General features: G+C 37.5%; 12 protein-coding genes across 14 annotated transcripts in view; 6 read left to right on the top strand and 6 right to left on the bottom strand.

Annotated features, from left to right (window-relative positions):
* The window catches only part of LOC122023808 (myosin-1-like), a 12,872-nt gene extending 4,935 nt beyond the window's left edge, over positions 1-7,937 (top strand). The window contains exons 11-23 of the mRNA XM_042582170.1: positions 18-156; positions 811-929; positions 1,011-1,163; positions 1,256-1,345; positions 3,230-3,307; positions 4,601-4,759; positions 4,841-5,044; positions 5,592-5,797; positions 5,877-6,012; positions 6,376-6,505; positions 6,611-6,757; positions 6,838-6,917; positions 7,009-7,937. Coding sequence (XP_042438104.1) covers positions 18-156; positions 811-929; positions 1,011-1,163; positions 1,256-1,345; positions 3,230-3,307; positions 4,601-4,759; positions 4,841-5,044; positions 5,592-5,797; positions 5,877-6,012; positions 6,376-6,505; positions 6,611-6,757; positions 6,838-6,917; positions 7,009-7,683 — 2,316 coding nt within the window. The 3' untranslated portion in view covers positions 7,684-7,937. The remainder of the gene's footprint in view (positions 1-17; positions 157-810; positions 930-1,010; positions 1,164-1,255; positions 1,346-3,229; positions 3,308-4,600; positions 4,760-4,840; positions 5,045-5,591; positions 5,798-5,876; positions 6,013-6,375; positions 6,506-6,610; positions 6,758-6,837; positions 6,918-7,008) is intronic.
* A 2,579-nt stretch (positions 7,938-10,516) lies between these two features.
* LOC122022556 (miraculin-like) lies at positions 10,517-11,295 on the top strand. The gene has a single exon (XM_042580585.1). The coding sequence runs from the start codon at positions 10,576-10,578 to the stop codon at positions 11,164-11,166; it is 591 nt and encodes a 196-aa protein (XP_042436519.1). The 5' UTR covers positions 10,517-10,575; the 3' UTR covers positions 11,167-11,295.
* A 138-nt stretch (positions 11,296-11,433) lies between these two features.
* Positions 11,434-12,788, top strand: LOC122022557. Its single transcript, XM_042580586.1, has one exon. The coding sequence runs from the start codon at positions 12,330-12,332 to the stop codon at positions 12,603-12,605; it is 276 nt and encodes a 91-aa protein (XP_042436520.1). The 5' UTR covers positions 11,434-12,329; the 3' UTR covers positions 12,606-12,788.
* A 2,640-nt stretch (positions 12,789-15,428) lies between these two features.
* LOC122022325 (NDR1/HIN1-like protein 6) lies at positions 15,429-16,736 on the bottom strand. Its single transcript, XM_042580291.1, has 2 exons — positions 15,936-16,736; positions 15,429-15,860 (listed from the first exon to the last, which is right to left on the bottom strand). Exons 1-2 carry the CDS (start codon positions 16,409-16,411, stop codon positions 15,551-15,553), a joined length of 786 nt encoding a protein of 261 aa, XP_042436225.1. The 5' UTR covers positions 16,412-16,736; the 3' UTR covers positions 15,429-15,550.
* A 3,542-nt stretch (positions 16,737-20,278) lies between these two features.
* Positions 20,279-24,103, top strand: LOC122025371 (alpha-galactosidase-like). Its single transcript, XM_042584177.1, has 15 exons — positions 20,279-20,500; positions 20,576-20,634; positions 21,383-21,439; positions 21,551-21,585; positions 21,693-21,796; positions 21,971-22,046; positions 22,148-22,206; positions 22,275-22,340; positions 22,446-22,529; positions 22,628-22,692; positions 22,919-23,001; positions 23,097-23,187; positions 23,287-23,333; positions 23,399-23,539; positions 23,630-24,103. Exons 1-15 carry the CDS (start codon positions 20,328-20,330, stop codon positions 23,714-23,716), a joined length of 1,227 nt encoding a protein of 408 aa, XP_042440111.1. The 5' UTR covers positions 20,279-20,327; the 3' UTR covers positions 23,717-24,103.
* A 902-nt stretch (positions 24,104-25,005) lies between these two features.
* Positions 25,006-33,274, bottom strand: LOC122023431 (WAT1-related protein At3g02690, chloroplastic-like). The gene is made up of 7 exons (XM_042581542.1): positions 30,388-33,274; positions 30,216-30,263; positions 28,848-28,970; positions 26,639-26,788; positions 25,936-26,107; positions 25,802-25,862; positions 25,006-25,588 (listed from the first exon to the last, which is right to left on the bottom strand). The coding sequence occupies exons 1-7, from the start codon at positions 31,000-31,002 to the stop codon at positions 25,480-25,482; spliced, it is 1,278 nt and encodes a 425-aa protein (XP_042437476.1). The 5' UTR covers positions 31,003-33,274; the 3' UTR covers positions 25,006-25,479.
* Positions 33,275-33,416: 142 nt separating this feature from the next.
* Positions 33,417-34,191, bottom strand: LOC122023432 (ferredoxin-thioredoxin reductase, variable chain-like). Its single transcript, XM_042581543.1, has one exon. It carries the CDS (start codon positions 34,091-34,093, stop codon positions 33,617-33,619), a length of 477 nt encoding a protein of 158 aa, XP_042437477.1. The 5' UTR covers positions 34,094-34,191; the 3' UTR covers positions 33,417-33,616.
* Positions 34,192-34,435: 244 nt separating this feature from the next.
* Positions 34,436-41,912, bottom strand: LOC122023979 (HBS1-like protein). Of its 3 annotated transcripts, none has more exons than XM_042582449.1 (11): positions 41,651-41,912; positions 40,229-40,344; positions 39,922-40,068; positions 39,631-39,777; positions 38,245-38,555; positions 38,036-38,146; positions 37,401-37,891; positions 36,202-36,367; positions 35,051-35,290; positions 34,832-34,966; positions 34,436-34,760 (listed from the first exon to the last, which is right to left on the bottom strand). In XM_042582449.1, exons 2-11 carry the CDS (start codon positions 40,338-40,340, stop codon positions 34,629-34,631), a joined length of 1,992 nt encoding a protein of 663 aa, XP_042438383.1. In that variant the 5' UTR covers positions 40,341-40,344; positions 41,651-41,912; the 3' UTR covers positions 34,436-34,628. The 3 variants fall into 3 exon arrangements, with proteins under 3 accessions (XP_042438383.1, XP_042438385.1, XP_042438384.1); XM_042582451.1 differs by having other exon boundaries at positions 39,631-39,759; XM_042582450.1 differs by having other exon boundaries at positions 41,656-41,912.
* A 3,956-nt stretch (positions 41,913-45,868) lies between these two features.
* Positions 45,869-47,829, top strand: LOC122025609 (ethylene-responsive transcription factor ERF054-like). Its single transcript, XM_042584442.1, has one exon. It carries the CDS (start codon positions 46,052-46,054, stop codon positions 47,306-47,308), a length of 1,257 nt encoding a protein of 418 aa, XP_042440376.1. The 5' UTR covers positions 45,869-46,051; the 3' UTR covers positions 47,309-47,829.
* Positions 47,830-48,480: 651 nt separating this feature from the next.
* LOC122025607 (trafficking protein particle complex subunit 13-like) lies at positions 48,481-57,273 on the top strand. The gene is made up of 12 exons (XM_042584441.1): positions 48,481-48,905; positions 48,992-49,076; positions 50,430-50,560; positions 50,649-50,751; positions 50,962-50,976; positions 53,747-53,892; positions 54,011-54,206; positions 55,188-55,262; positions 56,037-56,153; positions 56,530-56,574; positions 56,866-56,964; positions 57,059-57,273. The coding sequence occupies exons 1-12, from the start codon at positions 48,595-48,597 to the stop codon at positions 57,086-57,088; spliced, it is 1,353 nt and encodes a 450-aa protein (XP_042440375.1). The 5' UTR covers positions 48,481-48,594; the 3' UTR covers positions 57,089-57,273.
* A 301-nt stretch (positions 57,274-57,574) lies between these two features.
* On the bottom strand, positions 57,575-60,758 carry LOC122024733 (microtubule-associated protein RP/EB family member 1C-like). The gene is made up of 6 exons (XM_042583410.1): positions 60,575-60,758; positions 60,316-60,471; positions 59,156-59,262; positions 58,609-58,825; positions 58,395-58,508; positions 57,575-58,017 (listed from the first exon to the last, which is right to left on the bottom strand). Exons 1-6 carry the CDS (start codon positions 60,662-60,664, stop codon positions 57,700-57,702), a joined length of 1,002 nt encoding a protein of 333 aa, XP_042439344.1. The 5' UTR covers positions 60,665-60,758; the 3' UTR covers positions 57,575-57,699.
* A 562-nt stretch (positions 60,759-61,320) lies between these two features.
* Positions 61,321-66,233, bottom strand: LOC122023549 (ultraviolet-B receptor UVR8-like). The gene is made up of 6 exons (XM_042581701.1): positions 65,312-66,233; positions 64,850-65,059; positions 64,652-64,762; positions 63,189-63,557; positions 62,983-63,090; positions 61,321-61,973 (listed from the first exon to the last, which is right to left on the bottom strand). Exons 1-6 carry the CDS (start codon positions 65,648-65,650, stop codon positions 61,632-61,634), a joined length of 1,479 nt encoding a protein of 492 aa, XP_042437635.1. The 5' UTR covers positions 65,651-66,233; the 3' UTR covers positions 61,321-61,631.
* Positions 66,234-68,445: the final 2,212 nt, after the last annotated feature.

The raw sequence follows: 68,445 nt of genomic DNA, 5'->3' as shown, positions 1-68,445 counted from the left end.
ATCATAGATTATTGCAGAAAGCTATGGAGGTTGTCCATATCAGCAAAGAAAATCAAGAGAGCGTATTTGCTATGCTTGCTGCAGTGTTATGGTTGGGTAACATCTCTTTTACAGTGATTGATAATGAAAATCATGTTGAAGTTGTTGCAGATGAAGGTATAGTATTCTGATTCAAATGATCGAGTTGTCCAAATGTGTTTTGCTTGTCATTAGTAAATCATGGCACTTTTTATATGTTGATATAGAACTTCAATCTTACTTTTCACGTATATTTTAGTATGTAATTTTTGGTGCACATGGCAGTTAGTGAGTGCACTTTTGTGCTTGTGCTTTGCATACTGTTTATAAGGAACTGGCTTGTGAACCACAGCAAATTTGTTATTAATTGTTTTCACCGTAGGTCCACTAATGACCCTTGTCAAGTTTTGATTTGAACATTTCTCCAGTTTGTATTCTTTGTCAATAGATTGATATTTAACTTTTTTTATTCCTGTGCTGATTGGTCGGAGTAACCATTCAAGGCAGATACATCTGAATAAATAGTTTCTAGCTATCTGTTTAACATAGAAGGCTAGTTGAACACATACTACTACGTGCTTTGTTCCACTCTAGCCTGCAGTCTTCACATATTAGTCTTTACTCTCAAACTAGTCCCATCTGAGATATGTTTTAGCAACTAGAGTGCTTGATACAATAGTCTTGTCTAGTAGACCTTGGTTTTTTTTTTTTTGGGATCATTTGGTAGGTTCTACTTAATAATCTATTTTTTTGTAATTTATATTCCGTTTCTGAATATCCAATACAATTCAGCTGCACAAACTGTTGCTAAGCTGATCGGGTGCACTATCTCTGCACTCAAGTTATCCCTGTCAACACACAAGATGAAGGTTGGCAATGATAACATTGTACAGAAACTTACACTTTCTCAGGTTTGTTATTTCTGCCCCTCAAGGCTTAACAAATGAAGTATGGTAGACAATCTTATTGGTACTTTCTTTTCTGTTCCATAGGCAATTGATACAAGAGATGCCTTGGCAAAATCCATATATGCAAGTTTGTTTGGGTGGCTTGTTGAGCAGATTAATAAATCCCTTGGAATAGGGAAACGTCGCACTGGTAGATCCATCAGCATTCTTGATATCTATGGATTTGAATCTTTCGATGTAATGGTCTTCTAAATCACTTACATCTTCTGCCCACCGATTTGGCTAAATCATTCTGCCTCATGACTGGTTTCTTTTCCTTTTTTTTTCAGAAGAATAGTTTTGAACAATTTTGCATCAACTATGCTAATGAAAGGTTGCAGCAACATTTTAATCGTCACTTGTTCAAGTTGGAACAAGAGGTATTTCTGATCTGATTGATAACTTGCATTTTGTTGTGAAATTTACCTAACTGATGTCCAGGTAGCCAATAACTCTCGTTTTGTGTTTTTCAAACAAGAGGTTTCTATCAGATTGATAACTCATTTTTTGTTGTGCATCTTACCTGATTGATATCAAAGTAACCAACAGACTAGTTTGTTCAGTGTTTTCCAATGTTTTTCTGGGTGTAGAGTTTCATGTTCTCTATTTCCCTAATGTGCATTCATCTGTCACCACCACAACGTTCTCTCACGCTAATATTGAGTTAATTACTAAGAGCTGGATACCTGGGTTATTAAGAAAAATTTATTGAGTGCATTAAATAAACAATGTATAAGACAAGAGGTGCATTGTGGCCGATTCTTGTTTGGACTTGTAGGTTGCCATGTAATTTAATGTATAGCCCTTGTTGCCATCACCATATTCTGATGGTTCCTCAGCTGTAGGTGGGTTGTTTGACTTGACTAATGGAAACCCAATATGTGGAGGAGCTTAGTTTGTTAAGAGATATACATTTTCTAATTACTAAACTTGCAGCATATTCAAACATAAGCTCTGCTCTTATACCATATCAGATTTGATTTCTTGACTATTTAGCCCAAAATATTAAACCTTAGGAAGGGCCCAATCAAGGTTTCTAAATTCGTGACATGCTAGATTGGTATCTACATGTGCGAGTTGTGATTCATATAATGCATTTTAACATGTGTTATTTCATTAGCGTAACATATATTGAACTAATTATGAATATGTACTAGGATGTAACGACCAGAGTAAAGACTTCAGGTGGAGTAACTGAAACATTTCCAATAAAGATAGGGTTACATCAAGAATCAGCTCCAAGTCCCTAATTTTTTATACTAATTATGGATGAACTCAGTGCACACATTTAAAATTCAGTACCGTGCTGCATGTTGTTTGTAGATGATATTATTTTGGTAGATGAAACATGTGAAGGAGTAAATGCTAAATTAGAATCTTGGCAGGAAACACTAGAAGGGAAATGTTTCAGTCTTTAGTAGAATAAAGACAGAATATATGAAATTTAAGTTTAGCAATATTAGACTTATGAGACAATTGTTAAGATAGGAATGACAAGTTGTTCGAAATCGAGAGCTTTAAATATTTAAGATTATTTTTACAAAACGATGGAGGGATTAAAAGAGATGTCTTACATAGGATACAAGCAGGATGGTTGAAATGGAGAAGAAAGTGTGTGTTTTGGATTGTAAAGTACCTCTAAAATTTAAAGAAAAGTTCTATAAAATCATAGTTGGACCTGCTATATTATATGGAGTTGAATGTTAGGTTATGACTTAAGCACATGAGCAGAAGATAAGAGTCGCAGAGATGAGGATGTTAAGGTGGATGTATGGATATATGAGGATGGACAGAATAAGAAATGAGAGCATTAGAGAGAAAGTCGGAGTTGCATCTATTGAGAAAAAAAATCCAAGAGACACATTTAAGATGGTACTGGCATGTATTTAAACGACTAATAAATACTCCGGTTAAACGATGTAAAATTATGACAAACACACATATCGAATGAGGAAGACCAAAAATGACTTGGTCAGCAACAATAAAACAAGATAAAATTTCTTTAGGTATAGATGATAATATAGTAGGAGATAGAGCTCAATGGCGTAAAAGGATCCATATAGCCGACTCCACCTAGTGGGATAAGGCTCTTGGTTGTTGTTATTGTTGATCAACACTGTTGAACTATACTTTCACAATTCTTATATGATTTAGCATTCTGGAAACTTGCTTTGTGATTTATGAACAGATATTGTTTTCTCACGATTTCAGGTGTTTAACCTGTTGGTTCTGCTTACACATATTAATGTTGTTACCTTTACCAGGAATACGTTCAAGATGGCATAGATTGGGCAAAAGTCGACTTTGAGGATAATCAGGATTGTTTAAATCTTTTCGAGAAAGTATGGAATATCCTTCACTAGATTTTAGATTTATTTCTTTGATTTTGAAATTGGGTGTTCTTCATTTCCTTCTCCAGTAAGTTTTTTGCCATTTCTCTCTTGTTCTATTTATTTATACACTGTTAGCTGTATAATCTGAAGATAAAATAATCATCAACATGTTGGTCCCAATTATTTGGGGTTGACTTCTAAGGTGCAATGAATGACACTTGTAATATTTATATATCTTAGATCACTTTTAGTGACATTAACCAGAGATTTCTTTGGTCTCCGTTGCCTCTTCATATCTTCAAACCTAACCCATTCAACTTGAGCCACATAAAACATTTTATATTAATTGTCTTTGAACATGGCCATACCATCTTAAGTCAGCCTATCGTTTTGTGTTGGAGCTACACCTAAATGCCCCTGGATATTTGTATTTTTTGTTTTTACATTCCTTAGCATTCTCATCTTTGCTGTATTAACTTTTCTGTCCATATTGGTTTTACTCTAGTACTCTAAGCCTTAAGTTGTGTCAGTCATAAAATTTTCTTGTTTTTCCTAAGGGGCACACAATTATAACACCAGATTCAAGAAGCTCCTCACATGAAGTGGTTTGTGTTAATTAATTTAAAACATCAGGATGAGGATCAGTTCAAAGCTCCTAAGACGTTCTGTTAAAATCAGACGGTGCAGTATGATGATTCTGAGTAGCCTTGAACACTAAGGATTTTGAAATTTGAATATGATGTTTCTGAATAGGCTTGAAATCTAAGGAACTTGAAAAAAAATTGCTTTTATTGGTCATGTCCTTGATGTTTTTGGCAGAGTTAGACGTTTGAAATTGCAGATCAAAACATCCGCACTTTGATTGGTAGAAAGATGAAACATTTGATAGTGATTGTGGAATCTTAAGCTATATTACAATGAGTTCAAATAATAAAGGAAATCCCTATTTTGACTATGGATTTTCACTTGATTATCTTGTCACTGAATTTTTGTTACGTCATGTGTGGTATATCAATGTTGTCATTACCCCTTGCTTATAATATTTTTTTGGAGTTATCTGTGGCTGCTGCACCTTAGTGTTTTTTTTTTTTGAACAAGTATTTATAATATAATTTTTTGTTCTACTTTTCTCCCCATATTATATGTTTTCTTTAACTGTGATGATGACGTTACACCATTTTTCACATTTTCTAATAAGCTGTGATATTCCATAGTTGTAAGATTGTAACTTGAACTCATCTTCTTTTCTTTTCTTATTTCATATACTCGGAAAGGATTCATTTTAAGATGTTTCTGGTGCAGAAACCACTAGGATTATTGTCTCTCTTGGATGAGGAATCCACTTTTCCAAATGGAACTGATCTTACATTTGCAAATAAACTGAAGCAGCACCTGAATTCTCGCCCTTGCTTCAGAGGAGAAAGGGGCAAATCTTTCACAGTACAACATTATGCAGGGGAGGTTTCTATCTTAAACTTATTTTTTTCTTAGTTGACAACCCTGTGTATTTATTCAAGCTTTTGATTCTGAATGCTTTATTAGGTTGTTTATGATACAACTGGGTTTTTGGAGAAGAACAGAGATTTACTTCACATGGATTCCATTCAGCTCCTTGCTTCTTGTACCTGCCCTCTTCCTCGAGATTTTGCATCAAAGATGTTGTCTCAATCTGAAAATATAGCATGTAATCCATTTAGATCAGGCGTTGCTGATTCCCAGAAATTGAGTGTTGCTTCAAAGTTTAAGGTAAGATCTTGTTTTTGAGTTGATAATTTTCCTACTCTACAAGAATGATTGGTTTAGAGGTCCCTTCTCTGGGATCAACTTGAGTAAAAGAAAGTAGCATGCTCAAATCCTCAAAGGTTGCCGCATCAAGTGTTTAATATATGATTATTATCTATCGCCTGTTTGATTCTGAATAAACACTCATTTTATATCTCATTGATCTGATGATCTAAACCATTTTTTTAATCTCAATCTCTTGGGTTAAGACTGTCAATTACTCTTAACCAAGATTTTAGTGAAGGCTATTTTGGGGTTAATAAAAGGTCTATACTTTTGCTTCAGTCAGCAGTTGGGTGGTTAATGATGTACCATCAGCTTTGTTGATTGAATTTAGTCACTGTTTATTTGGATTACTATTATCTATTTGATATTTCATCATCCTCTCAGTTGCATCTATCAATACTTCGTTAAATTTGCTTGATAACTTTTCCTAACAATATTCTCCCCTTATTTTTTATTCATGGTTTTATCAAATCATGTTCATCCTTTCTTTGCTTTTTGTTTTCAGGGGCAACTTTTTCAACTGATGCAAAGACTTGGGAATACAACGCCTCATTTCATACGCTGCATTAAACCAAACAACTCACAAAATCCAGAAAAATATGAACAAGGACTTGTTCTGCAGCAGCTTAGGTGCTGTGGCGTTCTAGAAGTTGTTCGTATCTCAAGATCTGGTTATCCTACCAGAATGTCTCACCAAAAGTTTGCCAAAAGGTAAATCTATATTGCTACGTATGCAATTTTTGCACCCGATGCCTTTCTACAAAAACTTGTTAACTGTTATATATTTCAGGTATGGTTTTCTTCTTCTTGAGAGCATTGCATCTCAAGATCCTTTAAGTGTCTCAGTGGCAATACTTAAACAGTTCAACATTCATCCGGAGATGTATCAAGTTGGTTATACTAAGTTGTTTTTCCGAACGGGACAGGTGAGAGGAAGATTTAATATCGAAGTTGGTTGACTGTAACATTTCATTTGTATTTTGACTGTAACATAAAAAATTATTCTTTTTAAAGCATTTTTAAACCCTACTTGTTCATTTCCAAAGTAGCAAATCCAGTAAGAATGTTGTTGCATAATCCCCATTAAGAAATGGTTTACAAGGGACATCTTAGGAAGATTCTGTATGCAATATCACAAATCTTGTACCAAAGATTTTTGGAGAGCAAAGCTGAACATCAATAGTGTCATTGGATAGGAAAAAAGGCAAAACATTTATATTCTGCAGTTCTTTTTTTTTTTTTTGTTAATCTTTTCAGATTTCTCATGTGGTGTTTCATTAAATCAATAGATTGGCGTTCTTGAAGAAACAAGAAACCGAACTTTACATGGAATTTTAAGAGTGCAAAGCTGTTTTAGAGGCCATCAAGCTCGTTGCTATGCTAGAGAGCTCAAAAAGGGAATTCTTACGTTGCAATCATGTATTTTCTTCTGCGATTGATTATTTGATCTTGTAGGAGATATCTAAGTGTTAATTTCATACCATCTGTAAAATATGACCAGAACCTTTTTGAATCGGTTTGCAGTTATTCGAGGTGAGAAGACAAGGCGAATATACTTTGGTTTGCTTGAAAGGCACAGAGCTGCAATAGTATTGCAGAGGAATATAAAATCACGAGCTGCTCGCAAAAACTTTGTTAGTGTCCGTAGCGCTTCAATAGTTATCCAATCTGGTAACATATTTAGAGCTTTAGTTCAGTCAGGTTTCTTCATCTTTGATAATTTACAGTTAAACAATCACCAAATTGAACAGTTATTCGAGGCTGGCTTGTTAGGAGATGTTCTGGTGATATTGCATTACTCAATGCAAGAAAACCTTCTGGGGATAAAAAGGTAAATGAATCCTTGTCCGTCCCAAATGCACAATATCTGCTTGTACATTTTTCGTCCGGTTAATCTTGTTGCCTCGAATAATTTTTCTCAGGGAGGAGAAACGGAACAGGTCATCGTGAAGGCGTCCGTTCTGGCAGAACTACAAAGAAGGGTTCTTAAATCTGAGGCCGCACTGAGAGATAAAGAAGAAGAAAATGACATACTCCACCAACGGCTACAACAATACGAGAACCGATGGTCGGAGTATGAGCAGAAGATGAAATCCATGGAAGAAATATGGCAGAAGCAAATGGTATCCTTGCAGTCCAGCCTCTCGGTTGCAAAGAAAAGTCTTGCCATTGATGATACTGCGCGGAATTCTGATGCCTCTGTGGACCAAAGTTGGGGCAGCGCAGACAACACCAGGTCCAGAGGCCGGGAGGAGAATGGAACACCACGGTCGGTCTCCCGAACGCTTGACAGAGACATGAGTGCCAGCTTGAGTGTCATCAATCGCCTCGCAGAGGAATTTGATCAGCGGACACAGGTGTTTGCGGACGACGCAAAGTTCTTGGTGGAGGTCAAGTCTGGTCAATCAGAGGCTAGCCTGAACCCCGATAAGGAGTTAAGGAGGCTAAAACAAAACTTCGAGCTGTGGAAAAAGGACTTCAGCACGCGTTTGCGCGAGACAAAGGTGATTATAAACAAGCTTGGGACCGACGATGCTGGTTCCGACAAGGGGAAGAGGAAATGGTGGGTGAGGTTGAATAGTTCTAGGATACTATGAGCGAATTGACTCGATAATAGTATCATACGATTTCATTCCGTCCCAGTGAATTTGGATTCATGTTCCGCGTAGAGAACTCTGCTGTTGTGTATTGATGCAGAGTTGCAAAGAGTGAATCAAGATGGTATTAGCAAGCTTGTATAGTGCCATAAAGCACCATGTTTATGCATGTATGGCCATTTTAGGTTTAAAATTCACTTATATGAACCTTCATTGTTGTTATTTCTATGATTATTGTTTTGAATCTTCTAAAACTACTACTTCATCTCTGATTATTTAATCAAACAAATTCCAAATATGATCGCTTCTGCAATGCTTGCTAAGTTTCCCTTTCCTCACCGGCTTCTCTGACACTTTTCCTCCACGTCCTTGTTCATTGATTTGGAAGTGTGAGGTTTGGCAGGTGGCATTGAATTCTCATTCTTTTATGGAGACTGACTCATTATTCTCCAATAAGATCAAGCCAATAGCTTCTTAATCTGCTTGCTATACGACAGTATGCATTTAAGTGCACTGGGGGACAAGCAGCAGAGTGCAGAAGGGACTAATTCAATCAAAGAGATCATAATTGATTCCTCTGTTCCTCAGCCTGCTGCTATTCTATTCACAGCAAAAGAAAAAGAAGACAGCAATTTAATTTTCTTTTCTTGTTTTTTTCTTTTTTTTCTTTGCTGAAAATTCACTGTAGTGTTCGATCAAGCTCTGCTCCCTTCCGTCTCGTAGAAACAGAGAGTTCCACAACAAGACATGAAGTTGAGTGCGTAGCTGAAAGGGTCGTGCTGAAAGCTGCTGCGCTGCTGTTTGTTGTCTCTTCTTCTTCTACTACTTCTTCTTCTAAATCCCGTGGTGAGTTTCCTCTCTATCCTCACCCTCTGTCGGCAGTAGAAACGCCTGAACCTCCTCCTCCCTCCCTCGGCGACTACCTCCAGAGCCGCCGTCACGCCGCCGGCGAACGCCATTTCTACCACCTCGCTGAAACAGAGCGACAGGACCATAAGAGAAGCTAACTGTGTTGGTCTGCTAATGTGTTATTAATAATGAGAGTTGAGACTCGAGAAAGAGGAGATGGAGAAAGTAGAACACAGTGGAGACTTCTTTCTTACCTCGTTTTAAATAAATTTTCTCACTACACGCCATTACCATTCCTGTGCTGCCTATGAACTGTTAACTCAGAGACGACTCAAATCAAATGACGATTTTGCAGTTGCAGTCTTGAAGATGATGTTGGACTGTCTTGTTTTTACCAATGGGACCTTACTTGATAAACTTGCCTTCTGCAAGATTCTTACCATATTTTATTTCTCCGGTATTTTTGCCCCTGAGGATCCCCTGGTTTCTCTCTTTCCCTGTGTGATGAAGTTTCATACTATTGACTTGCAGGCTACCAAATAAATCTTGGAAAAATATTTTGAATTAGCTACTTATTTGATAAAGAAAAACAGTCCTTTGAAAGGTCATATCTGAGATATTTGACAAAACGTACTGATCCGATGGTAAGATGAGTCATCCTTACAAGTGGTTAAAGGGATCAACATCCTAGATAGGCATTCGAACAGACGAACTATCTTTCCAATCAGCAAGAAAAGTAATCGGTCCAACACTTCGACAGTTCGGTCAGATATCAAACTTACGATGCTCACAAAGCTAAAAGCAAGGAGGGACGAAGGCCGAGCGGTCTCCCCACTCGGCTAAGCAGTGGATGCCGCCTCGACCCGACAAACAAGGGTTTGGTCAACGTCCTAGGCAGGCGTCCGAGCGGGTGAACTATCTTCCCGATTAGCAGGAAGAGTAGCCGATTCGACACTTCGATAGCTCGGTCAGACACCGAGCTTCCGACACTCACAAAGTTCGAAGCAGAGAGGGATGAAGGTCGGCTAAGCAATGGACGTCACCTCGATCCCACAGACAGGGCTCCCCCGCTCCGTAAGGCGGAGCCAAATAGCAGGTCATCAGCAGAGCGGACGCTTGGGCCAGCCATTGTATCACCCAAACCTTAAACTGGCCGAGTGACTCTCCCACTCGGCCTAGTAACACACAAAAGGAGCAATTAACGATATCTTCTTAGGGACCAGTGTCACCGATGGGCTACGTGGTCGGGCAGAGAATCGTACGGTGGAAGCTTCCACTATCATGTCAGGGATATGATCTGGTTGTTCGGGTATGACGTTAGACACGCTTTTCTGACACGTATTTTTCAGGTATGCTTTGAGAAGTGCACGCCTCGGGAAGCTTGCACACCTCGAGAAGCGTGCACGTGCCTCCTGGTAGCCCTATATAAGGGCATCCAAATATCGACAGAGGTATGTGGTTCACTACTGTAGTTACAGTTATGTTGTTCCTTTCTCTCTACTTCATTTGTTTATCGTCGATGACTGACTTGAACGTCGGAGGGCCATCATCGAGAAACTCCTCCCTGTCTCAGCACTAACGATTTACGATTACAGACTCAGCTTGTCGGAGATCCACGTCATCTCGAGTCGATATCCAATCAATATGAATATCATTTTTTCAGCGTTCGTCGACTCATTATGGATAGGATCACGTACGCCCTCTCTTTGAACATGAGCTTGTGAAGTAATTGACTTTAGGCAGCAATCCCTAAAACCTTATCTTTGGTAAATCTTTGCATCCCAAGCAATTCATACATCGATATCCATTCTTCATCCACTTCCATTCAACGAACCAAAAAGTCTTTTGCGCTTTCTAATTTGTCATTTGCTTCTTAAATTGCACCACATAAGTCATCGAAAAGTCAATTATAAACGCCTAATTTCTTGCAGACCCTGCTCGCCTTTCACCTCTATATAAACACTGCTCCATGCACGCACCAGGTGTTCATGCACGCCTCGGTCCAACATTAATCCGATCACGTGCGCACATCCATCGACGACCATGAATCCATCACCAGCTCTCCTTCTCTTCTTCCTCCTCGTCGTCTCCTCCTCCTCCGCCCCCGTCCTCGACACCGACGGAAACCCCCTCCGCAGCGGCGAAGGCGAAACCTACTACGTCAACCCCGCCATCACCGACGTCGCCGGCCCCCTGACGCTCGCGTCCCGCCGGGCCACGGACTGCCCCCTCCGTGTGGCGCAGGCCCGCATCCGCACCTCCGACACCGGCCTGCCGGTGAGATTCACGCCGGTCGACGGCGGGAACGGCACCATAGAGTTGGAGGAGGACGTGACGGTCGTCTTCGACGCGATCACTCTCTGCCTCCAGTCACTGTTATGGGAGATAGAGATCGGAGCCGACGACCGCAGGTACTACGTCTCGACCGGCGGGCAAGAGACGAACCCCACCGAATCGAACCTGTTCAGCATCAGGAGGAGCCAGATTTCCGGGTCGGTTTATGAACTGTTTTTCCGTGGAGTCGGCCGGGTGCCGAGTGGACCGCTGGGGATCTTCGTGGAGGAGGGCCGGCGCTGGCTCGGAATCAGGAACGATAGACCTTTTCCATTCGTGTTCCAAAAAGTCAACGCTTAGAATCAATTAGCCAAATCCGTATAACAATAAACGCGGTCACATGCATGTACGGCAAGGGCCCTAAATCATGTCGTATCCTACGTGTCAAATTACTTGAATGGAATAAATAAGCTAAATGATTTAAGTTTATTTTCCTGAACAATTGTTTGAACTTCATCACGTTCTAATCTGATGGGCTCGAAGGTCGAGGAAGAGCAGGATCTCTGCTTCCCATCCAACCCACTCGCCGGCATTAAACACTTGGAATATTTGGGATCTCCCCGAGGCAATTGGCGTCGAGCCGCTCGCCATAAAAGCGAGCAGAAAGCGACCCAACAAAACCCCCCCACCGCCTGTTCGACGGATTGCTTCTCGCCCCTCGGTAACGTGGTCCCACTTTCCAACCCGCTGCTCGACATTCCACTTGCACGACTGCTGCTTCTCAGTCCATTAGCAGCAGCAGCTAACTTGGCTAAGCCCATTGCTTTACCTTTGAGTCTTGAGGTCGAAGAAAACAAATTACGAAGCTTTTGCGGTAAAAAAAATTGGATAAAGGACAAGTATGAGGAATGTGATAGTACAGAAATACAAGGTATGATTCCTCGGTTCCTGCATTTTGTCAAACAACTTTCCCGTCCGAGATGACATTTCAACGGCGGACCTGATGATTTTATGTGCTTCTGTTGATCTATCTATATTATCAGCCGGTAACTTCTTCGTATTTACCGGACCGGATGAATGTGTTAATCAGTGAAAAACAACAGTTGCAGTCAAAAGTAGGAACTTAAGACGGTATTATGGAAGCCTGACAGACACTGTTCTAAGACTTCGTTAGGCTCATTTATTACACGAAAAGAATGCTAGCCAAGGGATCCGCACGCAATAAATAAGGGAGAAAAATGGGGGGATGGATCCTTGGAGAAGCCAAATTCCAGTGATTTACAGAATTGAAATTGTGGTTTTTTAATTAATTTAACGGGCAAAAAACATGTCCTTTTAAGTCTGTGCAGCATTGCGAAAGAGATGTAAAAAAAGGCAGCATCTCGCACGCCCCTACTCTGTCCTATTTAGCTATACTTTCCACTCTGTTCTCTCTTCTCCATCCCTCTTTCACAAGCCTCGACTCCCACTATCCATATATTACCAGACCAACACTGTTCCTCGCACCTGCTTCTCCAACCGCAATGTCGCTCTTTTTCAGCGAGGTGGTAGAAATGGCGTTCGCCGGCGGCGTGGCGGCGGCTCTGGAGGTGGCCGGCGTGGGAGGGAAGAGGAAGCTCAGGAGCTTCTACTGCCGAATGAGGGCGGAGATAAAGAGGCAGCTCGCCATCGGATATAGAAAAAGAAGCAGCGGCAGAAGAAGAAGAGACAACAAGCGGCAGCGCGGCAGCTTCCACTACGACCCTTTCAGCTACGCGCTCAACTTCGACGACAGCTCCTCTGCTCTGCTCTCTGTGTAGATCGTTTTAGCTTCCGGTTCAGATCTTTAATTAGTTCTTTTGACGTTGCTCTTGTGGAAGCAGACTGTTTCGTGCTTTTGTTGTGGATCTCTCTGTAATTTTTATGGGAAGGAAAGAAAGCAGAGCTTGGCTGAGCACAAGCTTTGGATGATAGATGGTTTCCAAGCTGAAAAAAAAAACATATTGGAGAATGATTCTCGACATGGTTTAATTTACTAAAAAAAGCTGTAGAAATTGATTGAAACTGGCGTGAAAAAAAACCACCTCTTGTGAATAAGATAGAAGCAGCTTGAGGAAGAAGAAAATCGATTGAACGAACCCTTTTGCTCCCTGCTTCTTGTCCCCTCGGGGCTCGGGCCCTAACATATTATTCCACAGAGAACAAAATGGAAATAGATTTGAGTATTTTAATCTATTTTCTCAGAATACTGACTTCATTTTTAACATGTTTAGAGGTTTTCTTTGATAAACTATTTCTAACTATTTTATTATATTTTATTTATTTGTTTATTAAAAACATTTGAAGCCCTAGTCCAACTTGTTGGCCGACCTAGATTGTGTGTGTGTATCGAGGCCACTTTTGACTATCGATGCCACCCATTTCGAAAATCAAATCGCATAGATTTAGATTTTGTTCGATCAAATCAATCTATTTTAATTAATTAGGAATCCATCAATATTATTGACACTCATGATACATTAATTCTCATCAATTCCAAATAAAATAATGAAACAACTTATTAAAAACAAATTGATTGACAACATAAAAATTGTTGGGGGTGAACGAAGAAAATGTTTAGGTGAATGTCAATCTTATCATAAATTCATAAATTATGCAGAAGGTACGTGATTCTATCTTAAAATTAAGCAGATAGCGTGCTGGTTTTACCGTTGACTAGGACAATATTTCAAACTAGAGAAGAGGCTATGAGATGGAGTAAAGAAGGGATTGAGATGCTTCCTTAATCTCTGTGCATATCAAAGAGAGAGAGCGAATCGAATGTTAAAATAAGAATCAGGGAACAAGTCTCTAGTGAAGATATTCTGACATTCAAGTTAACACGATGATCGAACGAAAAAAATGAGAGGAAGAACAATAGATGTCTAATTAAGTGTTTGAGCGTGTGAATGTAATAGAGTGTATTTCATCAATGAATAGAACCTTTTTTATATTACCTTTCATAATCTCTATAATAATGAGGCGATAATAAATATTCGGTGTCGGATAATGGAAGATGTGTAATTTTTCTCTCAGAAATCTTCCATTACAAGTGTATAAACAGTATTTTATAACCTCCGTAATAATGAGGGAAATTGAATAGTCAGTCACTCTCATAAGAGGGTTTCGTTGCATATATATGTCAGATATTAGAATATTCCCTGATGAATTGTATTTATTCTCTAACAACTTGTTATTATTCTCTAGCAATATTGTCCCTTGGATATAGCTTGGTCGGATCTTTAACCGATCAGTTATATATTGTGATGCATGTCTTTGAAAAGCGAGGATCCAAGCAGTGGCGTATCAAAGAATTTAAGCATGGAGGAACGATCACGATCTGAGCTGAGCACAGCTAATTTTTACACGAAACAAAAGACAGTATCTTCCATCTTCACCAGTGGAATTCCATAATATTACGGATTGCACTGTCGGCAAAGGGGAGGGGGGGGGGGGGGGGGCGACCGCCGATGCCGCCCCCCTGTGGATCCGCCCCTGGATTCAAGCCCGGGATATTTGATTGGCTCTTGGGCCGATCAACCCCATATTATGGGACTTGCCCCTGAAATACTCTGGGATCTGGATGTCTGACCGGATCTATGTTCGACTGAGTTTGTAATGAGGATTGCTTTATGCCTTTACCTTGAGTATACATATATGAGATGGTAGTACTGAGTTGCATAAACCCAACTAATCTCATGTAATAAAAGCTTTGTATCCTTGGGAGTTGAATCTCATAAATCTGATCGGCCATAAGATCGGTTAGATATGCACTTGTAGGCTCTAGTGTTGAAGATTTGATTCTTAATGAGGAGCTCAGTCTCGTAGGTCTGGTCAGTGTTAGGATCAATTGATTGTATGATGGGAGTTTGACTCTCGAAGAAAAAGAAACTCGATCCCATAAGTCCGACCAGTCATGGGGTCGGTTGGCTTTATACTGAAGGTTGTATTGACGATATGTAAGCTGAGATTTATATTGCAAAAATGGGGAGTTGGGTTTGTACATTCGACTGGCGCATTAAGACCGATTGAGTTTATTCTAAGTTTTGTACATTTACCTTGTATATGAAGGTGTTGAGCCCTGTAGACCCGGTCGGCGTTATGATGGACTAACCATACTCTTGGAAGTTAGACCAGCTATTAGGCCGACTAATTCTATGCTTAGTTATATTGCAAGGCTAACCAACTATATACTTAGCACCGTAGCTTTGCAAGCTCATTCGATCTATGTCGACCGACTATTTATAAGTGGAGCACTAGATTCTTCAAGTCCGTTTGGTTATTGGACTAGTCGTCCTTATATCGAAGACCTTAGTGTTGGGGAGTGAAGGACTAAACCTTAGTGAGAATGATCTGTTCTTCTAATCCTAACCATTATCTTACTTTAATTTTAATTGTCATCTTCTTCTGACCTTGATTATCACGTCATCTTGAATGCGCTTACTAACATATGGTATCAGTATAAACTAAATCATACGTGAAAAATACTAATCCACATAAATCTCCATGCCAACCAATTGATCTAACAAAAATATGATGACAAAAAATGAATATGCTCGTCCTCAGCGCTCCCATCAATCCGTCTCAGATCCAACACGAAGATAAATCATGAACAACTATTAATCTTTGAAATAGTGACTAGCACGGAAGGGAGACTGATCTAACCAAAATATGAACAGTGCGAGAGAATACAATCCGTAAGCATTTAATCAAATATGTAGATGGATTAGAGTTTAAAACTAAATTTGCAGCTACTGCTCCTGATCTTGATCTGCACGTTGGTGTTCAAACTGTCCACGACCAGCGCGCACCGCACCCTCGACGTCACCTTCCACAGCTTCAAGCTCCCAAGCTTCACCCGCACCGGCACGTCGCCGGCGAAGTCCAGAGGCACTGCCCCGCTCTGTTCCTGCCGGAGCAACTCACGCATCAGCTCGCTCCCCAGCCGAGCTTCGCCCGTCAGCCCCACAGCCAGCACCGTCGTGTTCCGGTGGCCTTGGTAGAACGCCGGCAGCGATCCCTCGCACAGCTCGTATCTGTTTAAATCATATCACTATGGGGAAATTTCTGTAATTATATAGTTCCGTCGTGCTTGTATCATCGATACGTACCCGGCGTAGAGCACGCTGAGCCTCGAGCCTCGCTCGTAGTAGATACCGATCCCCTTGTTGGGATTCGTCGCAGTCACCGTCACGTCGAATGTCGCCCGCGCCGTGAGGTTGGCGTCGAAGCCGAAGGCCGCCACGCGGAGCTGGTCGACGGAGTAGCTCGGCAATTTGGGGTCGAACACCAGGTACAGCACCCCTGCCGTGACGGCCACTGCGACGGCCAGAGCCACCGCGGCGCAGAACGCGCAGCACAGCAACCGGCAGCAGCACCCGCCGCGGCGCCGCCTCTTCGGCGGCGGCAGGGGGAGGTCACCCCTGCGGCGGTACTCCGGGTCGCCCTTGTCCGACCTCCAGGTCTCGCGAGGGACGAGAGGAGCGGTGGCCGTGGCCGTGGATGGCGGATGCGGCGGGGGAGCCTCGATGTCGGCCGGGTGGATGCGCTGGTGATCGGCGATGCCAACCCCGTGCTTGCTCGCCATGGTGAGTCTTGAGAATTAGACTTGTGATCGAGAGTCCAAAGGCTTCGCCTTTACGTCTACAAATAGCCGTTTGACTTGCAGCGCCGATGTTCGACGTTATGCCTGTGAACCCAAAGTCTTCAACTTCCACCTAATAAATTGTGTGGGAAAGCGAGCGGTGCGACGCGTAGACGAAGCGTGAGGCACAGCGCAATGCTTCGCACACAAGTCGTTTGCTTTAACGCTCGCAAGAGGAATCCATGCATATAAAACAGGGAGGAGTTTTGGGTGCGGCGTGTAGTTGCTCCACCTTTTCCTCCTACTAATCTTTGCAAGTCATCAGTTTTCACCCTCTCCCACCTAAAACCGCAGGAAAACTAATTAATAAGGCGTTTGGTTTAATGTCCAAAGAACTTTCCCGACTTTGTGACGCGTAAACGAGTTATTTCGTCGGCACAAGGTTCAGAGGTTTTATGAAAATAATATTTTCTCTATTTTTTTGACGTGGAAATTATTTTTTAATTAATTAAAAAAAATAGTTTGACGATAGATATAAATTAATCAAGTTAATTGGGGTGAGCAATTTAATTGGTAACTAGGACAAAAAAAAATAGTAATTCAGAAGATTCAGAGATATTGATTTTAATTTTCGATAATTATTTATCATGTTTGAATTGTATTTTAAATCATATTTTTCATTATTTTTATATTTATTATTATCATATTTATAATAATAAATTTTCATATTTATCATTATATTTTCTATATATTATTTTGACAATATGTATAAATAGATGAGTTAACGATAATTATTAATCAATAATAAAGAAGTAATTATCTTTTCTTTTCTTATTTTTTTAATTTTTTCTTATTACTATATGCTTCCATATTATGTATTTTAACAATTGGATCGAGTAATTTAGTCGAGCTAGACGAATCGAGAGATCTAATCAAGCTAATTATGGACTTAGTGGATTGGTTGGTTATATTATATTGATTTGTCTGGTTGAGTCGAGGGATTCTGTCTGGGTGAACCATCCAGTTGGTCGGTCTCATTTGAAGGTCAGCTAGTACGATTTCTAGTGTGTTTATCATAAGATGAAGAGAGCAGATTTCTGAGTTTTTATAGATTAAGAGATTAATCATTTATAATTATAATTTAATCGTGATAATAATTATATCATAATTGATTTTGATTTTTTTTTTGGATTCATTGTCTTCTCTAAACTATAGTTTGATTCAGAGAAGATGGTCGGAAATTGCCCGAAGACCATCCCCGCTTGACGCCTAGCAACCTAGCCATTTCCATCACCGATAGTTCCGAGCGGCCTTCAACCGTCCGTTTCGAATCAAATTATAATCTAAAGGAAACAATGAATTTAAAAAAAAATCATAATTAATTACGATTGAATCATGATGATAATCCATTCATAATTATAAATGATTCACTCTTCATCCATAAAAACAAGGACCAGAAGAGCCTCCTGTCCTCTTCTCTCTCTTCACCATTAGAAAAATAACTATCATCGTATTTTTTTATTGAAATTGTAGACTTTTATTATATATCGAAATTAAGACACATAAAATTTACATTAATATTTGATGATGTCGACAACACCTAAGACGATATTATTTTATGGAACGTTTATTGATGATGTAATTAAAATTTTAATATCACTCAAAATATAAAGATATTTATATGTACCTTTGATCCGGTCCGAAATTAAGAGACGGGAGGACTCAGTAAAAATAATCACTGAGTGATTTCGACTGGCTGGTTTCAGGTCAAGTCGATGTTCATCAAATCAATATCAGGTTGGATTTTAATCAGGTCAGTTTTTTTCAACTCGGACTTTAATAGACTGACTGTCTTCGAGTCGATAGACTTACCTTCAAGTCTGACTTCGATAGATATACCACTTGGTCTTCCAACTCAATTTGATTTTTAACTTGATGATGCACTTGCCTTATCATCTCATCATTAAAGAGCAAGAGGTTCTCTCGGGACGATCTAGTGGCTAGCACATGAGATGTTGTCACCATGAGGTCTGAAGTTCGAATCTCGGCAAATCCGAGATAAATGCTTCTCTTATGTGCTAGTAACTATTACAAAGGCTAGTAGTTGTCCGTGATTTACCTCCTCCGTGTTGATTCTTAGACGTATTATCGTGTTGACGAGAGCATTAGGAACGAACGTATTCATTTTTTGCCATCGTTAAAGAGCAAGAGTCTCGTATTGCCCTTGACATTCTATTTCGGCAGCGTCCGGGATGGCAATGCTTCTCTTCTGCTGCAATTGTGCTCTTTAGAGAAACACGAGTTAATTACAATGTAAACTATGTTATTTTTCGTTAAATTTAATTGTGCAGTGAGATTCTTATGGTAAATCAATTAGGAGTGATTTAGACATGTCTAGTTTTGTTATCCATTTATTAATTTCCAATCAAATCAATAAACTAAATCGCAGTCATAATAAATCCAGTTATAATTAATTAGGAAAGTAATTCTAATTCGATCGCAACCGATCTTCATCGCCGTCGCCCAGATCTTGTTCAATTGAATTCGATCACTATAAAATCTTTTATATTGTATCAACAAAATCAAAAGAATTATTCATTTTAATGCTCAGGAATCCCAAGTCTGATACGATATCAGACTCAAATTTAAAGAGAAAACCCCAGTATGTAATCGAATTGCATAAAAATGTGAATCTACCCACTAGACTAGTATAGTTTTGTTCTTCCTTGTGGATATACATCATCTAATCCTCTTGAAGTAGATAAGATTTGTGCTCTGATGATAAGACGATGCTTGCCTCAGCAGTAGTCCTCCTCATGATAATCACTACTTGTCCAGAGCCGTAAGAGACTAGCTAGTGAAAGACCAAATGCGACAACTTTAATTCGATCTTAGCCCCAACCATAGTCCAGCACAGCCAATTAAGACAAAGATTTCAAACGTAAGTGCTTGTCGGTCGTAACAAGCCAATTTGAATATACAAGTTGACTTGATGCTTAATTTGTCAACGTTAGATGCTCTATCCACTTGCTGAATCGATCAAGATCTAAGCTGGAAATTCTTATCTTTGAGAGATGGACGACACAAGGAAGTCGAGACGAGAAAGCAAATCAAATGTATAGATCTCTTTTAAAGTAATACAATCTTGTTTCCTAACTGCATGGTTCTATTACCTGTTCATATCAACAATAACCGGACCCCATTAAAAGCTAATGCGATAATTAATTAGGTAATATATCCCATTTTAGTATGTATTAATAAAAGCAACTCCATTAAATTAATAATAAACCTTTGCGACCGTAGACGGCAAAGTGAGGTGCCATTTCACCAACCACACGCAATTTATTATCACAAACCTACAACTAAAAAAAAAAAACTAAACTAATTGGTAAAATGAAAATTTATATTGAATGCAAGCATGCAACTACAATCAAATTGCCTTACCTTAACCATTCATTTCACATGGGCTTAATCCTGTGATTAAGCCACGCATTGATTAGCTACATATTTCGTGGTCGTGCTGAAAAGAGAAAACCATGACCCGTTGTGACTAGCTCACTTTAGTTGGAGCACGTTCTAACGCAATCAATCGAACAGCGACGCGGAGACCACCGAGTCGTTCACGCGATACCGCACTGGTCAATCCTACGTAGTTAAATTGCTATATTAATTATTATTATTATCATTATTATTTAAAAAAAAGAGAATTAAGTCGTCGTCTTGTATTGTAGAACAGATATAGCGAGTGGGTACTGGCGGATTGACACTACAGGGAAAAGTGGAGCCCACCACCTCCATGCTCCATGCATCCACTGGCCACTGCATATATCTTTAACTCTATATATAGACACACACACATGGTGGTGTGCGCAGTAGATCGAACTAGTGGTCTTTCAAGTTCAATTTTGTGAGGAGCACGATGTGCCGTCTTCGCATTCTCCTCTCCCTCTCCTTCTTCTGCCTGTTGCTTTCTGCGGCGGCGGCGGCGGCGACGACGATGGCCTCGGGCGGAGATGCCTCCGGGATGACCGCCTCCGACAGGCGGCGCCGCCGAGCTCTGGGCAATGGCCTCGGAAGAACTCCTCCCATGGGGTGCGTGTATTTTAATTATTATATATTTTTTTAATTATTATCGAGGATAATATTAATGCGAAATTGATGGATCAGGTGGAATAGTTGGAATCATTTCCAGTGCAACATCAACGAGAATCTCATAAGAGAAACCGGTACGAAATTTTGTTGATCGTATAAAATTTGGATCTTAGAACGATTTTTAAAATCATTTTCCTATATATCTTATGTTATAGGAAAATGATAAGATAAATATAACGTATGACTCAATTAAGTAATCATCAAGGTTGGTTGATGATTAGGGAGGAGAGAATAAAAATATATATATTTTTTTATTAATTCGATTTTCGAAATACTGGTTCAGAACAATAATATTTTAGAATCAAGCAGCAAAAAAAAAAAGACATTAATTTATTTAATTATTTGAAGTGTTGACACTTGACCTAATGCTGCTGCCCGTGATGTGAGATAAAGGCGCGCAATGGGGTGGTCCAGCTTGCTGGTTACTTAAAAGTCAACATTTGAGATTAAAAGGGCAAAAAAAGTCGTCCACTACGTGTTAGTCTGCCTAATATATCGCACGCGTCAAATTAATTAATATTAATCCCAAGTTACAAATTAAGTGTTAAATCATATTAATCGGAAATAAAACTTGCTTAGCTTTTAAGTTTTAAATGCAATAAAAGAAGAATTTTATTTTATTTTTAAAATATATATATATATATAATTTATAAAATATGCCTTCTTTTAATTATTGTTAAGAAATAGTCTCCTCTGTGTGACTGGCTAACTATAATCATAATGGCGGAAGCATGTTGTGAACTTGGCGTAGAGTTTGGCATTTAACAAAATAATTAATCATGATAGAATTAATTGTTATTAATTATGATACATACATTGCAGCTGATGCATTGGTGAGCACAGGCCTGGCGGGATTGGGATACAATTACGTCAACATAGGTGGACTAATCATCTCCTTAATCTTTTATTTATTTACTAATCTAACTAATCCATAAGAAAACTCCGTTTAATCATAAATCAACTAACTAAGTACTTTTGATTTGTAAACAGATGATTGCTGGGGAGAGCCAAACAGAGACTATCAGGTGAGAATATTTTTCTATATTCCAGTGGTTTTTTTAAAAATCTTTTAGACCATACTTTCTACCTAATTTATTATTTTAAATATTTTATATATTTTCTCTCTGACCAGGGAAATTTAGTTTCTAAGAGATCAACATTTCCATCCGGTATAAAGAATCTTGCAGACTACGTCCATGCAAGAGGGTTAAAACTGGGGATCTACAGTGATGCAGGGTATATGTTTTTTATTTATTTATGAATTATATATATATATATATATATATATATATATATATATATATATATATAGCAATGAAAAATGAATGAACAAATAAAATGGAAATTAATTCATTCATCAAAGTTATTTTTGTCAGAGAGGGGTATTTAATGAATTATTGTAAATTCCAGGGCGCAAACATGCAGCAGAACAATGCCGGGATCACTTGGATATGAAGATCATGATGCAAAAACGTTCGCCAATTGGGTATATATGAAAAAATACCCCTTCTTTTCATATGTTTCCATTGGAATTAAGACGTTTTCTTTTTTTAAAAATAATAATAATAATAATAATTTCAATTTCAGGGGGTTGATTACTTAAAGTATGACAACTGTAATAGCCCTGGCACAAGTCCAAGAGGAAGGTAGCTTATTAGTCTTTGTTATTATTAATATTGATTTAAACAAATTTAATGAGTTACACTGCACACAGATATGCAAAGATGAGCAATGCTCTGCAAAACTCTGGCAGGAATATTTTCTTCTCCCTTTGCGAATGGTAAATTAAATCATTTATTTATTTTCAGTGTTATAAATTTGTTTTAAATTTTTTTTAAAAATGAGTTTTTTCCTGTGAAAATATATATAAATAAATAAATTACAGGGGTGTGGACGACCCTGCAACTTGGGCAAGCAGCATAGGGAACAGTTGGAGGACGACGGGGGATATTTTTGATAGCTGGGGAAGGTTCATTAATTGTTTTAGTTAAAGAATTTTAACAATTTAATTCAAAATTAATTAAATTTTAATTTTATTTATTTATTTATTTATTTTTGTAATATTAGCATGTCATCCCGTGCCGATGAGAACGACAGGTGGGCATCCTACGCCAGGCCCGGCGGATGGAATGGTAATTTTCTTTTCCTTATTTTTCTGCCCATTTAAAATTGGAGAAAATATTTTTTATTTATTTATTTATAAAAGATAGATAATTAGATATAGTTTGAAGGTCCAAACTGAGTTTTCATAGTTTGGAGGGGTAAGCTGGACGGCCAAGAAAAATTGATGGAAGAAATAATGTTAAAAAGAACCTCCAATTATTCATTATTATTGTTGTTGTGCGAATAATTGTGCAGATCCCGACATGCTAGAAGTCGGCAACGGTGGAATGACAACCGAAGAGTATCGATCTCATTTTAGCATATGGGCCTTAGTCAAGGTAATTAGCTGCTATTTAATTACAAACTAAGGAATAACTAAAATGAGTGACTTGATTAAATTTAAGAATTTAAGCAATAGAAATCCAATTTTTAGGCGCCTTTGTTGATCGGGTGTGACGTGAGGTACATCAGCAGCGCTGCATTAGAGATTCTGAGCAACGAAGAGGTCATCGCAGTTAATCGAGGTACCCAACTTGTAATTTTCATAACGTTTTGGACTTCCCTGTCAAATTCCTCTCGATTAATGCAAAATTCCGAATTCCCTGTGGATTTTTGCTAAACAGATTCGCAGGGAGTCCAAGGGAAGAAGGTGGTGGGAGGATCATCACAGGTAATTTATTATTTTTAAAATGAAAATAAAACAAAAATAAAATAAAATAAAATATGCATGTGCAGGTCTGGGCAGGCCCATTAAGCGGCGGAAGGGTGGCGGTGGTCCTCTGGAACCGAGGCGGCTCGCCGGCGACGATCACCGTGAGCTGGTCGGACGTCGGGCTTATGCCCTTTACCGTCGCCACCGCTCGTGATCTGTGGGCGGTAAGCTTGTCTCCGACGACGAATTTTCTTGTTCAAGATTTCAGAATTAGAACATAAATCACTGTTTCTGTGTTCTTAATTAATCCTCAGCACTCGACCTTCGGGCCGTTTAGAGGGCAGATGAGCAGCGACGTAGCAGGCCATGCCTGCAAGATGTATGTTCTCACCCCGCAATAGAAGATGGCAATCCAATGCATTAAAAGGAGAAGATAGAGATCATTAAGCTAAAGCTCAATTTGCTCACAGATTTTTATCAAGATATATAACGTAATATTTATGTATGAAGTTGTTGCAGTCCATTGATTAGGTAGTAGGTGAATGTTCCTACTATTTAATTTCAAGATATATAACTTCATTTGATGGAGGAGAAATAAAACTGGGGGTGTTTGTTCGACAGAGATTTGTTTACTGAAAAGTATCTGTTTATGTTCTTTCTTGTAATGTAAGTTTCTGTGAAACTGATAGCCACAATGGGGAGTCAGTTTCAGAGTTGGAGCTGAGGAGACTCTTATTATTTCAAAAATAATTAATTAAAATTTCTTCCTGATGGAAACTTAATACCAACCTGTAGCTTTCTCCTCCAACTCCAACTCAAATCTTGCTGTGTCCAGAAAAACCACAATCACAGAAGATAAAATTATTCAGAAAAAATGATAAATAAATGAAAAGTAAATTAAAAAAATGGGGTGCAGAGTGAGCGAACAAGGAATATATTGGAACATGGATAATCTCATCATTTAGTTAATCACATGCACTGATACATTTGCAGGTCGATAGATAGATTGATTGGATCGGACAGGTAGCAAAGTGGGATCTTGCAAAAGTGAGCCACCAAACCAAGATTCCAATTTATTGATAGTTGAAACTCTAACAAACAATAATTCTTTCGTGCAGAAGAAGATGAAGATTGGTGACATATCAGAGGATTTCAGTTAAAGGGTACTTGAGAAAGACACATGACCAAGAGCTAAGAAGTGTTTTTCTTCTCAAAATCTTATCAATTGCTTGAGAAGGCAAGCTAACCAACCTGTCCGCTAATGGAGTACGTTGCATTTTCTTATTTAACTACCAGACTTCACTCACACAGAAATGTTTAGAGAGAAAGTTATCTAAACAAAGGAATTATTAAAGGCAAAATCTGCCAGTTTCACAGTCCTCCTCTCACCAAAGTGGTTGCTACAATCAACACAATTTGCAATTTACAATTGTCGAAGCAGTTTCACATAGGTTCATTGCCAAAATTTGAACAGTTCACGTTGTATGGTAATCGACTTGTGTTTTATAGACTCTCCTAGGGCAGCATAATTAAGCAAGGAATTAGAAGAAGCATAGATTTTAAAATAGTGCGAAGATTACCAGACCATGTTTGAGTTCACAACAGCATTCCAGACCTTTGAATCTCTGATCAAGGAAGGTGAAGCAAACTTGATCAAGTCAGGCCTTCATTATGACATACATTAGCCAAGTATAAAACTCGTAAATCATCATGGTAATTCTTGAAGTTTCGGACACATTCATATACAAAAATTACAGGATACTGAACGCAGTTTGGTTAATATTCCTTGCAGAGGGCTAAAAAGGCACAAATACAATTTGGTATAAATTAAAAGTATACATTTGTATGTATTGTGAGATTGAATGCAGACATGCCAATCTTGTGATTGATTCTACATGATCAACTACAAAACCAACTTTATTGACCATTGGAGATCAACCGACATTGCCTGTTTTATCCCTCAACTCAGTTTTGAACTTCGGGCAAACCTCAGTTGAGAGCTTGACTATTCACAAAATTATATAAATGGGAACTTCTAGCCTTTTTGTATGCTTTGATTCCAAAAAATACTTTCCCAATTTTAGATGCTGTGTGTCTCGAATAAGTACCACCTTCATTTCCTATACCAAATAGTCAAATACCGCAGTATCACATGCTCCTTCATTCATGCTTTGTCAACCGTGCCTCTGTAGTTTACCATATAAATACCTACTATGGTGATTAAAGCACCAAGAAACTGGATCGAGGAGAATGTTTCGCCAAGGTACAGGTACCTGGGGATAGTGTGTGCATTGTTAGTCAAGAACATAATGCGTGTAAATTTTGATGATCAAGCAACAACTATTTGCAATGAAGTGGCTCAGTGATACATTAGATATTGAATAATAATATCCTACTTAAACTAGATTAGATTTGGAAGTTAAGAAAGAAAATACCCTTTCTGAATACAAGATAGTAAATACCGAAAGGGGTCATGGAGTTCATACCCAAAAATTGAGGCAAACATTGGTGTTAGAAATGTGAGAGAGCTGAGTCTTGTCAAGCTACCTGCATGTATACAAGAGGCCTATAGGGTGAATTCCACAACAAAAAAGCATAGATGAAGATAGAGAAATCTAACCTCTAGTTGCAAAGTAGAAAAATACACCATAGCTGATTGCACTTCCAAATAAAGAGGTGTAGCAAAGAGCAAGAATATCGGCAGAAGTAAGATCAATTAATTTTCCATTCATAGCAGGGTCGTGGTTGAGAACAGAAATAGCCAACATAGGAAGCCCTCCAATAACCATGTGCTGAATCAAATTAAGTTAAACTTGGTTGAGCACTAATCAAAAGCCAAAACTTATCTGTAGAGAAAATGATAGAAATCCAATCAATGAGCATGGGTGAACTTGAAACAACTAAACTAAATTTTCAAGAAAGTTCGTTGATATAGTTAGACCAATATTGACTTATTCTCTTCTATAGGAGATCATCTTCCACCAACCAATACCCAAAATGTCCATTCATTCCCTCAGATCTCCTTTTCAATTCTTCAAATTCTCCTTTTCATTTATATTTTTAAGGCAGCGGTGTATAGCATAGGATGGAGAAAGCCAGTATATTCACATGCATGTATCATTGAAGTAAATATTTTTAGTTTTTAGTCATGTTCCAGCAACTGTTTAAGATGACTCAGATCCCAAATTGAGTCGAATTAATGTTGTCCCATCAAGAACAGGCAAAATAAAGAATTCAGTTAATGCTGCCGCCATCAAACAGGTGTTGGCTATCAATGGCCAGAACAAACACCCTTAGATTAAATTACTTCAGTGTCTGCATACCCATCCAGTTGCCATGACAGGATCAGAGTACTTGGACACCCAGCGGACCATAACAGTTCCTACTGCCATGCTTTGTGCTGCAAGAAGCATCCACCACTCCCCACTGCCCCATATTGAAGAACCACTCCCATCAAATGAAAGTGCTGGAACCTGTACGGTAGACATCCAGGTAAATGAAAGAAAGCAATTAGCTACTGTAAGTAATTTTCTGTATATTTGCTCATAGATGTAAATACCAAAGCTCTAGGAAACAATATAACTGTCTAAAACAGAAATATAAGTAGAAGCTTGACAAAAAAAAAATTGTACTGCCTAAACTGACTTATGTAGATTGCATTGCATTGTATAAAATGGTCAAGAAAACATCAGACGAGAAATTGAAGTTTGCCTCAATATAGTTACATGATTACATCCATAACAAACTAAACGAAGAGTAGGTCATATCAATTAAACATAGAGCAAATAGAAATGCAAAAAAAAAAAAAAACAAAGGCTTTTCAAATGAAACCACAAATTAGGTTCTGAAATCCATAAAAAAAGAAATTACTAACTGTAGTTTGGGAACTCTTGTTCAGAGATTCACAGAATTCAAAGTTAACATGGTAGGAAAGACTACATAGAATCAGGAGCTTCCTAATGAGGAAAGGCATAAAGAAGACCCTTAGGTAAATGAAAAATAAAAAATTCTGGCTCACTCCTACATTATACTATGAAAAATCTAAATCAAATTGAATGAAAAATTTCCCCTATGACTAACAATTTGTACCTCCATTGCTCTACCACAAGTGCATATCTAGTTTCACTGTATCACATAGACTATATAGTATTAAATGACAAGAAGTCATGACTAATTGGGATGGCTACATAATTTTACTCAGTTGCAATATATAAAGCAACTAATGTTAGTATTATTCAGATCTCCTAAATCTATTTTACTCTAATTGACTCAACTTGCCTAACTAAAATTTTTATTGATTGTCATTGAACATGTTCGTATCATTTTAACATGTTTTTCTCATTTTATTGATAGATATTGGAGCTACATTTTAATTTCTTTCAGATAGATAGTAGTTTCAGATAATAGTGCTTTTTTCTACTCTTCCTAGCAACCTCACAAATACAAATTAATATTCTCAAATCAACTAATCTACCTTTTCTATGTGTTTTTCTTAACTATCCAATGCTCTGATCCAAAATTGGTTTGTTATACCATAATATTCTACAATTTTTTTAGAATAAGAAGCTAACAATAATCTCACAAGAAACTTCTTTATTTTAACACTCACTGTTTATTCTATTAATTATAATTTCATAAATGTCACCTCCTTATTGAATATAGTTCGCGATACATAAAATTCTCGCTTGAAAATATTTCTCAGTAATCCATCTTAGATATCTAATAGATGAAACAGAACATGGTGGATAAGCACATCAAGTAGGAACAATAAAATAACAATCATCAAGGTAATGGGTTGTTTATACCATCAAAACATTGATATGTGCCTTCACTCAGTGATTATGGAGTAGAACCAACCAAACACAAGGTCCATTTTGATAACATGAAACCTGTTACAACCGAATCTAAGTTGTAGTCTAAGAGGGCAAGGAGTGACCGTCGAAGCATAGAGCCCAAAAAAGTGCAAGTAAAATACACACTGAATCGAGCAAATGTGATTGGGCCATGAGTGTAAGATGCTTTATTGGATTAAGTATTCTAAGCAATGAGGCATTTTTTGATGGAATTGATTAGGTTCTCAGCAAGAATTTCATAGTTAAGCGTGCTCAGTGTGGTCCATGTGGGGCAATCAGAGATCGGTAAACTTTCAGAAAATTTCCCACCTTGAAATCAAATTCCACCTTGGGGCAAAATCTAATAATGATAGATAGTGGCCAAAGTGGGCAATTGATGTTGGTGAGTACATAGTGTGTCATAAAGCCTATGATTATCTCCATGAGCAAGCAAAATTTCTTAGTGATATAAAATTAACAAAGGATAAATTTTAGTTAATATCTTCAGAATGAACAAGTCAACATCAAATATTGAGATCATATATCTGTCTGTTCTGTAATACATCAAAATCTGATCAAATCAATATGCAGCATACAACTTTGTAGTATAGCTTGCGTTAATTGTCACTAATGGTTTCAATTAAGCCTAGAAAATATGACCTCGAGACAAGAGTAATTGACACAGCCGATAGAATTTAACCTCAAGAAAAAGAAGTCCAATGATGCCAAGAACAAGTCCTGCAGCTCCAACGACACCAATTGATTCACCAAATAAGATTGTAGCAAGTATGGCAACTGTTAAAGGCTGTGAATCAATGATAACCTGCAAGTATTCCAAACACAAAATTAAAGTTACAGCTAAGACAGAAAAAAAACTTCTCTTGACAGACGTGAGGATTATCAATCCTAACTATTAAATATTTTTCTATTTATAGATATAACCCAAAAAAGTGCCGTAGATATCCACTCAGAAGAAACATACATGTTTTTACATAGTGGGGGCATTATGCCACATGCAAGTAATTCTCATAAGAAATATGAAGAGAAGCTCATCAAATATCAGAAAAAATTCAAACAAGAACCACTGGCCACCTTGAACAGAGAATTTGAAAATACTTCAGAGAAGTACAACAGGTGTTTTATACTGAGACTGCATAGTTTGTTGATTAAAGCATCCAACGATTGGTAGAGGAATACATCTCGAATATCTGACTGTAAGACAGGGCACTCATCAAGGAATTGGTTCTTGCCTCAGACTAAGCATTTCCTTCCTGTGAAAAAGAAAGGATTGTAGGACAGCAATTCTTGGTCACACATACTGCATGATACAAGCTAGGTACATCAAAGGATAGGACTCAAACCCATATATATGAAGCATATCTCATGTGTCTAATACCAATGCTGCAAACGTTGGGAAAACTTCTTATACTCACAGGAAAGAGACCAACAAGATAATTTTGGATTATGATATATCAGAATAAATGTTCAAACACATTGCATTCTACAAATTATTATTATTATTAGGAATTTGAGGTCATGTAACTCATGTTGGGTATAGGGTGGAATGGATTATTCCTTGTGCAATTCCATTTTGGAATTTAGATCAATCAATTTAAGGTCTCTTGGAAATTAAAATGGAACAACAATTCAATTTCATCCATTCCATAGTTTAAGAACTAGAGGGGTGTCTAGGGTGAACGTAATCACCTTTTGCTACAAAAGAGCTGGAATGGACATTCCACCTCAATCAAAGATCATGCTATCCACTAGGTAGGATAGGCGAGCCAACCAACAAAAGTGGATAACCAGGTGGGGAGAAGGTTTGACTATGTTAGTGGTGCCAAAAAAACGATGGATTAAATATTAGGATTGTCTATCTTCGTACTGCAAAAACTAAATTTGAGTTTATAAGAAATTAAATACTGGAGAATTTTGCATGATATCCTGGTTGAACGAGTTTATTAGGATAGCTGCCAAAGGCATCCATGTAGAACGAAACAACATATATATATAAATTAAACTGCAAGCTAAGTAGAAGAGAGAGGACTAAAAGATTTTCAAGACGTACACTACCCAACCCAGCTGACGTCTTTTGCAATCCTTCTGCAAGAAATCCCTGCAAACACATAAAACAACGAGGTTTGGTAATCACAACATGAAATCACCTAGCAAGTTCACAAAGCCAAATCTTTCCAAAGCTTACATCTTGATTGAAATAGCTTAAACCTAAGTTCCCCCACCTGAAAGAACGCACCATCCACGACGGCAAACAAAAAGATGGACAGCCAAGCCAGCGTCCCCGCCGGCAGTTTCCTACCCCTGGACGCCGCAAATCCAATCAATATCAACCCCGCGGGGATCAGGCGGAATGCGGAGACAAAGAAAGGCCCCGTCTTGGGGATCACCCCCTTCATCGCCACCATGGCCGTGCCCCAGAAGAAGAACGGAGACACAAGGAGAGCCCAGCTCAGCGCCTTTCCTACCAACCCGGCACTGAAGTCCTCCCGTTCCCCGCCTCGATCGACCTCGAAGCTCAACAGGGTCTTGTTCGCACTCGGAGGCAGGAGCCGGTCGGCCTCGTCGGAGGAAGTCACATCCACCGCGTAGCACTCGACATCGGAGCCGGTGCCGACGCAGTCCACCGCGGAGGGGTATTCCGCCGTGGAGCTGGGCGGCATGGGGGGCTCCGTGGTGCTGCAGCGGGCGAGGGTCCTGCGAAACGGAAGCTTGACGCTAACTCTGACCCTAAGACCGGGAATGGAAGGGGAGAAGGAGACATGGGGATTCGGTGAAGGTGGATGGTTGATATGGGGGAGGAGGACGGAAAACGCGGTCGTTGACATCGAGCTGTGCATTTTTTTATTGAGCTCGAAGTAGAGAAGCAAATCGAGAAAAGCAGGCGAAATGGATAACGTGGACGGCGAGCAGAAGAACAATGGAATTTGTTAGAGAAATCCAAGGCGACACAGAAAGAGGAGGAAAGTTTCAGTTTCATCCCAAGAGTTTGAAAACATTTTAACTTCACACCTCAGAAGTTGATAAATTACATTGACCTCTCGACAAAACATGTGAGTCAGTGCAAATCTAAAATTGTTTCTAGGGGATTAGATAATGATTATTAATTAAAAAGTCATAGGTTTAGTCACGTAAGATAATGTGTGAACTTGAGAACAGCAGAGATCGAGCTTGAGTGATTTTAAAAGCAAGTGGCCAGAATTCACTAGTTGAAAATCTGAAGGCATATGACCATGATATTGTCGTAGGCTAGGTAACGTGAGCAGCTACAAGAGTGGATTTGACTAAAATTTACTTGTTCACCATGCCTAAAATTCGTGTAATGTTTGGTGAAATTTTTTCGACCAAGTCAATTTGTCAAACTTCCACGGGTGAAACTTGATTAAACCTTAAAAATCCATTATGGTAGATACGTCTATCGATCCTTGCAAATAAGAAAACAAAAAGAAAATTCTCCTGCCAATTTGCTTGCAAATCAATCAACGAACTGGAAGAACTAATCTAACTTTGAAACCATTGTTTTCTTACAGCGCAGCTAACAGTGAAAAACATCGATACAGTTCGTGTTTTCGTCGTTATCAAGCAGTGTTATGGAACAGGTATTCAGGCAGGTCATATAGATGAAAAACTGGTTCAAGAAAATCATGAATCAGCATGAGCAACAGCTTGAAACAAGTGTGAATTGTCTATTATTAGGGAAGAAGCTTCGAACCTACATGTGCAGGAACTAAAATGCCACATGAACATGATGACAAACTTCGAGCAATGTGATGTTTCTGAGCAAAAGCAAAAAACTGTAAATGCAAGCCAAGCATTTTAACATGTCAGCATCCATCTTTGCTAGAAGTGCATTTCATCATGTGTAAACCTGATGACTAAAATTAGTATTGACGACTATCAAGAGGATAACAAAAGATGCCAAAATCCAAAACTAATTAGGTCTAATGACAACAATATCAAAGACGAAATATGATAAGTAGATAGTGGAGACCATCACTTAACAAAAAGTCGAAATGAGTATCTTGATGATAGAAGACTCAAAGAAAAAGAAAAAATATTAGAATGTTTGCCAAAGAATCCATGCTTGTTGTTGTTGTTGACGTTGTCATTGTTGATATGAACATGAATGCATAAGCATAGTAGCATACCATCTAGGCAATCATTTATTGATAGAAAATATAAAGGAAATAGTAGGATGGCAAGTAAATTTGATTGAACGCAGTTTCTAAAGGAAACCTCCAGAGAATATCATGATAAAGAAGAATATTTAAATAATAAGAAATCAAACTAAATTCTCAAACTACATGATATAGAAAATTAAAGATCAATACTTGTGAGGCAATAAGATTTAGTCAGCTGTGACTAAAACATGGTAACTTCCAAGACAGATAACAGTGATTATCCATTTGAAGTCCTTCCTCCTTGTTCAAATGTATATTTGTAGAAGCAGTCTTAAAATTTCTTCGATAAATACTTACATAAGGATCCACTTAAACATTAATGCACTATTGCATGTTGTTCGAAAATTAGAGAGTTCCTCATTAATTCCATTACAACCAGAAATCTTTCTCAACAAGGAGTCAAAATATGCTAAGTACTTCCTCGATAGTCTCGGGAGATCCTCAAGTAGAATGGTTGGACAATTCTAGAATAGTCAATATAAAAGCAGATTTAGCACATAAGAATGATTGATATCATCATACATGAAGATCCATTGTACATTTGCATTTTATGGTATCAAAGTTTTCACTATGCATTTAACCATGTTGTTGATTGTAACATGCTTTCTTTATAGTTGAGGGACAAAATCAAAGAAGTTTCTTTGGTTTTCCTTGCTTGTACATTTTCAAAAGATTAGGCACCGCAGTGTTCGATGTAGCAACTTCTCTAAGTACAAACTTGAAAATTTTCCCAAATGAACCAACAGGAATTTTACACTATAAAACACATTTTTCCTGACAAGAAGATACCATTCCAATGCAAATTACAGGGTATAACAAAGAAAACTGCAATCCAAACAGATTGCTTTGCGATACCACAATCAAGGTATTTATAGTAACACATTCAGGCCCTTATCATTGAATAAATACACATTCCAATAGGATAAATATTAAGTAAGAATCCATTATCTCAATCATAGGCGAGGGGAGGAATTAAAACAACGGATGCAAGTCATAGAAAACACATATTATGTGGATCCAATCAGACAACAAGTAAACTACTATTAGCAGTCCAAGAGGAAAGGAGGAGAAAATTTAGAAACTTACTTCACGGCATCATGTAGCTCACCTTTTCAATTTTTCACTTTCAGCATCCTAATTCACAATTTACAGGATAATATTTTCACTGTATCATGATAAAGCTAAAGCTAAAGTATTTGCCAGTTACACCAAAGCATCTTCCTTCTCGCGAATCTGAAATCTCCATCTTAAAACCGAAAGACACATCCCGGGCTCAATCCACGTACTCGAACTCATCCTCCTTGAGATGAGAGATGAACTTGACCGGGCGGGGTTGCCCTTCGACCTCGATTTGGAACTCAATCTTGAATGGGAGATTGGCGGAGATCCTTTTCCCTTTCCAAACCCCGACATACTGCTTGATCACCCCTTCCAGGCCGTTGAGATCCAGGCCCGGGGCCTTCTGCACGTGGTAAACCTTCAGCGGCACGATGACGCGAACCCTTTTCCCGATCTTAGCCGCCGCCAGCTGCTCCTCTTCCTCTATTTCGGCAGAAGAAGAGACGTCAGCGGAGAGGACGGTCTGGCACGTGACACGGAGTCTAGCCCTAAAAGGGAGGATGGTCGCGGTGGGGCAGGGGCGGAACAAAGAGGGGCGAGAAAGAGGGGCTATTGTAGCGGCGGAGGGAAGGGACTGGAGGAAGAGCGACGGTGAGAGGGCAGCGGCTGCGGCGGTCGCCGGCGTCGGCATTATCGGGAATCCGATCTCGAATCTGGACAAGAGCGGGCGGAGAAGGGATAAGCAAAGAGCTCCACAATTTTAGGCGATCCGATGGTTGGCCCAGGAGTTTTAACTAACAAGTGGTCGGCACGCGCGGATAGTTTTAGAGACATTTTGCTAAATTTGGTCCCACAAGGTTAAATAGCATGAATTATTTTTTTAAAAAAAATAATACTTATTTTTTACGTCATACAACTGCATTTTTTAAACAGCAATTAATCTCACCTCTTCTAAAGTTATTTTTAAAATATATAATTAAATCAAATATTATTTTATATCTCAGTAAAATGGTTATTAACACAAGCCCAAAAGTGAATTAAGAAATAAGATCGTTTGATTCTTATCTGTATGCATTTTAACAAATATCCAAACAAAATTCATAATCACACTCACTAGAAAGGTGAATCTAGACATGGTAGTAACTCTAAATAAGAACGCACAGCTGTGCCTCATTCCATAATGTACAAGTAGCCTAGGAACATGACCTTGCTTTGATGCCGCGAGCCTACGACTTGCGCTCGACTATCCGAGTCACAATGCCGACTGCAATTGTAGTTCCTGATGACCTTAGGAATGCCCTTCCGAGGGCTTTAGATTTCGAGAACTCCTCCGCGCATACAGCTCCATCCAGTCGCACCTGCAAAGACAACCAAGTAGAGCAGCCAGATATTGCTCTGAAATCTTAATAGATAGGTGGCATGGTTTTACCTCTATGATGGCACTTTGTTTTCCCTTGAGGATGCGTGGTGCTGTTTTGGAGACTTTTCCAGTTTTCTGGTCCAGCAACACTACCATCTTCGACACCCTTCCAGCCACTTTTGCGTGATGTATATGGAATTCAACCTGTATGAACCTATTTTGTTTTAATCTCTCTATAGATATGAGGGGTGGTAGGTTGGACAAATGTATTAGGTTTCAAAGTCAGACCTGAGATCCAACTAGAATCGGTGTTGGAATGTCCAAGACAAGTATCTTTAGCTCCAAACAAGTAGCCACTTGCACTGGATAATCAGGATGACAGAGCACTCCACCAGCTAAAACATGGCCAGTCTCGATAGCTTGCAAGGTGACAGCTATATGATCACCAGCTCTTGCCAAATTGCAGCTGATTGAGTCTCGCTCGATGGACCGCACTGCTGCTAGCGCTCCTATAGGCATAACCAGAACCTGCACAGAAGACCAATTGTCAATCACAAAAATCATTATATAAAAAATTAGCAGCACACTAGATGCACAAAACAATCATGCATAGTTGAAGATAGATATGCGTGATATAGATTTGTGTGACCACTTCAGAATGAACTTGCTGTTTACACCTTTAGAACTCTTTCATAAGAGGAAATATATCGATGACAAATATAGCAGGAATACAGGATTATGAGATTACAATATACAAAATAAAATCGCCTACACCTAATTTCAATTAGTTTTTTTTTTTTCATGAAACCTTTTATTATTCACCTTATGCAAGAAGAGTAACTGAAAACAAATGTTCAGTTTTATACTAGGACATCCTTTTTTTGTTTATTTCCAAGAAGATTTAAGTAGTAAACTAATAGTCTATGAAATGTTTCATAGTTAGTAAGATAGCAGCAAACCAGATGAACTTGCCATGAGTCAACAGCAAACCCACTAATTTATGATAAATATATATAATCAAAATCATAAATGGATATTTTGCAATAAGGTTGGAGTAAGTGCATAAGGTTCCCGCCAATATGGAGTCTAGAACGGGTCAATGCACATAGCCTTTACCCTTGAATAGCAAAAAGGCCGTTTCAGCACTAAGAAACTTTCATGCAGTTCACAAATGGAGCAACTCAGCGCAGCCGTACCATTTCCGGAAGTAATCATCATATAAAAGTCAAACCTACTATAAAGTGTTTAGTTCCAAGTTTAACGAATAGGTAAATTGTTGAGTCAATGTCAAATGCAGCAACCTAATTTTTTATAGTATACATGGCAACATCAATTAGGCATTCTAATAGTTAACCTACATGGAAACTAATAATATGTGTGTGCATTAAGTAGACCAAAGTAGATTTTGCAATTAATGGTAAGCAGTGTCCAAATTTTACCTTTGAACCATTACGGATAGCCCCAGTCTCCAATTTTCCACAAGCTGCAACCTGCCCCATAGAGGTCTTGACAACATCACATATAGGAAGAATAAGAGACTTTGACACATCCCTCAAAGGTGTCTGCAATGAATCTATTGCATCTAACAGACAAACCCCTTGACACCTGTGTCAACTTTTTTTAGTTACAAAAAATTTAAGAAAGGATTTTCAATGTGCATACATAAGAAGGCACAGATTATTAAGGCCTTCAGAATTGAAATAAGTCTACTATTATCAACATTTTGGTGATTTACTATTCAATGCCAATAACCATAAAAATGTATGAGAATAATTGCTGATATTGCACATATACATGGAAGACCCACCAAGATAATAATAGTACTGTAAATTGCATGGCTATCTTAAATTTTAATCCCTAATATATAACCACCACCCCACTAAAACACAGATGTGAAAACTAGTAGTGAAATTAATAAACACAAGTTGTGTTGCGAGAACTACAAGCTGAATAGATATTTGAGCATGCTCTACATCTAAGCAGCATTTTGAGCATACAAGCATTATTATCACCCTTCCTGAACACATGAAGAGGCAGAATTGAAGTGTGTTTAATGGAGTCTTGGAAATTATCTAAAAGGTAAAGGATGCTACAGATAGTACATCTATGCATCTTTTTGAGCATATGAGCATCATTATCACCCTTCCTATATACTAGATGAGGTAGCATTCAAGTGTCCTTTATGGATACTTGAAAATGGTCCTATTATTTGTTTTCATTAACTGCTTACGTAGTTGCTTCAAAAAACATGCCACTTCCTTATTGGAGTGCATCATAGATCTCCGAGATATTTTTTCTTTAATCAAATACAATTTGTTTGTACTTTAAGGTAGAAAGATATATTAGATCCGCTTTAGCAATTGCCAATGGAATTATTAGTTCTATATCCACAAAAAATATTGCATATGCAAATGATCTCAAGGTGCATTCTCTTCCTCCTTTTTTTTCCTTTATCAAGCAACATACAGTACAACCCCAACAAAGTATGGTAAGAATGATGGAAGACAATATTTTCCCACATATAGCCCAAGATTATTTGCCTCATTTTCCTGCATATACTAAAATATTCAAAGAACTTAATTTTAAAGATTCAATTTTTAATCGCAATTTACAAGCAAATAAATGATACTAATCTTACCAGGAAGATAACCTAACATCAGCAGAGGTTGTAACCAGATTCTGGTTTTCTACTACACTAAGAGGAACCCAAATGATAGAGGAATCCTTGAAACCACAGGAACGAAGAAATGCACCAAGTTGTGATTTTATAAAATCAAATCTTTCCTTAGAATACCCCACAACATCCATCTTATTAACAGCGACAATGATTTGCTCAACACCAAAACTTCTAACCAGTTGAGCATGCTCCCTTGTTTGTCCAATACCATAACCATCCATACCTGCCTCAAAGGAACCAGTCGATGCATCCACAACGAGAACGGCTGCATCAGCTTGTGCCGCACCTGAAATCATATTTGGTACAAAATCTTTGTGACCAGGAGAGTCAAGTAAAACAACATGATACTTCTTGGAGTCAAAGTATGCAACAGCAACAGTCATGGTCACTCCCCTTTCCCTCTCTTCAGGGCTCTCATCCATTGCCCATGCATAAGCAAATGAACCTTTTCCCTGCAATAAATAAATGGCCTGATTATCTTCTGAATTTGTAGGAAAAAAGGATAGTAGTAGCAGGAACAGAGGGATATATGAATTATGGGCACACATCAATGTTAGCATCTAGTATATATACATATATATGCATCGTAGATATACCTTTTCTTTAGCCTCTTTTTCATATTTATGCATTTCTTTCTTAGAGACTTTTCCCAAAAGATGTAGCAATCTTCCAGATAAGGTAGATTTTCCAGAGTCCACATGACCAACCTTGTAAATTTATTAATTAATTTCATGGCAAAAAAAAAAAGGTAAGATAAACAATCAGTGGAAAAAACCATGCTCAGGCTTAAGAATCAGTTTCTCACAATTGCGAGATTTAATTGCTTCAGAATTTCTGGTTCTTTCTCCATTAACATCCATTCCTCGGGTTGGTACTTGGTCTTTGAATTCACCTTTTTGTTACGAATGGGATGTTTACCCAACTTTAACTGGTTCAGATTACTGCTCAGTGGTGCTGTTAGATTCATATTCTCCCTGGAATGACTGCTCTCACTTTCACAGTCGCTACTTACTTTTGACCCATGAACAGAAGGCACAAGCGTTTCATTATCTGAAGATAATACTTGAGCCTCCTTCCCTTTACTGTTGGATTCTCCCCTTCTATACTCTGGTTGTCCTATGTGAACCAGAAAAAACTTCAAGATGTTAATTTAGTAAAGTTGATGCAAATTGTGGAAGGATAATAAAAATCCAACTACCAAAACAATTACAGATAGAATAACAGATTTCATGTTGCTAGGGTAAATACCAAAATAGCAAACTTGAAAAGATAATCAAGATATTATGTGATATGCAGATGATAAAGAAAATAAGCAATATAGAACAGCTAAAATACTCTTAAAGCATATTATTTGATGTATGATAATATGGAGCTAAGGTATCAAACTACGTGAGACTAATAGTGTAAGACAATTAGAGAGAAGCAAGACAGAAAGGAAGGTTAAAAAGGAGAGACAAAGAGATGCAAAATTACAAAAGAGAAGTAAAGAGAGGGACTACAAAGATGAAGAAGAGAAGAGAGTGCAAAAGGGTGAGAGAGAAGAATATAGCAGAGAGAGATCTCAGTGAATAGAAAAGTGAAAGATGAAGAAGATGGGAGACAGAGCAGAGAGAAAGATAGAGAGAGGAGAGTAAAGTAAGGAAGAGCATGCTTGAAGGAGTTGACAGTTTTTGCTCGAGAAAGATTGCATGATAAATTGCACTATAGGCCTTTACTTATGAACTCGACTCAAGATATCGTGATATTCAAAATAATATATTAACTATCTCAGTTACTTTCAAAGAGCTGAAGCAGATTTCAAAGAAAGATGCAGTGATATGATTCAGGAACAAATTCCAGCAAAAGAATTCTTTGGATTAATAATTTCTTATGTAGTACATTGGTTTGGTGTTTCGCAGCTCGGACAATGGCTCAGTGTTCCTCACCTTCTGAACAGCGTCTCAGCTAACACAAGACCATAACATGCAAAGAATGACTAGCACAAGACAAAACCATGAAAAGAATGTACTCTATTAACCTATTGATGATCCATAAAAACATTGATTGCTTGTCGCAAACAGATCAAATTCCAGCATTGTTTATATTAGTTTGGAAGAGCAGTTGCACATGATATAAAGCTCTGAGCAACCTATACCAGAAAATTTTGTAATGTCAAACATCATTGGCAGCATTAAAATGTACGATATGATACCTTGCTCGTACAAATTGGGTTTTCTGCTTTTAAACTCATCAACAAGATTATTAGTTCTGGGTGCCACATATATTTGTGCATGAGACTTGGATATTGCAGATGCTCCCGTATCTCTGGTTGCAGGATTTACTGGGCAAAGAATATACTCTGTGAATAATATAGTAAATAGTAATATCTTCCACAAGCCTTTGTAATCGCCTTATCTTGAAGCACAGAATCATACAAGTTCATGCATATATATGCAAGCTCATGGCATATACAAATCTATTTAATTCGAAAACTTTAACGCACCTTTTTGTTTGCCATAAGTGGAAGAATAGACATAAATAGCGCCACATATGTCACAACAAAATGAACTTTCATCATTGTCATATGAACAAATTGGACATTGCCAGATTCCATGCTTACTGCCATCCTTACCAAGCTGAGATGTAACATCTGTTCCAGGGAGTAATGTGTAAACCAAAAAACAAATATTAGAAGATTTAAGAGATAGTTAGCAGCAAAATGCATAGCCATGGCAAAATAACACAAAAACGATTGCTTAATGAACTGCATCAAATTGGCACAAACCAAGAAGGGAAAGAATATCACTTACTATCTTCATAGTCATCATACCCATCAACTTTTACTTCATGCTCGTAATCATAGTCATCATAAGTGTCATAGTCATCATCATAGTCAAGCCCATAACTAACTTTTCGAGGCATTTACCTGGAAGATAAATTCAAGGAATCTAATATTAATAAGAAAATTAACTGGTGAAAGAATGTTATTGATCCATTGAAGCAAAAAAAAAAAAAACAAATACACTACCAATGAAAGTTCAAGGAAAGAACTATTCATAAACTCTACCGATGATAACACTCCCAAAAAGGGGATGAAAAAGAAAGTGCTTCGGCTTCCATTCTGAACAGAATATGAGTGTTAAAAGGTACACTAAACTTCTATTTAAGTAGAGACAAATGGTTTAATTCACCCTTAACACTTACCGAAAACATCTTAAGATACTTCCATTATGGATACAAATATATAATACAAGGTAGAATAAAAAAAGTCAAGTATTATTAGTATTAGTAGAACATCATTAAATGTGCATGAGATGAGGAGCACCGAAAAATAACTTGGCTAACAAGTTGATACGAAAAATGACCGTCATCATTTAGACAGTACCAGAGGTGTGCTTGTCAGTCTTTTATCTTTGTTAGGGAAGGGGATTCAAGAAGGTAGCTACAAACCAGATTCTTACAAATCAACTCTTCAGGTAAAGAGGATAGTTTGAGTAAAATACAAAACCCTCAAATGCCAGAGAAAGGGAACAAGGAATTCTATAGGGAATATATCTTATAAGATAACTGACTCTTCAAATTTTCCAAAATCAGGAAATAGACCGCCATGTTTTCCGGAATAAAAAGACAGATATAAAACTCAAATCTTTCAATAAGCATCGTAAAAATGAAATTTGGCACTGGTTCAACAACATGGAGCATGGCAAACCACGTTTCAGAGGAGCTCATGACTTTCAAATACCAATTCTGTTCTATAGACAATTGATTCTCCGAACAGAGACTATTTTAAACTTAGTTTTTCTCAGTTTGGTGCTAAGGAATATGAATTCGTTGAATAACCTCATAATGGTACACATTAAGCAACAGATAGTAATCTATCCAAAGACACTGCGAATGTACGCCTGTATTCCTGAAATTTGCTAATTTATACCTATGCAACTGAAAGGATTACACCATGCATCACACTCAAATCGCACTTAAGCAGACTAAGTGCAAAACATAAGATCACTAACTTCCACTTGAAACAAATTGAAGAGTAATTATAGCATGACCTGCATTAGCAACTGACAAAAGTCTCGTGTTTCAAAGCTAAAGAGTTTAAAAAAAATCATCTTTTTTTTTTAACAGAGAGGAAAATGAATGAAGAAATATCGTCAAAGTCTCGCCAAAGAGGAGCGCAAAAGGATTTAAAGAAAAATAGGTGGAAACATGATAACAGAGTGAAGAGGAACCTTGCCAGGAAGAATCGTCAGAGCCGGTTCCACTTTAAGAACGCAAACAGTGGCAATGGATGGAAGAATGGGACAGGAACCGGCTCGATCTGGAGCAATCGCGAGAACTGCGGGGCCGCGACGACGAGAAGAGGATAAATACGGCGGGGGCGAAGCCCGTGGCGGGTGGAGGAGCTAGCGCAGGAGGACGTCGACGGGCGCAGGCAAAGGTGGGGGAGGAGAGAAAGGGAAGCACCCGCCGAATCCCTGCACCGAAGCGATGTTTTAGATTCGGGTTTTCAGTATCATGAGAACATCAGCGGATTTTAACAGGCCGGCCCATTGTTTTGGGCCATAGTTTTTTTTATAGTAATATATATTAACGTTATTTGCATCCCAAAGGCCCTGTTGATTGGAGATGAGATCTTCTGTCTCGAAAATGCTGTGTCTCCGTGTCTCAATGTTGATCGAACAGTTATGATATTTTCATGATGTATACTATATCCTTAAGATATGATTTAATTCGTCTGATCGCGCTGAGATATGAGGACACAATATTTTAGAGACAAAGAATCTATCTCCGTCGATTGATACATTTATACTATGATTGTTACCTATACCTACAAATATATCTTGAATCAGTTTTGGAATTCTCAAATATATTCCATCAATTAAATATTTACAGGTCTTATATAATAATTTTCACTCTTAAATATCTCTAATTCCATAATAAAATATCTTAACAATTAAATATTTTACAAATTCAAAATTGAATTACAAAGATACAAATCATATTAAATTAATAAAATACATAACTATAAACCATAGAAATTATAAATTATAATTAATAAAATAAATGGATAAAATAAACTATAGAAATTAATTATATGTTCAATTTCTAACATTCAATTTTGATTTTCCAACATTCCATTTTGAATTTTTTTTAGCTCCCAAAAAAAAATCTTAAAAAGTTAATTAATTTTTTTAAAACAGAAAACAAAAAAAAAATGGTAGCCCACCTTTTGGGGCACCACAGAAGAAAAATCAAGGGATATAATTTTATACCTAATGATTTCTAATTCATCATAAAAATATTTCATTCAATAATAGATATTAAAGAGAAGGATATTTAAAAAAATATTCTCTCTAAATATTCCTTATTAGAGGAGGCCGGATTCTTTGATCATATTTTACAGTCTAAGATGGATCATTTCATTCATAGGTACTTGAGATCTCATGGACTCCACCTATTATACAAGTAGGGTCCATAAAATTCTTCATATTAATAGCATCTGGTCTAAGAACAAATCAGAAATTGCAGCTCAGATAATCCCGGTTGTTATTAGAGATGCTTTGTGCTTTTATATATAAATTAACTCCTTTAAAAATATTAAATAGTTTTAAAAATCATTAAAAACTGAAAATAGGTACAACGATATGCTAATTTGAGTTTATTTTTTAACTTCCAGAGTACTAACAAAATACAATAATATCAATTTAACATAACTACTAAAGTATTTAATAGAAAATAGATACTTTAGCTTCTTATCATTATCATGGATTAGTTAAGATTATTATATAATTTTGATCCAAATTATTTCATAGATGCTTTTTTTAATATGGATTAGTTAGGTTTAGATAATAAAGAACAACTCGATCAATGCTTCAATTCGAACGAGAATAGATACATCCTTTAACGTACGTATTGATCCAACTTCACTCCATATTAATAAATATTCATTAAATTAGACTTTCATGCTGAGCTCGACCTATAGATCATCTCATCACCCTATAGCCTAGCCTAGCATCAAGACAGAACAAGGAGTTGGATAAAGTTAATTAATACCCAATTATAATTAATTATTTGTCAGCCCTAATCATCATCTCCATGCATTACCATTAATGGTGCCACCAATCCCATGCTATTATGTTAATTAATCAACAAGCAACGCAAGGACTAAGTGCACGTCTCTACTTTATTTATAAAATGAGAGTTGTACTTGATGAAATATATACATCATGCTCAATAATTATATAAGGATAGGAGATTAGTATAGCACTATTCACAATTAAATGGATTCGAGTAAATTACATGGGAGCAAAATTATCAAAGTTTAATATTTATTTTTATATATATATATAAAAAGGATTTTAGGGTAAAGATGAGGTGGGAGGACGGTGAGGTTGCCGTTGACTTTTCCGCGGTGACGATGGTGAAGGGCGTCTTGTCCGCCGAAAGGGAGGTGGATTCTGGACGTGACGTTGACTATCTAAATCCCAAGCCGCCGTTGCTTAAGATGCATCCAGCTGAGTAGGATAATGGTGAGTTAACTCGGTTTATTTGATTTTCTTTTTGGCTTATTTGATTTTTAATATGCCGAGGGATTTTTTTTCTTCTTTTCTTACAATCGTGGTCGAATTTACCGAACTCAGTAATTTCTTCGTTTAAAAGATATGCGATCTAGTCTGAGAAGGATAGGGATGGATCAACTCCTGTCGGATCGTCCGTTGTTAATTTTGGCGAGTCAGCTGTTGCTGAGTAAACTATAACAGCTTCATACGGCCACGCAATCTCTTTTTGTGTCCGACGGCTTCCTCCGTCCTGAATTATGGCCGTCCACCGCGATCCCATCGATTGATTTTTATCCTCTTTTAGCAATATTTCGTGTTTTTATAAGATTTTGTCTTCTTCGAACATGATTGATACAAAAATAGAAATAAGTTCTTCAATCATCTTCCTTCTTTTGATGTTATTAATTTTGATAGAAAATTTTAATTTTATCAGGGATATGAATTTATAGCAGTATATATTTTTTAAGTTATATAATAATTTTAATATTATTATATATAATTTTGGATTAATTTTAACATTAAATTTGACAAATTAATTTTTTTTAACAATGAATAATAATTTTAATTAATTGTAATAGATTATTTTAAAAAAATAATTAAAGAGTCTTATATGATTAAAAATCCATTATTCTTGGTGTATCAAATTGATTATTTAAGAAGGATATAATAGAAAAATGAAATGAATAATATAGTTTCATATGATTCTGAACTTTTAGGTCCATCAAAATCGATTGATTGAATAAAGAATTCGGAATAAGATATTATATGCTTCTATAATTTTTTTGATTATATCTATATCCTTAAATATTAATTTGATATATCATACTAAGAATAACAAAATTTTGAACACAAATCGAATTTATTGGGTACATTAATGTTTGAAAAATTATTATTCTCACTATAGCGTATAAAAATAATATTTGAGGGCACAAATATAATTAAAACAATTAGACAAGTACATAAAATTTGATTTCATATCATTCCGAGATCTCTGTGTTTATTAATTAGTTTCGGCCAAATTGATTGATAGACCTAAAGCGCTTAAAATAATATGGAGTAAAGGCATATATGCTCTTGTATTTATTTTGATTATATTATTATCTCTCAAATATCAATTTGATATGCCATATCAATATTTTTAAAAATACAAATTACATTTTTTATTTGATTGCTACATTATATCCATCTAATCAATTAAACACGGTAAAAAAATCATTAGAAAGTCTTCTATGATAAGAAATTTATTGTGTTTTAAGGTATAGATATAATCAAAGAATATAGATATAATCAAAGAGAACTTGATGGATACATAAAATCTGTAATTTCACTCTCTTGATTATTTTAATGGATAGCTAAAACTGATATAAAATCAAATTTTATAAATTTTAGATTATTTATCCGAATTAATTATTACAGTGTAATAATTAATTCGGAGGGGATAAAAATAGAATTAAATATAATTTTCGATATTTTGAAAAAAAAATTTAATTGCGGAATTAAATTTCATTGCGTAAACTATGGACAGCCTTTGAGCTTAAGCCAAGACACGCACTGAGCCGTAACAATGATATTTTTTATTTTGTATTAATTTTTTTTTTAATCAAGATAACTGAACGACGCCGGCGACAGAAGCCGGAGCAGTGAGAAGAAGCCGAGAGTAAAAGAGAGGAATATTTGAGATATTTCCTCACGAATCTTAAAGCCCGCCGTGTGACTCAGCCGACGGGAATTTTAACGCGTGGTCAAAGGGAATCACGAAGTTGACGTGTCAGGCCCCAGGGCACAACCAGTTCAAAGATGTTGCGCGGCGGGCCCCGCCCACCGACTCTTCTTCGAGGCCCAAAAAAAATATCTGCATCCTTATCGCTGTTTTACCTTGCTGCTTAAATCGCCGCCGGATCTGCGTCACCAATCCAAGCACGCAAACGAGCGCTCCAAAAATTTCTACGCTTAATCGCCCTCGACCCACCTCACTGCCTCGATCACAATCGCCCCTCGCCGGCCGGTCGCCCGCTCTCTTCGCCACTTCGTCGAGCGACTCGCGTTCAATTCTGCTGCTTTGGTTCTCCCATGGAGCGACCGGCCGGCTCGGGCATGGAAGGCGAGGAAAGGAGAGGCGATGGAAGGAGGCATAAGGGGAAAGCGCAGCAGAAGCTCGTGGTGCTGCCGGAGGGAGCGCGGTCGTTCGAGGAGGCGGCCCCGGCTTCGCCTCGGCCGCTGAAGAAGATTAGAAGCCCAGATCGGTTGGGTCGCTCATCCGATCCGACCACGCCGGCTTCTTCGCCGAAGCCAATCTTTCCATTCGCTTACGAGGATGCGCAGTCGCTACCGAACTCGTCGGCGTTGCGCCTATCTGCAACCGGTCTGCTCCTGCAGCAGCAGCAGATGATTTCTTTTTCGCAGGGTCATCCGTACCCGATCCGTGGCCATCTTCCCTCGCCATTGTTTATGGCGGAAGGAACCGCCGCGGCGACGGCAGCGGGACAGCAACAGCAGATGTACCAGGAGCAGTTGCTCAAGTTCTGGAGCGAGGCGCTCAACCTGAGCCCTCGCGGTAACTTGGCGATGATGGGCCGTTTGGCGGGGCAGGAGGCGGCGGCCCGGCGTGCCGCGGTGGCGTCGATGTATCCGGGACTCTTCCGTGCGGCGCCGATGTTCGCCTCCCCTGCACCCGCGCCGGCGAAGCTGTATCGAGGCGTGCGGCAGAGGCACTGGGGCAAGTGGGTGGCGGAGATACGCATGCCGAAGAACCGGACCCGCCTCTGGCTCGGCACCTTTGACACCGCCGAGGACGCCGCCCTTGCCTACGACCGCGAGGCGTTCAAACTCAGGGGCGAGAGCGCCCGGCTCAACTTCCCCAACCTCTTCCTCGGCAAGGGCGGCTCCGCCGGCGCTAATAGCAGCAAGGAAGCACCTCCTTGCTCTTCCTTCTCCTCTGCTCCGGCTACTCATGAAACATCGAAGCAACCTCCGCAACCACAAGCCCAATCCAACACTCCAATACCTCCAGTTGCTCCTCCAATTACGGACACCAGCAGCGCTGCCATGGGAAACTACGATCTCTCCTCTGTCGTCGGTACAGCGGCGGCGCATCCGCCAGGAGACATGGTTTGGGGAGACGCCGAAGAAGCCTGGTTCAACACTTGGGGTCCGGGCAGCCCCGTGTGGGACGACATCGACGGAGCCAACACTCTTCTCTTCCCTTCCCAGCTCACCAGCATCGCCGAAACCGACGAGGAATACTCCAACAACCCCGCACCTCTTCCTCTTCCTCCTCCTTCCACTGCCCCTTCTCACTCTCCTCTCTTTTTTACGTGGAAGGAGTGATCACACCTCACAACCTCTCCTCTCCTTCCTCTCCTTCCTCTCCTCTCCTCTGTTTCATATAGGAAATTAGACAAACACATGAAGACACATTAGAACAGTTCACAGATTGCAGTCTTTTAATGCCGATCTGTGGAACTTACACTTGCGCAAGCAGAGGAGTATGATTTAAAGCATGTATTCCTCTCTGCTGCTTCTCTTCATACATTCCAAGGGCTCCCCTGTTCTGGCTGCATTTTTCAGGCCACAACAGATCGATGTCCGTCCACCTCTTGCTTCCTCATTTCATCTTTGATCGACCTCTTCCAGTCACCATGTTTAAGTTCTTAGCTTTGATCCTATCATTTAGTTGAAGTACTTATCACACAAGTCACACACGGCCTGCAGCTTGAAGAATGCTTTAGAATTTAAACAAACAATCTCCTCTGCATTTTGTACGCAAAAGGATGGAGACAGTTTTGGGTTCTCCGTTCATGTAAAAGCTTGGATATGATCGTAGTAGCCAATGCATGTTAAGTTATTAATTTATGGGTTTTTTTTTTCCCTCTCACAGTTCTTGATAATAAAATAAGGTTTGAAAACAAGGAGAATGCTGCAACGTTCTCCACAATTATGAAAATGCTGAAGAAATAACACAACACAATTATGAAAATGGATCGTATCACTTTTTTTTTTTTGTTTTGTCAAATAAATTATTTAAAAACTTGTATTGCAATCAAATTTTATTTCATAAATTATGTCACTGATTTTGATACTATTTTAATAATTTTGGTCCAATTAGTCTGGAGGTGGTGGAGGACGTCCTCCCTTAATTAACCCATCAAATAAATTTGAATGGATAAGTGAATCCTAACACGACTCAGGTAGGTAGTTTGGGTTTACTATTTTAAAGGTTAGTAGTCGTTTATGATTTATTTTTTTTGTGTTGATTTTAGGATGAATTAACGGGACATTAAGATGAACATATCCATCTTTTATCACCAAGTATGTAGCTCAGGCATTGTGAAGGTAATGTTGTATAAGAAGTCGTTGCTAGAAATAATAACACGCACAAATTTAATTTAAAATACTTTTGAGTATATTAAATTGATTTATAAATTGTGAGTGCATTTTTTTTTTTTTGTGAAATGGGGTGAACCTGGATATGGGGCTCGTTTCAATTTTTAAAGGTTTAGATACTTACATGCTAAATTGCCTACGATATTAGTTTCCGCTTTTCCGTCAGGTAAACCCTTCGTCTATCTGAGCTCCCTCCATCGTCGCCGTCGCCGGCGTCGTACTCTGCGTCGATGTCCGGACAACTCCAGGGCGGGTCGCCGTCCAACCACTCCCTCGCCTTCCGCGTCATGCGACTCTGCCGTCCCTCCTTCCAGGCCGAGGAAGCCGTCCTCCGCCTCCTCGATCCCCTAGACCTCCTAGCCGCCGAGGACATCCTCGTAGATCCCAGCCTCCCGCCCGACGATCTTCTCCGGATCTCCGACCCTTCCACCCCGGACGCCGTTGCCAATAGCGACTTCACATTCCGGGATCGATTCCAGATCCGTAACCCTGTCGACGCCATGGCCCTCTCCGGCCTCCTTATCGTCCCTCAATCATTCGGGTCCGACCATTGGCGTGTCTTTCTGCAGCTCTAATTAAGTTGGGCGCTGATCTTGATCTCTGTGTTCGTCTTTGTTCTGTTTGTAGAAATATTTATTTGGGCGAGACGTTCTCGAGCTACATCAGCGTCAATAACAGCTCTAAATTCGAAGCACGGGACGTGATCATTAAGGTGATTTGTTCTGGTCTTTTGTCTCTGCCGAAGTGGATTTTACAGCAGGTGTTCTTTGTCTAATTGTTCACATTTTATCCACATTGCTGTAGGATTATTGGAAACCTTTACTCTATTGTTTTCTTTACTTTTACCTAGTTACAGTTTTAAGCATGGATATCAACAAATATTTCAACGGGGAAGTTTGGATGAACAATTGAACATGTACCGAAAGGTGTTGTTTTGCACCCTGTAATTTCTCTCTGGGATTCACACTGTTGTTTTCTGAAGAAATGTAAAGTACTACTTTCGCGAACATTAACGGAAGGAAGCATGTAGAAATCTTGTTGGACATGCTGAATGGTATTTGTATTTCCTAGTAGTAGGTTTCTAACTGCTGTCTTCAATGTATCAGTTGCAACAGGATGGAATCAGGGTTTGCTAGGACCAGTGAATTCTAGTACAATTCAAAGGAAAAACATGTAATCTTTTATTGAAGATAGACAGAAAGCTGTTAAAGATGCTGACTTGCTGGAGTAGCAAAATTATACATTAAATTGTATATGCACCCTTTGCAGTTTATTGGTCCATGTACTCCACCATTTTTTCTAAAATATCCACTCTAGTGCATAATTTGATTAATTAATTCTAATAAGTAAATACACATATTATATCATCTAAGTAATTTTATTCTCAGTTCTTCATTCGGAATTACCAAACATAATCAAATATTAGACAGCATCAGCTCTTTAGGACGAGTGTCAGGGTAACTCTACATGGTACCCGCTACTAGATTAATAAGTAAGAGGCCAAGGTAGGTTGAACCAGCCCTAGCTTCTGAACCTATATCCCGAAAGTAGACTAAATGTCATATTTTGCACATATATATGTGTATTGTGCATATCAACTTATATAAAGACTAAATGTCATATTCTCTGCTAAAGTGGAGAATTTAGAAAAATATGGGATGAATGGAATGACAGTAAATTACAAGGGTGCATGCAAAATCTACCATATGATGTACATAGATGCAGTTGAGTTAATTTTTAGCATTTGTGCTACAAGAGACATAGTACTGAAATGAAAGCACCGAAAACAACTAGTGGAAGTTTAATTTATTTGGGAGATCGAATTTGATTTCCATCTTGTGTTAAGCACTTTTCTGACAAAGAAATATAATGTTTTGGGCTTTTGTAATGATAGTTTGTGTGGTTGGTTGATTGAGTATAAAAATGTAAAACTAGTACAAAAGTAACGCAATGAAGATAGTCTTCCAACTGTGTCGGAATTTTGCACGATATTATTAGTTTTTCTGTATATATGTTTTACTAATCGAGTTTTGAGCCTTGACAAGTAATAATTTGTAATTCCCAGGCAGAAATTCAAACGGAAAGGCAAAGGATTCTGCTTTTGGATACGTCTAAATCACCTGTTGAATCAATACGTTCTGGTGGCAGATATGATTTCATTGTAGAGCATGATGTTAAAGAATTGGGGCCTCACACGTATGTTACTATGTTTTTACTTGCCACAATTTGATGAAAACACTAATAATAACATTTTTTAACTGGTTCTTCTTGCACCAAATTTTAGGCTTGTTTGTACTGCTCTGTACAATGATGGTGACAGCGAGCGTAAATATCTTCCTCAGTTTTTTAAATTTATTGTTAACAATCCACTTTCAGTTAGAACAAAGGTATTCTAACCTACTATTTCATTGCTGTCATTAGTATGTTGAGTACTGTTATTATGGATTCTGCTTGCTGATTAATCTTTAGCTAAAAGGGAATTCCAAAGATCTGTTTTCTGTCACTTACTTTTGTTCAATACTCTGGATCTTAATATCTTTATGCCATGTTCTCTTAATTTTTTAAAATGACATGTTCTCTTCTGTTTTTCTTTTCAGGTTCGCACAGTCAAGGTATGTTTTTTTCTGTGGTTTTTTACCACAATAACTTATTGTAAGTTGCTGCATTTTCCTTTGATTCCCTTTTGAATTATATCTTAAGATTGGATGCCCTCCCTAGGGAAACAAGGTATTGAATAACTTACAAATTATTTAACATGATATTGAAAACGAAAAAAATGTCTGATAATGAAGGATAAGTACTCTAGTTTCTTTATATAAGAACAAGGGAGACATACAAAATTGTGCAAACTATAGGGGTATTAAACTAATAAGTCATACCATGGAACTTTGGGAAAAAGTAATAGAAAAAAGATTAAGGAAAGCGACCCTGGTGACCGAAAATCATTTTAGGTTTATGCCTGGGAGGCCGACAATAGAAGTTATACATCTTGACATTTTTTAGACAATTAATTGAAAAATATCGGAAGCAAAAATGAGATCTACACATGACATTAATTGACTTAGAAAAAGTTTATGATAGAGTCCCAAGAGAAATTATATGAAGAATTCAAGAAAAGAAAAGTATTAGCATAATATATATTGAACTAATTAAGGATATGTACAAGGATGTAATGACTAGAGTAAAGACTTCAGGCGGAGTAACTGAAGCATTTCTAGTAAAGATAGGGTTACGTCAAGGATCAGCTATAAGTCTCTATCTTTTTACATTAATTATGGACGAACTCACTGCGCATATTAAAGACAGTAACGTGCTGTATGTTGTTTGCAAATGATATTGTTTTGGTAGATGAAACATGTAAAGGAGTAAATGCTAAACTAGAATCTTGACGGAAAATAATGGAAGGGAAAGACTTTAGGCTTAATAGAATAAATACAGAATATATGAAATTTATACTTAGCAATATTAAATATTATAAGACAATTGTTAAGATAGGAGATGACGTGTTACTCGGAACCGAGAGCTTTAGATATTTAGGATTATTTTTGTAAAATGATGGAGGGATTGAGAGAGATGTCTTACATAAAATATAAGCAGGATGATTGAAATGGAGAAGAGCGTCGGGTGTTTTATATGACCGTAAAATATTACTAAAATTTAAAGGAAAATTCTACAAAACCGCAGTTAGACCTGCTATGTTATATGAAGTTGAATGTTGGACTATGACTCGAGCACATGTAAGATGAGAGTTGCAGAGATGAAGATGTTAAGGTGGATGTATAAACATACGAGAATGGACAGAATAAGAAATTAGAGCATTAGAGAGAAAGTCAGTGTTACATCTATTGAGGGAAAATCTCCGAGAGACGCGTTTAAGATGGTATGGGTATGTACTTAAACGACTAATAAATGCTCAGTTAGGCGATGTGAAACTATGACAAACACGCATATCAAAAGAGGAAGAGGAAGACCAAAAAAAGACTTTGTTAGCAACAATAAAACAAGATAAAATTTATTTAAATATAGATGTTGATATAGTTGGAGATAGAGTTCAATGGCGTAAAAGGATCCATATAGCCGACCCCACCTAGTAGGAAAAGGCTTGATTGTTGTTGTTGTATTGAATGTTCTCCCTATAGTGGATTTTTTTTTTCCTAGGCAAATGCTGGGTTATACCATTTTTTTTTTTATTTCTTTGTTGAACTAACTACTAAGACTCAGTTTGTTGCTTCATATGACTTTGAAACATTACAGTATTACACATAATGAGGAATTGATGTCAAATGCAATTTTTATAGAAAGAACACACTGTTCCATCCATAGTTTGCGTAGCTTCAAAGGCTTTGGAGTCTAAACTTGACCATTTAATTGATAAATTTCCTTTTATTTATATTTAAGAGCAATTAGGTATAACTCCAACATATGATAAAATGAGATAAAATGGGTTGAAATGAATAATATAGACATATTTAAATACGATTAATAGTTGTCTAGTTAGAAGAGTTAAATCAATTAGAGTGGAAGTTGTAAGAGGGATAGAGTTATCCTAGAAATTTTGTGTCACTAATAAAAGGTTATTTAATTAATTTTAATTTTGTAACATTGCATAGATCTCAATGGAGGGATAAGATCTATGTAGCCAAAAATATGATAATGATCGTATATAATACTTGAGCATGAAGCTTTATAACTGAATACCCTATGTGGGACTAACCTATAGCAAATATAATTACTACTCACATATAAACCTTGTTGGTGCTATTTTTTATTTGCATCTTTACTAAATTAAATCCATTGAGTTCATTATTGGTGATGTTGGTTTCAGAGAGCATGCTAGCTATTGATCACTTAGCATCCACCAGCTATTGGCTGTCTATCTTAGTTCACTCTACCACCACTTGCTCTATACACAACATTGCATTGAAATATATGAGATATGCAAACATCTGAAAGGCTATAGGTCTAGTTTGTTGATAAATTCACTTCCTCTTTAACTATTTTGTTTCATGCTTATGATAATTATCACAATTTTTATTTTCTCCAAGGCTCAAATTTATCACTGCAACTGTGTGTCTTGCAAGTTAACCATGATCTTAAAAGTTAAAACTATTATTTGCAGGTTTCAACCTTTTTCGATCATTCATAGTAAAATAAATACATTGATTCTGCATTAACTAAAAAACTTTTGCCACCATTTGTGATTTATCTTTCCATAACATAGATTTGCCTTTTACACCAATTCTTCCTTTGAATAGAAAATTTGGTTTAGTTTATGTAATCTTCACGTATTCTAATGATGCTACAAGAAGATCAGATTTTTCTGTCCTATCAAATGAGATAACTCAGGTTTGCAATATGTTTATCTCACATTCTCAGTTTTAGGATAATACATATTTGGAGGCATGCATAGAGAATCACACAAAGTCAAATCTTTACATGGATCAAGTTGAATTTGAACCTTCACAACAATGGACTGCAACAAGGTTGGAAACTAGTGAATATTCTGCCGAAGCTAACTCTGAGACAAGGTGATTCAACATTTATAGAAGTTTCCTATGATCCTTGAATCTTCCTAATACAAGATTGTATTTCACCTTGTTGTTTATTGCTCTCACGAAGTTCTACTTGAATCTCAATCTCATGCAGAGGATTACTTAAGCCACCTGTTCTAATCAGAGCTGGAGGTGGAATATACAACTATCTTTATGTAATAAAGTCCACAATTGAAGAATTTGGACAATCGAAGGTTGATGGAAGCAGTATTCTTGGTAAATTTCAAATAACATGGCGAATGAACTTGGGTGAACCTGGTCGACTCCAGACTCAGCAAATCTATGGCACTGTAGTACATCACAACCTTCCTATGTGCTAACTAGCTATTAATATTTTTAGAAATTAGAAAAAGTATTTCTTTAGTTGCAATTCCTTCTATAAATCTTGATATATTTGTTCATATTACTCAGAAAATAGCAAGAAAGAATTTAATTAGGAATTATATTCTTTAGTTGAGATTCCTTCTATGGTTCATAACAAAAACTTCTTCAAATTGGTCCTTCAGATCTTATTATTTTGTCAAGATTACTGATAATATCTATCATTTAACTTTTAGTACCGGGATGTGCCAGGTTAATTTAATCTTATAAAGCAGAAATTTTTGTTTTGAGACTTTCTTTTATGGTAACATGAATGCAATTTTTAGTGATAATTTGATCTCAAATAATGGAGTTATAGAGTATCTTTAACTCCTAGTAATTACTAGGTTGCACGTGTGGTTACTTAGCAAATTATCTTTAACTCCTAGTATCTTTAACTTTCTTTTACTAAGTTCCAACATCTTGATCTGAGTTGAAAACGGAGTGCTGTTACTAAGAAACCACATAAACTTTGTAGGATTCACTATTTGTTTCAAATTGCTTCAAAATGAACTCCATCTCTCTGAGGTCATGTTTTATTTGCAATCTTACAACTTTATGTAGCTTTTCCAAATGTTTTAACTGTTCAACTACACTTAAATATCCATAATACCAGTCTTCAATTTTTGAAGCTTTATAATTGCAATCTTAACAAAATCTTCTTTTCCATGCAAAGGATCAACAGTATTAAAAGTACTTGTTGCCTTCTTGAATAATTATTTTTAATTTCTCGTGTATTATTTTTTTAATCAAGTTGTAAGACCTACTCAGATTTTTGTCCTAGTTATCAATGGGCATTTTCTAAGTTTGGAATGTGTTTAGGGATAGTTAATTTTTGTCTCTGTTGCTGCAAAATAACTATATCCATATAAAGAGAGAGGATTATATTTTTTTGAAATTCGTCTGAACAGCCTATTACTCAGAAGGACATTGAGTTGCAGATGCTTGATATTCCGCCCATTATCATTTTGGAGAGACCATTTCAGGTACGGATCTGTTGCCCCTTTGTTCATATGGACATAACTATGCTTATGCTACTATCCATGATTCTTAAATTTTGAGATGGCTTTGCATTTATCTTGAATAAAGGTCTTATCTCGTGGAAAGTTTTATTGCTTAATCCTAGCATTGTGACCTTATGGTGAATGTATTGTGGCTTTACCTGTAAATGGTATCATCAACCTATTTGCTTTTATCCTAGCATGGAGTTGTTTTTAATGCAATGCCCAATTACTTTTCCGTGCAATCACTACGGTAGGATGTCTTCAGATGAGTCACCTTAATGAGAGAAGTCTATGGATGTTATATACATCATGGGGTAAATAATTATCGACGTTGTACTCTTCTTATGTTAGTCTAGAAGATTGTTATTACAACGTCATTGTGTATAATTTTCCACCTTAGTGCATTCCTTATAAATTTGACGACTTGATACGAATAGGTTCTTTGTCTCCACTTGGTAGATAATTTATTGATCTTAATTTCCCTGTCAATGATCCACTATCCTCTTTGTGAGTAGAACTGTGCTTTAGGACCTTTAGCCGAGTTGTTTCAGAAATGAAGATGAATCAATCTAGTGTTTGTCTAGTTTATTAATATAAATTGGAAAATAACTTAGAAAACTTGTCTGAAAAGAGAAGTATTGGCGCCTCTAAAAATGCATGTTCTACACTTTTCAGCAATGAGATGCTAATAATCTGTTCACTATCTTCTACAAGTTCTTTCCATATATTCTTAACTTTTATGTTGGATTTCTTCAGGTTCATCTATCTATCACAAATCAGACAGATAGAACTCTGGGCCCATTTGAAGTTTTTACATCTCCAGGCATTTCTAATGATGAAAAGTTTGTCATGGTTAATGGAATCCAAAAGTTGGTAAGTAACTTGCAACCATGGTTGGCAAAATATGTTATTTTGTGTTTTTTTTTAAATTGTAAAATATTGACAATCGGTCTCCAAATCTCTGTGCATTTCTGCTTAGAGAGCGAGAAACCATGAAGGATATGAGATTTATATGTCAATTTTGTTTTTGATGGTAATGATTATTTTAAAAATATATGACAATTTTTTATTGCTCGTTCTACTTTCATTAATGAAAAGAAATAAATAATTAGTCGGATATTTTATCAATTAGATATGAATTTTTATATTGACTAATATAAGATATGACCATACATTCTTAACGTAATGTATTCATTGACATAATACTTTGCTAATGGTTATGATTTTACTTTATTGTATTTTACCACAGGTGCTTCCGCCATTAGAAGCTTCCAATTCAAACATCTTCGACTTGGTAAGAGATCGGAAATGTATAAATTTTTTTTTTTATGAATTTTCATTTTGCCACCTGAAGTTTACCCTTTCAAAAAACAATATCTATTTCAGAACTTTAAATCATCAATATACCCCTTAGGCTTCTCAAACTTTAATCATTTAACGTCTAATTATTAACACTGTTAATTCACCTATGTTAGAGATGGTAAACTGAGCGATGCAATTGTTTTTGTTTTTTTCCTATTTTAATCAATTCAATGAACTGTAAGAGACATATTTAAGCTGACTTGAATTTATAATTGTCAAACAGAACTTGATCGCTACTGGATTGGGTGTCCAGAAAATTTCTGGAATTACAATATTTGATGTTCGAGAGAAGAAACTGTATGATCCATTGCCTGACGTGGAGGTAATTTTTCTGTTTTTTTTTTTTTTTGTGCATTCCTTTCTTAACCGCAGATATATATTGCTTATAGTTTGTACTTTCTTTCATGGGAACGCAGATCTTTGTTGATACGACGACGACGACTTGAGACATTTTTTTTCTCATGATTACTCGTGAAAAAGCAACACATTGCAGTTTGATCGAGAGTTGTATCTTTGTTGCATGAAGGATAAATTTTTGCAACAGAACTTAAAAAGTTTGTCTGAATATTCGCTTCACGTGAAAATGTAATTTAAAGCTTGATTATAGTATTTACTTTTCAATTTATCGTTACCTGTGCTCAAAATAAGTTAAATTTGCATTGTTCTTAATGTTAACACTGTTAAATGGTAGAAAAGTGAAATCGTGCAGAATGACTAATGAATTCGGTTCAGTGAATTAGGCAGGGCATTAAACGAGTAGGGATAAAATAATACGCTGATCATTTGAATTTGACAATTTAAAAATTATTAAAGAATAACTAAAAAGTTCATTAGGCATTTTGACTATTTCAAAATCATGTGCCATTTTAAAATGAAGGTAAACTTCCAGGACTAAAATGAAATTGCTCAAAAAGTTATCCAGTAACCGTAAGGCTAATGTCTTCGAAGTTATACATTGGCGACCAGCTTCTGGACATCAGGAGTGGTCTCTCCCGTCTCTATTCAAAAAGCTTACCAAACAAATTGTTGAACGGATTGTTGAAGGAGCAATCAACAGCTAGCTGTGGACGTCGGAGCTGCCGGAGAGCCTTCGCCTCGGGGACAGCGTAGAGCTGGCCGCCATTTTAACATCCAGCGTGCAAACATTCTTCCTCTTCTTCAGCATCTCCTGCTTCGCCTTCGGCTCCGGCTTCTCCTCTTCAGATGTCTCCTCCTCCTCAGATGTCTCCTCAGGGATTGGACTGAGAGTGCGCGGCGCTGCTTCAGTAGTTTGTAGCTGCCGTCGCGCTGCCGCCGTGGCCTCTGCTTCCGCTACGACCGGCGATGACGAACTCTCATCTGCAGCGGTCAGTATCTTCTGGATGGCACCTACAATCTGCAGCAGCACAACCATGGATTGATTATTCATCGTGTTAAATCTCACATTTTCAGGACGAATTATTCCTATTACAAGATATAGATACCCATATACGTTATCGTCAAGATGCCTAAAACTTCCTTTTCACTTGCAAAAGTATCAACGACGAAAAGGCAACCGCGACACATGTATGAGATATTCATCAAAGCGATTATTCCGTTAGATGAACGATGATGGTCGTTAGAAAACTAATAGAGAAATTTCTTGAAAAGATTTTTCTATAATTATTTTCAAATTTTATTTTCTGAGAAATAAGACTGAAAAAAAAGATGTGAAATATCCACAGATAAGTATCAATCAATAATTTCAATTATCAGAGGGAGAGTTGCACCTACTGGTAGATGCTCCATCTCGGGGTTCTGGCACAGGATTTCAATGTCTCTCAGCTTCCCAGAGTAGAAGGCTCTCTCTTTCTGAAGCCTATACACCAAGAGCTTCAGCCTCCTGAGCTACATCATTTTGCAACGTCCATTTAATAACACATTGGAGTTTTAGAGTAATCTAGGAGATAAATAAACAGAAAAAAAAAAATTGTGCTTCTTTACTCACTAGATCATTTAAGGCATCACAAACATCAGCGCTGAGAAGTCTCGGGGCTCTCCGTGGCCTATTTCCTGCATGGCGGTCGCTTCTCTTTGTGGAACGGGACGGAGGTTGAGCTTTTGGGGCAGAAGAGGGAGATTTGGACGATGGTTGAGCGGTTGCTGCTTTCTTGCTTGTTTCTTTGCCTCCTTTGCACGCTTCCCTTCTCTCCACAGCGTTGTAGCTGTAAAAAAAGAATGGTCAGATTCACAAGAGAGGTTTTAGTTATGAATGTCCACGGCCAAACACACACAAAGCTTAGGAAACTCAGGCCACAATTTTCAGAACAATGACTTAAAATAAGAACAATGATCACTAATTTTTCCGACAAAATGACACTTTTCTTATTTTCAGAAGTGAACACGAAAGGAACATGTCAATCAGAGAAGGATAACTGAACTTCCAAAATGATGTCTATTAACCAAACAATTTTGGCATATTATCCATAAGGCCTTCTTCCTGCAAATCAATAAAATTAGTTTGGTATCAGCAAAACAAGATGTCCAGAAATTACTTGTTCATGTTGCCACCATTGACAGAACTACAGTAGCTCTTCATCCACTGCATGAACTCCAAATTATCCAAGGGCCTTCCTTTAATGAGCTTGTTTACTTCGATTTGCTAATGAGATGGAAAAATGGATTTAGTTTAACCTCGCCAATCTCTTAAAAGGACAGGATAAGAATCGTTCTGTAGTTGTTCATTTCATTAATAGAAAAAGGGTACAAGGAGTTAGATAACAAATCATGTTGTGCAATAACATACATTTACTGAATTCAGTATGTGAAGTGCAACATTTTCTTAAAAGAAAAAAAAATGCTGTTTAAACTGAACACACTACATTACTTCACCATTTCTGACTATTATGAAGAGCTAAATAGAAAATATAGATTAATTTCAATTGCAGATAATTAAACATAGATCTCAAAAGATTCAAAGGGTATTTAACTTCAAATGAGGATTCCTCCGACAACGTCCAAAAATTAAGAATTCCTTCACACAAAATATTAATAGGACTATAAACAAGCCAAGCCGAACCAAGCTATACGGTGTTCAAGCGTGTTTGCTTCTAAAAAAGTACACAAGGCGGAAACTTCAGGGAGTTCTGTCCAAGTTGAAACTTCTGAGCAAGACAATGTTCTAAGTAGCATTATTTCTACTGGATACCTCTGTGAAAAATTAGAACCCTTAAGATGTGGTAAGATCATTCGATAAGATGCACTCTCAAGGCTTGCAGATATCCTTGTGACGGATAAAAGGGTGTGAAATGATACTCTGACCTGGTATGAATTGGATGATCACCATCAAAGAATCAATTTCTCTTAGATCGAAACTACAGTGAAGCCCTAAATATGTGAAATGTGCCTTCAAAGTCGTACTTTATACATGGAAATATTTTTCTTTCACCGATGAAAAATAGCAGACTGCACACACTTATACATGGAAATAGCTAGCGAGGTTTTGATCTCTTGCATTTAGCTTTACGGATATATCATGACTATCTGTTCGCCTTGGCTTGACACATAAAAATCCTCGAAAGTAATCAATGAAGTAAGAAAAACAAGAACACCAAACCTTAAAACTACGAAATGCATTCAACAACAGCATTGATCTATCGAAAGAAAGCAGGGGTAAAGAAAACAAAGAAACGCGCAAAGACAGAGAAGGAAAGACCTTGGTGATATTGAGCTTATCAAAGACATCCTGAAGGACCTTGTAGTTCTGGATCATCTCGTACTCGTTCTTGGCATCAAAGTTCACCTTGTACATCGGCACCATCCCCGGGTGCACGGCATCCATCAGCTGGCACTGCACCGCCCCCGACGCCACCTGAAGAAGAAGAAGAAAAAAAAAATCCCAGATCACGATTCAGGCGGAATCTTTTCGAAACCTAGCTACTCGAATCGATCGGAGAAATTAAAGAAAACAATGCCTCTTCGAGTTGGGTGAGGGCGAGATGGAGGGCGGAGTTGATCCACGGCAGGACCTCATTCCGCCCCAAGATGAACTCCGAATTCATCATTCCAATGCTGGTTAATTGCTATTGCGCCTTCGATCGGTCGATCTTCTTGAGGGTGAAGTGATGGGCGGGATTTTGGGGTTCTGAACTGATGGAGTGGGAGTTCGACTGCCAGAGATGAAATACTTGGGTTAGTTACTAATCCATGCTTCTCTTAATCGCGTCATGAATAGATTAAATATTACATTAAATAGGTATAAAAATGATTATATTATGAATTTATAAGATTTAGCATTAATTTTTATGATATAAAATTATTAATAAATATTTTTTTAAAAAATAATTATAGTAATTTGTTTATTTATTTAATTTGTATTATGTCACTTTTAAAATTTATCTCAATTATATTTCAGATTTGATTAAATCATTTCGTTAGTTAGATGGCTATCTAACATTGCGTCCATATATAAATTTAAATTCGTATAACAAATATTAAAAAGGATTAAACATTGTGATTTCCTCCAAATTTAACTATTTCCCTGACAAAATACACCGACTTAATTTATGGGTGCTAGCTAAATTTAATTCCCATTTTGCAAAAGTTACCGACCATTTAAGGGGAAAAGTCGAACTAAAATTGAGGTGAGGTCCATTCGCACAACAACAACAACAGAAACATTTTATCATTAATAGAATCTAACACCATTCACATTCGACAATTTAGTCTAGTAATTTTCAATTCTACATTCTTATTGCAAAGAGGAAGAACGTTACAGATACCAAGATCGAGCAATCGATCCTGCAATACTTATATATTACACAACTTTGACAAATTAATGAGAAATGGAAAAGTGTTTAATAGCAGACTACACACACTTGTTCATGGTAACTTGGCTGACAAACGCCATCGGATATGATCCGTAACACCGCTACTTTTGGAAGAAAAAGGCAATCTTGACGTTCTTGTAAGCTAAACGAAATGTAGGCACACAGACAAAAACCTAGAAAAAAGGAAAATGCATCATCGTCTTCAACCACTTGGTGCTGCTATGGCTATATCATCCATCGTCCTCTGAACCACTATTTCGGTTGGTTTTAAGGAACCTCGCATCTGTTCATGGCCGAGCTGCGCCCTTTCATTGTCCCCGAAGCCAAATACTAGACCCCTATTTGTGACACCAACTGTGTGGTAGAGTCCAGTACTGATCTGGGATACATATTGGGACCTCAAGTTATCGAGCATCCGTGGTTTCATGACCTTGTCGGAGCTTCCTCTATCAGAAAAGCCTAAGCTACCAAAACCCATCCATCCAAATGCAAAAACAGAACCTTCATCAGTAAGCACGAAAGTTTTTCTTTTCCTTGCGCACACCTGCAAGTATCCAGGAGAATAATTGTTTTCAATGTGGTGTACTTCAAAGGGATAGTAAAAGAAACAGGGAAAAAAGGATGCAGTATAAGTCAAAAAAGAAAAAGAAAAAGAAAAAAAAAAGAATGGAAGATGATATTCCTTGGATAGAATCAAAGGGGAAGAAGAATGTCATTGGTGTTTACTTAAAAGCTCACATCCTTCTCACCCAAATTCACCCTACTTCTTTGGTGGAAATAAATGGGAGGATTTGGAATAACGTAAACAAGGAATCTCATTTCCTTGTTCACCAATTTATTTCGTGTTTTCTCATTTGTCCAATTATTGTAAATACATGAAGAGTGTTTAGCAAGAAGTTCAATTACTTTGTTGTAAAGAAACACACGAAGAATTGCAAAATATACATCAACCAAGTATTTTAATTTTTAAGGTGTTGCTTGCAAAAGTTGATCGTTTGAATATCAATGGGGCAAAAAAAAAAAAAGACAAATAAATTAATAGTTGAAATTCAATCTAGAAAAAGTGCACCAAATAGAAAATAAACAACTCAATTACTTGCAACCAATTTGTGTGGATGTAGGCGTGTTGATAAGTATGAAGAAATAGCCACTAGAGAGAATGAGGGCTAGATTAAAAATGTACGGAAACAACAAAAATATCAGAATCATCCCATTAGATGTGACAACCAAACTAAGCGAAAAAACTTAAATGTTTTACTAATATACCAAATTAGCAGTTTGTTGCTTTGTTCAATAATCCATCAAGATGATTAAATGTCCAGATCTTTTAGTAAGCATAAAAGCTGTACAAAAGTTATTTCTTTTATCTTTCAAGTTAATAGGCTGTCCTATATGAATATAGAATTTGATTTCGTATTTTTTTGTATTCTTTTTAAGTTATTATTATGATCAAGTATATTTGTGACCACCACATGTTAAATAGTTCCTTTGCTGTATATTAGTAAAATTCTGTCCTTAGAATAAATGGAATAGAAGGATGAAAATAAATTAACCTGTACAGCAAGGTAACCCTTTAAACTTGTCAGTATCTCCGGAATGGTTTTATCATTCTCCTCTCCATGGCCTAAGGCTCCACAATAGCCTCTACCCCATGTATATACCTGAAAAATGGGCATGATAAATCAGTGTTTCAACATATACACGGAAGTTGGAAAAAACTTGCAATTGCAGGTTAGTATAACAATCGTATCAGACATACAAAGCCACTAGAATCAAGAGCCACTGCATGCTCATCTCCAGCAGAGACCCGTAATATATGAATATTCCTCCTCTTAAATGACTGGATGGCACGGGGTACAAGTTCATCATGTTGATCTCCATGTCCAAGGCAAAAGTTGGTACAAGAACCAAAAGAATGAACAATTCCATCTTCAGTCACAGAAAATGTATAACTTGCACCAGCAGCAACCTGAAACACTTGGCCTAGCTCCTCAAAGAATTCAATAATTTTTGGAGTTGATCTATCTATGGTATCACCATGACCAAGTTGCCCATGTGCATTGCTCCCACAGGTGAACACTTGGCCTTGGACTGTAAGAAACACGGTAAAATTCAACCCAGTGGCAACCTGAAAAATAAATCCAAGTTAAAGATCATAAACAAATAACAACGTAGAAAGATTAAAGAAATAATAAAACAGCCCTGGTTGTCAATATTACGATCTAGAAATTGGAATCTTATAACCATATGGTGTCCAAGCCAAACTAACCTAGTCGCTTTCAGTCACTATTCTAGGTAGGATCTTCATCCTACTAGTTACACATATGTAAGGTAATGTACTTGCATAAATAATGATAGTTTAAATGTTAATGTTTGATGATAGTAGATCATCTTTTACATTCCATAATATCAGCACAAACAGAATCCTTTTCAACTTCGTCTGTTATCTATCTTGTTCAAGTTAAAACTTGCACAAATGCACTGCTATTATAGCCTTACAGACTACATTTAAAGCAGACTTCAGATGGTTTGGAAATATTTTTTGTTGGTCCCGGTACTTTTGCGTACAACAACCATTGGAGTCATTGTTACCCTACTGTTTGAGACTGGCTATCTGTATCATTCTAGGAGTTCACAAATATAATAATTTCCATTAAATGAATAACAAAGGGGGTCAATAAATTATATACACAATATTTTATTCAAATCTGTATTATTCAAGAGTATATTTATTAACTCTGCAAGAATAATACAGAATTTTTTGACAAATATTACAAAACATCAAATAGAATAAATATTACTTATTATGTTGAAATATAATAATTCAAGCTTGTTTTGCATTACCCCTTATTTTATTCTTTTTCTGTCTTAAATTTTTTTTTTTCCCTTTAGTCCTACTGATCAGATAAGGCTGGAATTGAGGGTTTTGCCGGGTAAATCCACCAAATAAAGTTGGGATATTATTTCCAAACAACCAAATTGTTAACTATTATGTACTTTTAGCTAACCCACCAGCATAAAATTGTCTTCCCCTCAAATTAAATATTACATTTTTCTCTTCCATAGTCTGGAAATTGAGAAAAGCCATTCAGAAGGGCACATCTTAGTAGAAATCTACGATGTAAGTCATTTATTTGCTTGTGAGTCATGGAAGTCAGAAGTATGGATTGCATGTGTAATGATATATTGGTGCTCTTTCTACGATGAGCAACAGAGATATACCTGCTTGCATGGAATTCCTTTTAGTGCTTCAATGAGTGTAGGTCTGAATATGGTTCGGCGGACTTCTCCATGACCACAACAAAATGAAGAATTATCACCACACGTGAACACCTAGAAGAATAACAAATGCTCAAGTTAAGAAATGAACAACAATAATTAACTGTTGTATCAAGTTTAGCAATTTTATAGAGCAATTACCTCTCCAGATTGTGTGACAAATGCTGCATGGTTGTGAGAGGCAGATATATGAATAACAGGAGAGAAAGATGGAAAATTAATACGGCTGAATGCAGTGCATTGGGTTGTATTTTGGCCGTGACCAAGTACTCCACATAAACTAGATCCACAAGAAAAGACTGATGAATCATGAAGGACTAGAGTATGATACTTTCCAGTGGTTACCTGAATCTGCATGATGAAAATGCAATTTAGCAAAAGGTACGTGCATATTTAGTTATATGGCATGAATAAAAGTTAAGTTCATCATTTTTCTACTAAATGAAAAACAAAATGCTCAGAAGTTTTTAACCCCCATGATGATCACAAAGCACGTAGATTATATATGTCATGATTCAAATATGACAAAAAAAAGGGACTCCCACGTCAACCAATACAATCCTAGCTCAATTATACCAACAACATATAAAACAGAAGCCATACATTGCCTGCTGATGTCTCCACGCTATTGGAAGACCGCTCCACCGACTGCAAGAATCTCAGAACCTTCTTCCAATTCCTACTACAGCGGTCAAGAAGATTTTTCCGTGCAGATAGTGGGAGGGAACTGAACAAAGAGTGTGCTTGACAGAGGTAGAATGCGGCACATTCAACCATGGACTGGAATTTGCTAGGGAAAATCCCGTGAGAACCTCCAAACAGCCTACAAGTTGATTCCAAGCACGCCAGATCCACCGCGCTTAAACGCCCAGTCGTCAGTATCTCCAGAATTAAATGTGCAGGCAACTCTTCAATACAGAATCCTCGAGTGCGGTCTGCCATCGGAAGGCTCTCACTTTCTTGATGCCGTCAAACCAAAATAAGAACCCTACCGTCTCCCCAACTCCAAATTTTAAATCTTTTAGCACTGTCACAAATCACCAATCCTCCGCAAGGATGCTTCCCTTTGCGTGCTACAAAACCACATAAGCATCCGGAAACCGAAAGTGGCGGAACGAGCAGCGAAAGATTAAGAAAACGTCCAACGGAAGGAGCATGCAAGAAATAAAGCAGGCGAAATCGAAGTTCGCAGATCGTGGCGACGAATCAAGGACAAGAAGCATCAGAAGATTCAGAGGATACCGACAGGAGCAATCAAGCAAAAGCAGAGAGCGGATGAATCTCCAACCCTAGTGATGGAAAACTCGAGGAGAAGAACCCAAGCAGATCGAAGCGAAGCAAAACGTCGCGGATCGAAGGGGGAAACCAAAGAGGGCCAGATCGCACTCGAATTGGGATCGAATTGAGGGCATTAAGGAAGGGGGCAGAAAGGATCGCCTCCTTTTGCGCCGACCTTCGCCTTCTGCTTCTTTAGCTCTTCCTCCGCCTTCTTTTGCGTCCCTTTTGATGACCGAGGCTTCCACTCGCCTGTGGTTTGGTCTTTTGTAAGAAGAGCACTTAGTGGGCACCAGTAAAGACATCGCGGCCGTTGGTTCGGTGGGGCAGCCTCGCTCGCGACGTGTTTGTCGTCCATTCTGTCGTTTGGATGTTTCTAGACCAGGAGACGCTGCTTCGTCGCTAAGATTGACGACGATGCGAACGTGTCGCGCTTCCATTGGAAAACGCAGCAAAGCCTTTAACTGAAGTGGTCGCGGACGTTAAGGCGGGAGAAGCGACGAACGCGTGCCACGTCGGACGTCAGAACTCAGCGGTGGGTAAAATTAATATATCGTCGTACGAAACGGACTGATGGATGACGATACAATTATGGAAATCGAAATATGATGATTTTTTTATTAATAAAATAATTTAAACTAATGAAGCATAACTTATCCCAAACGGAATAGTATCACGTCGACTATAAAATATAAATATATAAATTATAAGAATATTCTATTTTATACAGCGTCACGTAACAACAGAGCCGAATACGGGACCTAAAGCATATATTAAAAAGTGACTTTTTACTTACGATAATTAATAATAAAATTTAATTTACAAATAACATATATACTAAATATATAAATAAACTAAAAATAAATATATTATATCAATAAAAAATTAATAAATATTTAAAATAATTATATAAACACTATTCGTCTAGATGTTTGAAAGATAAAAATATTTATTAAATATGTATAATTCAATTGTCGGATTCTTTCTTTCTCAATCGATAATCAAGGGCGTAGCCAAGGCTGGGCTTTGCTGGGCTCTAGCCCAGTGCAGCCTAGCAATACCCAGTAATTTTAGGCCTCATTCAATAAGCAGCTCAATAATTTTAGGTCTCAATCTTACTATGTTGGGCTGGGTTTTACTGGGCTTAGCATTTTTAGCCCAGGATAATTATTCAACCTGGCTGAGTTTTACTGGGCTCAACATTTTTAGCCCAGGATAATTATTCATCCTGGCTACGCCATTGTCGATAATATTAATAGCTCATTTAGTGTATCCTATAATACTGAGACCAATGCAGTACCCGCAAACAGTAGCAAGACGATAAGTAGTGACCACCATGTAATTAGGTCGCAATTACCACAAGCGACTGAGGTAGCGTGCGACAGCCCCACGCTATGCAATTAGGTCACGCGAGCAAAGGCCAACCGTCAACCCGCGTCGAGTGAGATAACCACTGCGAGAATCGACATGATTAGGTCGCATAAATGATCCTTGTTGCACAATTAGGTTACAATTAGTGTCACGTGTTGCAAGACGAAGAAGATGGTCGAAGAAGAAGATTATGATTACCTCTTATTCCGTAGATCCGTGACTTGTTAGAAAGAACGTTGTAGAAAAAATCGCATGCAAAGAAGAGCAACATCGAAGAAGAAATTACGTGCAAAGAAGAGTCATGTGTCGGTGTATGCCTCGGAGCCATGAGAATAGGTTTAACGACCATTTAAGATCTATGTCACTCATTTTTTTAGTATAATTAAAAAAAAATGAGCCCTTCATTGAACTGGGCCTCTCTGGCCTTATGGAAGTTACGACTCTGCGTAACAGTCAAACATTTTGCATCCGAATTAATATCAAAATTTATTAAATCAATCGTCCATATAAATATAAAATGGTAGACAGCATCCCTTCTTATCATCATAAAATATGAGATTTGAATATTGATAAAATTGAGATAAATATTTTTCTTATATGTTAGTTATTATTTCAAAAATTAGTAATCGCACGTGATTTATCTTCTCCATATTTATCCTTGGACAAGTTGACGAGAACGCTAAAGACGAACGTATTCATCTTTGTCATTATAAAATGGTAGACAGCTGAGAGTTTCTGGCTTTATTTAGAGCATGGTAAGGAAAACTTTGGGACAACTTTGGGACATTTGGTTTGTGAGATAAAAGTAGAAAATGACAATGAAAATAAAAATGAAAAAATATTATTAATGTTTAGATTATAAGATCATCCATTCTTTATCAAAAATATATAATTTAGAATAAATAAATTATTTTATTAAATTTGGTTATTTATTTTTTACTATACCATATATCAACTTTCTTAATTATTCTTTCTCCTCTACAATGTATAGGGAATGTAATTTATTCCCTAAATTTAGGGGATGTTTGGTTGATGGATTTGGGAATGAGAGAATGAAATAATAGTAAAATATAGTGTTTGGATTGTGGGTT

Source organism: Zingiber officinale, chromosome 9B, assembly GCF_018446385.1.
Source record: "Zingiber officinale cultivar Zhangliang chromosome 9B, Zo_v1.1, whole genome shotgun sequence".
Lineage (NCBI taxonomy): Eukaryota > Viridiplantae > Streptophyta > Magnoliopsida > Zingiberales > Zingiberaceae > Zingiber > Zingiber officinale.
The sequence above is the reverse complement of the archived record's forward strand: the minus strand, read 5'-3'. Positions and strand labels throughout refer to the sequence as shown.

Coding starts and splice junctions, on each gene's coding strand:
- LOC122022556 (XM_042580585.1), top strand. CDS start 10,576: ATGAATCCATCACCAGCTCTCCTTCTCTTCTTCCTCCTCGTCGTCTCC.
- LOC122022557 (XM_042580586.1), top strand. CDS start 12,330: ATGTCGCTCTTTTTCAGCGAGGTGGTAGAAATGGCGTTCGCCGGCGGC.
- LOC122022325 (XM_042580291.1), bottom strand. CDS start 16,411: ATGGCGAGCAAGCACGGGGTTGGCATCGCCGATCACCAGCGCATCCAC. Junction 15,861..15,935: donor CTCAGCGTGCTCTACGCCGG/GTACGTATCGAT, acceptor TGATTTAAACAG/ATACGAGCTGTGCGAGGGAT.
- LOC122025371 (XM_042584177.1), top strand. CDS start 20,328: ATGTGCCGTCTTCGCATTCTCCTCTCCCTCTCCTTCTTCTGCCTGTTG. Junction 23,188..23,286: donor GGTCATCGCAGTTAATCGAG/GTACCCAACTTG, acceptor TTTGCTAAACAG/ATTCGCAGGGAGTCCAAGGG. Junction 23,540..23,629: donor CCGCTCGTGATCTGTGGGCG/GTAAGCTTGTCT, acceptor ATTAATCCTCAG/CACTCGACCTTCGGGCCGTT.
- LOC122023431 (XM_042581542.1), bottom strand. CDS start 31,002: ATGCACAGCTCGATGTCAACGACCGCGTTTTCCGTCCTCCTCCCCCAT. Junction 26,789..28,847: donor TTGGACTTCTTTTTCTTGAG/GTTAAATTCTAT, acceptor TCTACCGTACAG/GTTCCAGCACTTTCATTTGA. Junction 25,589..25,801: donor ATGTTTGCCTCAATTTTTGG/GTATGAACTCCA, acceptor CACTATCCCCAG/GTACCTGTACCTTGGCGAAA.
- LOC122023432 (XM_042581543.1), bottom strand. CDS start 34,093: ATGCCGACGCCGGCGACCGCCGCAGCCGCTGCCCTCTCACCGTCGCTC.
- LOC122023979 (XM_042582449.1), bottom strand. CDS start 40,340: ATGCCTCGAAAAGTTAGTTATGGGCTTGACTATGATGATGACTATGAC. Junction 38,147..38,244: donor AGCAATTAAATCTCGCAATT/GTGAGAAACTGA, acceptor TAAATTTACAAG/GTTGGTCATGTGGACTCTGG. Junction 37,892..38,035: donor AAAAAGAGGCTAAAGAAAAG/GTATATCTACGA, acceptor TATTTATTGCAG/GGAAAAGGTTCATTTGCTTA.
- LOC122025609 (XM_042584442.1), top strand. CDS start 46,052: ATGGAGCGACCGGCCGGCTCGGGCATGGAAGGCGAGGAAAGGAGAGGC.
- LOC122025607 (XM_042584441.1), top strand. CDS start 48,595: ATGTCCGGACAACTCCAGGGCGGGTCGCCGTCCAACCACTCCCTCGCC. Junction 49,077..50,429: donor CACGGGACGTGATCATTAAG/GTGATTTGTTCT, acceptor TGTAATTCCCAG/GCAGAAATTCAAACGGAAAG. Junction 55,263..56,036: donor TTTTGGAGAGACCATTTCAG/GTACGGATCTGT, acceptor GGATTTCTTCAG/GTTCATCTATCTATCACAAA.
- LOC122024733 (XM_042583410.1), bottom strand. CDS start 60,664: ATGATGAATTCGGAGTTCATCTTGGGGCGGAATGAGGTCCTGCCGTGG. Junction 58,826..59,155: donor AATGGTGGCAACATGAACAA/GTAATTTCTGGA, acceptor CTTTTTTTACAG/CTACAACGCTGTGGAGAGAA. Junction 58,018..58,394: donor CCGAGATGGAGCATCTACCA/GTAGGTGCAACT, acceptor GTGCTGCTGCAG/ATTGTAGGTGCCATCCAGAA.
- LOC122023549 (XM_042581701.1), bottom strand. CDS start 65,650: ATGGCAGACCGCACTCGAGGATTCTGTATTGAAGAGTTGCCTGCACAT. Junction 65,060..65,311: donor TGGAGACATCAGCAGGCAAT/GTATGGCTTCTG, acceptor TTCATCATGCAG/ATTCAGGTAACCACTGGAAA. Junction 64,763..64,849: donor TTGTCACACAATCTGGAGAG/GTAATTGCTCTA, acceptor TTATTCTTCTAG/GTGTTCACGTGTGGTGATAA.